General features: G+C 41.0%; 2 protein-coding genes across 3 annotated transcripts; both read left to right on the top strand.

Moving 5' to 3' along the window:
• Positions 1 to 7,902: 7,902 nt before the first annotated feature.
• On the top strand, positions 7,903 to 15,004 carry LOC112219800 (cytochrome c-like). Its single transcript, XM_024381311.1, has 2 exons — positions 7,903 to 8,071; positions 14,859 to 15,004. Exons 1-2 carry the CDS (start codon positions 7,903 to 7,905, stop codon positions 15,002 to 15,004), a joined length of 315 nt encoding a protein of 104 aa, XP_024237079.1.
• A 23,439-nt stretch (positions 15,005 to 38,443) lies between these two features.
• LOC112232506 (nuclear factor erythroid 2-related factor 2-like) lies at positions 38,444 to 65,869 on the top strand. Of its 2 annotated transcripts, none has more exons than XM_024399553.1 (5): positions 38,444 to 38,707; positions 59,619 to 59,876; positions 61,453 to 61,548; positions 61,658 to 61,879; positions 64,328 to 65,869. In XM_024399553.1, exons 1-5 carry the CDS (start codon positions 38,666 to 38,668, stop codon positions 65,522 to 65,524), a joined length of 1,815 nt encoding a protein of 604 aa, XP_024255321.1. In that variant the 5' UTR covers positions 38,444 to 38,665; the 3' UTR covers positions 65,525 to 65,869. The 2 variants fall into 2 exon arrangements, with proteins under 2 accessions (XP_024255321.1, XP_024255320.1); XM_024399552.2 differs by having other exon boundaries at positions 64,325 to 65,869.
• The last annotated feature ends 6,220 nt before the right edge of the window (positions 65,870 to 72,089 follow it).

The following is a 72,089-nucleotide window of genomic DNA, read 5'->3' as shown; positions in this document are numbered from 1 at the left end:
TGAATTTGCTGCATATTTCAGAGATAAAGCTGGGTATCAGTCAAGCAAGACCAGGATGAGAAGTTTGATATGTACTCAGGCCTACCACACAAAGTAACAATGCATTTATTTCCCCTGGTTGACACAGACATGCTCAGGAAAATGATATCACAACTTAAGCCTTCTACCTGCCTTCTCAATCCTACCCCCACCACCTTTTTCAAAACAGTTCTTAATTGCACTTCTTCAGATATTCAAACAAATCACTCCCTGTTCACAGCCACTTTCCCCACTGCACTAAAAACTGCTATGGTGAAACCCCTTCTGAAGAAAATGCATCTAGATTCTTCAGCTCTTAGCAATTTTCGGCCAATCTCCATCCTTCTATTCTTAAGCAAAATTCTGGAGAAATTGGTTTTCAAACAGCTAAATTATATTTTAATTGCCAATGTTATTTTCCAATCTGGTTTTCAGGCCCACTACAGCACAGAGACAGCCTGTCACGCCCTGACCTTAAAAAGCTCTCTGTCTCACTTTTTGGTTTGGTCAGGGAGTGATTTGGGTGGGCATTCTATGTTCTATTTTCTGTTTGTATTTCTTTGTTTTGACAGGGTATGGTTCTCAATCAGGGACAGCTGTCTATCGTTGTCTCTGATTGGGAACCATACTTAGGCAGCCCTTTTTCCCACCTGTGTTTGTGGGTAGTTAACTTTGTTTGTGGCACATAGCCCTCAAGCTTCACGGTTGAGTTTGTATTTTTGTTTGTTTGTTTATTGTTTTTGTCGGCGTCATCCTAATAAAAAGGAATATGTACGCTCACCATGCTGGGCTTTGGTCCTGTTCTTTCGACTGCCGTGACACAGCCTTAGTTAAAATTTTAAATGATCTTAGAGCCAACACAGATGCCAAATATCTCTCTGTTCCTGTACTTGTGGATTTAAGTGTTGCATTCGACACTGTTGACCATGATGTCTTCTGGACAGGCTGGAGAAGTCTCTCCTGTCCCGTTCTAAATTGGTTTAGGACATATTTAACCGGTCAAGAGTTTTTTTTTGTCACCCTTGGTGAACATAACTCAGAAAATACATAACAAGTGGCATTCCACAAGGATACATTTTGGGTCCGGTACTGTTCAGTTTATATATGTTACTCCTTGGCAGCGTTACCAGAAAGCACATCATTGATTTTCACTGCTACGCAGATGATGCACACCTTTACCTTTCTGTCACCAGAGGATTTTAGCTCAATGGATAAATTATTAGACTGTATATACTAGGATGGCTCACAACTTCCTTCAGCTAAATCAAGACAAGACTGAGGTACTTACTTTTGGATACAAAGCACAATGAGAGAATCTGGCAGCACATTTTAATTCATGGGCAATAAAGATAAAACACCAGTTAAAAAACCTAGTTGTTTTAGGCTCTCGAGTGGCGCAGTGGTGTAAGGCAATGCATCTCAGTGCTAGAGGCGTCACTACAGACCCTGGTTTGATTCCAGGCTGTATCACAACCGGCTGTCATTGGGAGTTCCATAGGGTGGCACACAATTGTCCCAGCGTCGTCCGGGTTTGGCCGGAGTGTGTATATATATGTATATATATATATATATATATGTGTGTGTGTTCTTAACTGACTTGCCTAGTTAAATAAAGGTTACATTTATATTCTGAACTCAATTTTGAATCACACATTAGGTTTGCGACCAAAATAGCTTTTTACCACCTGAGGAACATTGCCACGGTGCAGCCGTTTCTCTCTCAGGCTTATACAGAGAAACTCATCCATGCTTTTATTACAAGTAGGCTTGACCACTGTAATGCTCTCCTGTCTGGTCTACCCAAGAAAGCCATTGGTGAACTGCAAAATATACAGAATGCTGCAGGATGGGTACTGACTAATACAAGATGGAGAGCACACATTACACCGGTTTTAAGGTCTCTGCACTGTTTGCCTGTGAGTTTTAGAAATCATTTGAAGATTCTTCTATTGGTTTTTAAATCAATCCATGTATGTGCACCCCAATACATGTCAGGCATTCTTTTAAGTTATGAACCCAGTAGGTCCCTCCTGTCCTCTGGCATTGTTCTTTTAACTATCCCAAAGCCGAGGACCAAGAGGCATGGAGAAGCAACCTTTAGTTACCATGCCCCCAGCCTCTGGAATAGACTGTCAAAAAACCTAAGGGGGTCGAGACTGTTGACATTGTTAAGAGATTTTAAAACACCTTTTTAATCTTTGCTTTTCCTTAGGGTATTTTTAGTCATTCAGTTTTTGTTATTCTTTATTTTGTTATCCTCTTATGTTTGTGTAGTAAATATTTATTTTCATTTTTATTTTCCTGTGAATCACATTGTGTTGCATTCCATGTCTGAAAAGTGCTGTATACATAAAGCTTAATATGATCTGTATAAATAAAGCTTGATTTGATCCTAACTTTTACCACACATGGAGGCTCTATGACTATATCTTATTGTCGCTTTGCTGACTTATGACTGGCCAACAACAAGCTCCATGTGCCACATTCCACTCTTGTGAAAAGCAAGAGAAGCAGAATAAATTATAAAATATCTCTCTCTCTCTACTGCAGCAGTCGCATTTGGATCTGTGCGGGTCCTTCCGGACAAGTCAGTTAAAATTACACATACAGTGAGTGACCAGTGACAATCATATCAGATCCGACCCAGACCCATGATATTATTTAGAATTATGGATCCGGTCTCGGATATTTAGGAACAGGCGGATCCGTGAACAGCTCTAGCGCAGTGTTTCCCAAACTCTGTGCACGTTTTGGTTTTTGCCCTAACACTACACAACTAATTCAAATGATCAAAGCTTGATGATCAGTTGATTATTTTAAAACTTATGGCTGCAGGGGTAGTATTGAGTAGCTTGGATGAAAGGTGCCCATATCAAATGGCCTGCTCCTCAGTCATAGTTGCTAATATTTGCTTATTATTAGTATTGGATAGAAAACACACTGACATTTCTAAAACTGTTTGAATTATGTCTGAGTATAACAGAACTCGTATAGCAAGCAAAAACCTGAAATTCCACTTCCTGTTTTTTTTCTTCTGGAGGTGGCATATTTTCAACCAAGGTCTCATTGAAATTACAGCGAGCTATGGAAGAGTCTTCACTTCCTACGCCTTCCACTAGATGTCAGCAGTCAATATAACTTTTGTCTGATGGCTCTAATGTGAAGGGGGGTGGATTGACACAGGAAATAGTCACCACAGCCATGAGTAGACCATGCTTTCACCAGGCGCGTTCACAGGGGAAGGACTTGCATTCCACCGCTCATCTGAAGTAATTCTAATACTCCGGTTGGAACGTTATTCAAGATATATGTAAACAACATTCTAAAGATTGATTCAGTACATCATTTGACATGTTTCCACTGACTGTTACGGAACTTTTGGACATTTTGTCACGTTATAGTGGACGCGCTTTGACTTTGGAATTGTTTACCAAACGCGCTAACCAAAGTAGCTAATTGGACATAAATAACGGACATTTTCGAACAAATCAAGCATTTATTGTGTACCTGGGATTTCTAGGACTGCATTCTGATGAAGGTCATCAAAGGTAAGGAAACATTTATGTATTTTTTGGTTTCTGTTGACTCCAACATGGAGGCTAATTTGGCTATTGTTCTGAGCGCCGTCTCAGATTATTGCATGGGTTGCTTTTTCCGTAAATCTGACACAGCAGTTGCATTAAGGAGGTATAGCTATAATTCCATGTGTATTATCACCTACATTTATGATGAGTATTTCTGTTGAAACGATGTGGCTATGCAAAATCACTTGATGTTTTTGGAACTAGTGAATCTAACGCGCCAATGTAAACTCAGATTTTTTAAAATATAAATATGAACGTTATCAAATAAAACATGCATGTATTGTGTAACATGAAGTCCTGAGTGTCATCTGATGAAGATAATTCAAGGTTAGTGATTAATGTTATCTTTATTTATGCTTTTTGTGAATGCTATATTTTGCTGGAAAATGGCTGTGCTTATTGTGGTTTGGTGGAGACCTAACATAATCGTTTGTGCTTTCACTTAAAAGCCTATTTGAAATCGGACACTTTGGTGGGATTAACAACGAGAATAGCTTTAAAATGATATAAGACACATGTATGTTTTAGGAATGTAATTATGAGATTTCTGTGGTTTGAATTTGGCGCCCTCTATTTTCACTGGTAGTTGTCATATCGATCCCGGGTTGTGGGATTGCAGCCATAACAAGTTAATCAGTTGTGTAGTTCTAGGGCAAAAAAAACAGAACGTGCACCCATTGGGGTCCCGAGGAATGAGTTTGTGAAACCCTGCTCTAGTGTGAACCCTGGACCCTTGGTTCACACACACACACCTCCCCTCTCATTGGCTAGAATCGTCCCACCTGATCTTGCCTCCACCTGACTGCCTTCCATTTTCTAAGACATGTAGTTCCGTTGTTAGGGCAGCCACTATATAATCTGTGATACCACCACAGATAAACGATGTACCAGATATTTCACCAGATGTAGAAATGTGAAGCATCCGGTTGGCGTTTCCACTTACTACCAAGTATGGGGATGAGAGGAAGCCCAGTGGGAAAAAATCGAGTGAGGTGGATTTTGGCCGACATTCTGCTAATTTTCTCATAGATGAAACATTTGATCTACATACTGCGTTTTTGTGGACTTTTGCCAAAGTTGCACTCCTAAGCAACGCAATTATTTTGTAAGGGCAAATTGAGTTATTGCACAAGCGCACTTTAGATGAGGTGTTCCCTAATAGAAATATGCAAATAAATGCTAGAACACACAGAAAGGATCTCACTAGCTCTTGCTTGGCTTTGCCCACTTCCTTGCTTGGTTCTGGCCACTATGATAAGTTTGATCCATTGTACAACGACGGGCTCTAGTCAACGCGTGAGTGTTGCAAAATACATTAACACATACTGTACAGTGCATTCGTAGAGACCCCTTCCCTTTTTCCACATTTTGTTACGTTACAGCCTTATTCAAAAATGTATTAAATTAATTGTTTTCCTAAAAAACAGTGCCTTATTGACATAAGTATTCAAACCCGTTGCTATGAGACTTGAAATTGAGCTCAGGTGCATCCTGTTTTCATTGATCATCATTGAGATGTTTCTAAAACTTGATTAGAGTCCACCTGTGGTAAATTCTATTGATTGGACATGATTTGGAAAGGCACACACCTGTCCCAGTTGACAGTGTATGTCTGAGCAAAAACCCAGCTATGAGGTCGAAGGAATTGTCTGTAGAGCTCCGAGACAGGATTGTTTCAAAACACAGATCTGGGGAATGGTACCAAAAAATGTCTGCAGTATTGAAGGTTCTCAAGAACACAGTGGCCTCCATCATTTCTTAAATGGAATAAGTTTGGAACCACCAAGACTCTTCCTAGAGCTGGCCGCCTGGCCAAACTGAGCAATCGGGGGAGAAGGGCCTTGGTCAGGGGAGGTGACCAAGAACCTGATGGTCACTCTGACAGAGTTCCCCTGTGGAGATGGGAGAAACTTCCAGAAGGAGAACCATCTCGGCAGCACTCAGGCCTTTATGGTAGAGTGACCAGACGGAAGCCACTCCTCAGTAAAAAGCACATGGCAGCCCGCTTAGAGTTTGTCAAAAGGCACCTAAAGGACTCAGACCATGGGGAACAAGATTATCTGGTCTGATGAAACCAAGATTGAACACTTTGGCCTGAATGCCAAGCGTCACGTCTGGAGGAAACCAATACCATCCCTATGGTGAAGCATGGTGGTGGTAGCATCATGTTGTATGGATGTTTTTCAGCGGCAGGAACTGGAATCAAGGGAAAGATGGACGGCGCAAAGTACAGAGATCCTTGATGAAAACCTGATTCAGAACCCTCAGACTGGGGCGAAGGTTCACCTTCAACAGGACAACGACCCTAAGCACACAGCTAAGACAACGCCGGAGTGGCTTCTGGACAAGTCTCTGTTCTTGCTTTGTCATTATGGGATATTGTGTGTAGATTGAGGGGGGAACAATTTAGTCATAGTGGGCAGCACAAGCATGGAGGTGGGCAGAGCCAAGCATGAGCTAGCGAGATCCTATTGGCGCGTTCTAGCATGCCTGCGCATATTGCCGTTAGGGAACACCTACATTGTGAAGTGCGTATGTGCAATAACTCAATATGCCTTTGCACTCCTAAACAACTAAACCTTTTTTTACTTAATTAGTGAAGTCTGCAAAAGTCAACTGTTTGTAACATTCTAGTTTTGGGAACAGACAATTGTATGTAGATCAAATGTTTCATCGATGAGAAAATTAGCAGAATGTAGGCTAAAATCCATCTTGATCCATCTTCTCCCACTGCCGGCAACTGGGCTTCCTCTCACTACCATGCATTGTAGTGAGTGGAAACGCCAAGCGGACACTTCACATGTATACATCCAGTGAAATATATGTCTCATTCGTCTATCTGTAGCTGAACTGAGGTCCACACTCCAGTCCAGGTGGTGGTAATGCACCGTTAAGTTGGATTCCAACCAATAAAGACCATAGAGGAAGACTAAAATAGGCAAGATTACTAGAAACCAACTAGATTTTCCCTTTTATCTGTAGATTAATTGTCGGAGTAGAGAACACAGGATTTTGTGTGACTCAAAATGAATCATAATTCTACTAAGATCAAGGAAAAAAAGGACATTGTGCGTTTCCAATAAAACATCAACCTGATGTTTACACCCCAGGACAAATTGGCTAGCAACTGCAAACTAACTAGCTAAATGTCCATGAATGTATCGACCTGTCCCCAAATGAATATAGTTGGTTCAGAGTCCGTTTTGATATTTCAACCTTCTTATCCTGATCGCGTCGGGTGTGGCTGGACCAAAATCAACATGTGCGTGCCCTGTTACAGTACCACTACATATTCGTCGAAAGCTAGCACGTGACTGAAGTGCTGCCTGATTGTGATGTCAAATGCCGGTGCCTCTAAAATGATGTGACCTTCCATTACCCCCACACTAGGATTATTCCATAGGCAACCGATAGATGACAATTCCTTGGCAGGTTTAAAAATATATTATTCAAAAGGTAATAATCGTGACTCATTTTGTTTTACCTTGCGACCGTATCACTGCTGCTGGTAATCTGCTAAAATTATGATAGACCGGTAAATTTAATGTGAGTAGGACAGCGTGTCCTGGGCTTTGAAGAATAGGAATTGCGTAAACCTAACCTGCAATTCGGAAACAATTGACTAAGGCTGTGCCCCTCCATCCATGCCCTTTTAGATTGTCTTTCATTTATAATGGATTTGATGAAAGTGTATGATTTTTTAGATAGATATGTATTGCAGATCATTGACCTCTTCTTAGCTTGCTATAGCTAGCTCAGCATCACTGACCGCTCCTTGTCAATAATAGCGGCAAATTACTAACTTGAACAAACTAACAGCACTACCCATCTGACGAGCCAACTCACCTGTCAGCTTTCTTCTATAGAAAAATGTGTTGTCGCAGTAAGAAACCCAATTACAATTAGCTAACTCGTTTTTGTTTTAACTATAAATTACGTATTGGTTCGCTAAATCGACAGATTGTTAGTAGAATACCAGCAGCAGTGATACAAGCCCGCGATGTCGGCTACAATGCTCCGTTGATGGTTAGCTAACTTTAGCTGGCTGAGCTAGCTCAGGGCAGTGTGGCAAATTTGGCCCGTGAAGTTATATCTTTCTGAGCAAAAAGTTGTTGATTTGGTAGCTAGATCACGTCATCTAAAATGACCTTTCGATGGTAGAATCACCTTCATCGGGGAGGTGGCCCAGTTGCTTGCTGTTAGTCAACTGAATATTGCCCAGACCAAGTCCTGGATAACGTTAGGCGATAAACCAGAGTGTAGCTAACCTAACGTGTTCTGTATCTTCCACTAGGTTACTATGAGTGACATTGCAAAGGGAAAGAAGGCCTTCGTTCAGAAATGCGCCCAGTGCTACACTGTCGAAGATGGTGGGAAGCACAAAGTGGGTCCAAACCTTTGGGGTCTGTTCGGATGTAAGACTGGTCAGGCTGAGGGCTACTCCTACACAGACGCCAACAAGAGCAAAGGTAGGCCTTTTCACCTATCCTACTAGTTAGTGGGAAATGGCTGGAAGTGATCCAGATGGTCAAATTACCAACATTTTCCTAACCTGCTACGAAAGTCAAATCGTCCTGATTCGGAGTAGAGACTCGGGGCTAGAAAATAGTGTATCATACACTACAGTTGAGGAGCAATGGGGAAAGTAATTCGGCTTTGAAAGTTCATCCATTTGTAACCCCACTTTTGAGAAAATGGCCCTTTTGAATGTTTTGGGACACCTATTAGAGAGCTCTTCATTGTCTACACCCATTCAGCATTGTTTACACCCTTTTAAACCTTAGCCCCACCCATCTCTTTAAGGATTCAAATGTGAGGCCATGTGCTAAATGGAGTGAGTATGGTAATGTGCTAAACATCCAAAGATTCCAAGACTAAAGACTTGTTTATACTATGTCTATTGTCATGTCTGTAGACAGTTGTCGCAGTGACATCATGAACATTCATCTGACACCAAACTTGTCGTTATGAAAAAGTATAAACCGAAAAATGACAGGCAGCATGACATCAGCAGCCTGGTGGTCCAAAATAGCAGAACTGGTATATTTTAACACCAGTGAGTGAACCCATCTGTTTAAAAAATGAATTTAGTATATCTAAATCTTGCAAATGAGGCAACTAAAAGCAACTTTCTAAACAATGTTTTGGTTAATTTCCAGCTTGTTAGTTAGTTAGCTAGCTAGCTAACGTTAATTTAGCTGAGTAGTCAGTTCAATTAATGACCATATCATAGCTGACTGATTTAACTTTAGCACATTTAAAAAAAAATATTACAGGTAAATAAACTTACAACAAGATCATTATTTCCAAGTTAATGGCAAGCTAATTACAGAAAATTGCTTACGTTTGTGTGTGATGGAATAAAAGGGCATTCTACATGGTAAACACACACTATTTAAAAAATCTACGTTTATTTGTCACATGCACAGGATACAGAAGGTGTAAACGGTATAATGAAATGGTTACTTGCATAGCTGAGTCTTTGTTTAGACATGTACCTAGCTAAATAAACCATTCACCATAATACCAACTCATGTTACTACCATACATGACTCTGCAGATAGCCAAAGCTAACCAACTGGTTTCAGTGTTAGCTAGATAGCTAACATTAGGCTATAACTAGCGATGCAAATGGATTTCCGAGATACAAAAAATGTTACTGTACAGATCATACATGTAATGTTAGCTAGCTAACAGTATGCTTTAACTTGCAATTAAAGCAACTTTCGAACAATATTATGAATGTATAATACCTGAAAATGTAGCTAGCTAGACTCTTACGCATGCATGGATTAATGCTTCTCCCTCTGTCATGGGGGATGCCGTAATTGCCCTTAGTTTGAAGATGTATTCTGGAGGCAGGTGATTTCGTAAAACAGCCTTCTGTGTTCTCTTTTCTACTCCCTCTGCATATTTGCAATCAAACGGCAGAATTTTCTTAGGTATCATACTCTGCTTCCACCAGGCATTTCACTGATTTCAAAATTCTTGTAAACTTCTTCTGTGATAACAACACTGTTGATTGCCGTTTCAGAAGATTACAATGTCTGATTCAATTAAAATGTTACCTAAATCAGGGATTCCTCATAGTCTTATTCATTTTCAGAGTCAGCATGGCACAATCGTTTTCCAGAAAGTGGAGAGTATTAGCAACACTTTTGCAGTTCGTGATATCTTTCAAAAAAGCTGTGTTAGAACGGATTACCAGCACATACTGAGCAGCTCATGTTATAGACGGATGCATGCTACATGGCAGACTAAATCGAACTCCTCTCTCGGGATTTCCAGCCCATCCATTATTTCAGCAAATTATGCCTAGCAGGAAGGTTCATGGCTTTTTCCGTGGCTAAACCAACTAGGCCCGTAATTTAATTTGTATTTACAGATGGCATACAAGTTTGTTAAGGCAAATGAAAGTTCACATGTTCCAGAAGGAATAAATATTTAAGTTCAAATTAGTCTCCTGTGAAGTAGTGATGTGTGACATGCGCCTAGTTTGCTGAAAAAAGTCACAATTTGACAAGCTGAATCCCCTCTAGCCATTAGCTAGTTAGTGCTGTCTGAGTCAATTTACATTTCTTGTCAAGTGAGGAAATTTATAGCTGTCCCCAAACTTGCAGGTCATTAATAAAATGTCAGATAATTAACTGAATATTGTCTTGTCTAGAAACCGTGGATTGATGGCGCGAACCACTGCTTTTAATCAGGGCAAGGTGACCGGAAACATGACTGAATACAAACAGTGTAGCTATTCCCTTCGCAAGGCAATCAAACAAGCTAAGCGTCAGTATAGAGACAAAGTAGAAACTCAATTCAACGGCTCAGACACAAGAGGTATGTGGCAGGGTCTACAGTCAATCACGGATTACAAAAAGAAAACCAGCCCCGTCGTGGACCAGGATGTCTTGCTCCCAGACAGACTAAACAACTTCTTTGCCCGCTTTGAGGACAATACAGTGCCACTGACACGGCCCGCAACCAAAACATGCGGACTCCTTCACTGCAGCCGACGTAAGGAAAACATTTAAACGTGTTAACCCTCGCAAGGCTGCAGGCCCAGACGGCATCCCCAGCCGCGCCCTCAGAGCATGCGCAGACCAGCTGGCTGGTGTGTTTACGGACATATTCAATCAATCCCTATCCCAGTCTGTTGTTCCCACATGCTTCAAGAGGGCCACCATTGTTCCTGTTCCCAAGAAAGCTAAGGTAACTGAGCTATACGACTACCGCCCCGTAGCACTCACTTCCGTCATCATGAAGTGCTTTGAGAGACTAGTCAAGGACCATTTCACCTCCACCCTACCTGACACCCTAGACCCACTCCAATTTGCTTACCGCCCAAATAGGTCCACAGACGATGCAATCTCAACCACACTGCCCTAACCCATCTGGACAAGATGGGTCTCGACCCCGCCCTGTGCAACTGGGTACTGGATTTCCTGATGGGCCGCCCCCAGGTGGTGAGGGTAGGTAACATCTCCACCCCGCTGATCCTCAACACTGGGGCCCCACAAGGGTGCGTTCTGAGCCCTCTCCTGTACTCCCTGTTCACCCACGACTGTGTGGCCACGCACGCCTCCAACTCAATCATCAAGTTTGCGGACGACACAACAGTGGTAGGCTTGATTACCAACAACGACGAGACGGCCTACAGGGAGGAGGTGAGGGCCCTCGGAGTGTGGTGTCAGGAAAATAACCTCACACTCAACGTCAACAAAACTAAGGAGATGATTGTGGACTTCAGGAAACAGCAGAGGGAACACCCCCCTATCCACATCGATGGAACAGTAGTGGAGAGGGTAGTAAGTTTTAAGTGAAGGCGCAGCAGCGCCTCTTCAACCTCAGGAGGCTGAAGAAATTCGGCTTGTCACCAAAAGCACTCAAACTTCTACAGATGCACAATCGAGAGCATCCTGTCGGGCTGTATCACCGCCTGGTACGGCAACTGCTCCGCCCACAAACCGTAAGGCTCTCCAGAGGGTAGAGAAGTCTGCACAACGCATCACCGGGGGCAAACTACCTGCCCTCCAGGACACCTACACCACCCGATGTCCCAGGAAGGCCATAAAGATCATCAAGGACAACAACCAACCGAGCCACTGCCTGTTCACCCCGCTATCATCCAGAAGGCGAGGTCAGTACAGATGCATCAAAGCTGGGACCGAGAAGCTGTTTTTCAGTCTCTATCTCAAGGCCATCAGACTGTTAAACAGCCACCACTAACATTGAGTGGCTGCTGCCAACACACTGACTCAACTCCAGCCACTTTAATAATGGGAATGGATGGGAAATGTAAAATATATCCCTAGCCACTTTAAACAATGCTACCTAATATGTTTACATACCCTACATTATTCATCTCATATGTATACGTATATACTGCACTCCATATCTACTGCATCTTTATGTAATACATGTATCACTAGCCACTTTAACATCTGCTAACCATGTGTATGTGACAAGTAAAATTGGATTTCAAATCAAATCAAATCAAATCAAATTTTATTTGTCACATACACATGGTTAGCAGATGTTAATGCGAGTGTAGCGAAATGCTTGTGCTTCTAGTTCCGACAATGCAGTAATAACGAGCAAGTAATCTAACTAACAATTCCAAAAAAAACTACTGTCATACACAGTGTAAGGGGATAAAGAATATGTACATAAGGATATATGAATGAGTGATGGTACAGAGCAGCATAGGCAAGATACAGTAGATGATATCGAGTACAGTATATACATATGAGATAAGTATGTAAACCAAGTGGCATAGTTAAAGTGGCTAGTGATACATGTATTACATAAGGATGCAGTCGATGATATAGAGTACAGTATCAACGTATGCATATGAGATGAACAATGTAGGGTAAGTAACATTATATAAGGTAGCATTGTTTAAAGTGGCTAGTGATATATTTACATCATTTCCCATCGATTCCCATGATTAAAGTGGCTGGAGTAGAGTCAGTGTCATTGACAGTGTGTTGGCAGTAGCCACTCAATGTTAGTGGTGGCTGTTTAACAGTCTGATGGCCTTGAGATAGAAGCTGTTTTTCAGTCTCTCGGTCCCAGCTTTGATGCACCTGTACTGACCTCGCCTTCTGGATGGCAGCGGGGTGAACAGGCAGTGGCTCGGGTGGTTGATGTCCTTGATGATCTTTATGGCCTTCCTGTAGCATCGGGTGGAGTAGGTGTCCTGGAGGGCAGGTAGTTTGCCCCCGGTGATGCGTTGTGCAGACCTCACTACCCTCTGGAGAGCCTTACGGTTGAGGGCGGTGCAGTTGCCATACCAGGCGGTGATACAGCCCGCCAGGATGCTCTCGATTGTGCATCTGTAGAAGTTTGTGAGTGCTTTTGGTGACAAGCCGAATTTCTTCAGCCTCCTGAGGTTGAAGAGGCGCTGCTGCGCCTTCCTCACGATGCTGTCTGTGTGAGTGGACCAATTCAGTTTGTCTGTGATGTGTATGCCGAGGAACATAAAACTTGCTACCCTCTCCACTACTGTTCCATCGATGTGGATGGGGGTGTTCCCTCTGCTGTTTCCTGAAGTCCACAATCATCTCCTTAGTTTTGTTGACGTTGAGTGTGAGGTTATTTTCCTGACACCACACTCCGAGGGCCCTCACCTCCTCCCTGTAGGCCGTCTCGTCGTTGTTGGTAATCAAGCCTACCACTGTTGTGTCGTCCGCAAACTTGATGATTGAGTTGGAGGCGTGCATGGCCACGCAGTCGTGGGTGAACAGGGAGTACAGGAGAGGGCTCAGAACGCACCCTTGTGGGGCCCCAGTGTTGAGGATCAGCGGGGAGGAGATGTTGTTGCCTACCCTCACCACCTGGGGGCGGCCCGTCAGGAAGTCCAGTACCCAGTTGCACAGGGCGGGGTCGAGACCCAGGGTCTCGAGCTTGATGACGAGCTTGGAGGGTACTATGGTGTTGAATGCCGAGCTGTAGTCGATGAACAGCATTCTCACATAGGTATTCCTCTTGTCCAGATGGGTTAGGGCAGTGTGCAGTGTGGTTGAGATTGCATCGTCTGTGGACCTATTTGGGCGGTAAGCAAATTGGAGTGGGTCAAGGGTGTCAGGTAGGGTGGAGGTGATATGGTCCTTGACTAGTCTCTCAAAGCACTTCATGATGACGGATGTGAGTGCTACGGGGCGGTAGTCGTTTAGCTCAGTTACCTTAGCTTTCTTGGGAACAGGAACAATGGTGGCCTTCTTGAAGCATGTGGGAACAGCAGACTGGTATAGGGATTGATTGAATATGTCCGTAAACACACCGGCCAGCTGGTCTGCGCATGCTCTGAGGGCGCGGCTGGGGATGCCGTCTGGGCCTGCAGCCTTGCGAGGGTTAACACGTTTAAATGTCTTACTCACTTCGGCTGCAGTGAAGGAGAGGCCGCATGTTTCCGTTGCAGGCCGTGTCAGTGGCACTGTATTGTCCTCAAAGCGGGCAAAAAAGTTATTTAGTCTGCCTGGGAGCAAGACATCCTGGTCCGTGACTGGGCTGGGTTTCTTCCTGTAGTCCGTGATTGGGCTGGGTTTCTTCCTGTAGTCCGTGATTGACTGTAGACCCTGCCACATACCTCTTGTGTCTGAGCCGTTGAATTGAGATTCTACTTTGTCTCTGTACTGGCGCTTAGCTTGTTTGATAGCCTTGCGGAGGGAATAGCTGCACTGTTTGTATTCAGCCATGTTACCAGACACCTTGCCCTGATTAAAAGCAGTGGTTCGTGCCTTCAGTTTCACACGAATGCTGCCATCAATCCACGGTTTCTGGTTAGGGAATGTTTTAATCGTTGCTATGGGAACGACATCTTCAACGCACGTTCTAATGAACTCGCACACTGTATCAGCGTATTCGTCAATGTTGTTGTCTGACGCAATACGAAACATCTCCCAGTCCACGTGATGGAAGCAGTCTTGGAGTGTGGAGTCAGCTTGGTCGGACCAGCGTTGGACAGACCTCAGCGTGGGAGCTTCTTGTTTTAGTTTCTGTCTGTAGGCAGGGATCAACAAAATGGAGTCGTGGTCAGCTTTTCCGAAAGGGGGGCGGGGCAGGGCCTTATATGCGTCGCGGAAGTTAGAGTAACAATGATCCAGGGTCTTTCCACCCCTGGTTGCGCAATCGATATGCTGATAAAATTTAGGGAGTCTTGTTTTCAGATTAGCCTTGTTAAAATCCCCAGCATTTGATTTTGATTTAATGTACAGAGTTCCTTGCCATTAGCTAAGGGATTGTATCATTCTCTTGTAGGCATTACTTGGGGTGAAGCCACCCTGATGGAGTACTTGGAAAACCCTAAGAAATACATTCCAGGAACAAAGATGATCTTTGCTGGCATCAAGAAGAATGGCGAGCGCCAAGATCTTGTTGCATATTTGAAGTCTGCGACATCATAAAACATTGTATTTGAAGATAAATATTTAAGTTAAATCTGTTTTTAGTTTGAGTTTGCTGTCCCTTTTTGATCTGTACTTCAATGACAAATCACTATTTAATGGCCAGGACTCATCAATCTTTGTGTTGTCATGGAATTTGTCCTATGCCAGACCCATCTTACTTGTGAACCGAATGCCTTTTTTGTGGATTTGTCTTTAGATAAATAACATAGGATTGATATTCAACAAGGAAATAGGTTTAGGTACATTGAGAGGTCCTTTAATTTTAATAGGATATGTCATTAAACCTCAAAGTTCCAGAATGGTTTGGAAATGGCAGCCATACTGGTCGGGGAGAAATCCAAACAAGTCTAATTGGAATGAATGGCAGAGGTATAATCCTGATTATACTTTCAGCAGGAATATAAGACATATCAGCAATTGTGTAATATAATTATTATCATATAAATAGTTTATATTGATTTTTATACCAATGTTCTGAGTAAATAGCCTCAACTGTATGCAAACAGACAAATGTTTTTTCTTTTTTGCAGCTTGTCTAAGTCCTATCAACTGATTTCAGCCAGTGTATGGCTGCATTGTTTAAATGTAATGTTGGCATATAGACAGAAAATTGTGTTCAAATTCAGTGGCATATTTAAGTGCTAGCCCTGAGTTTTCATGGAGCAACCAATTGCTTAGGATTAAAGACACTGAACAAAAATATGAATGCAAAAATGTCAAAGATTTTACTGTTACAGTTCATATAAGGAAATCAGTGAATTTAAATGCATTCATTAGGACTGAATCTATTGATTTCACATGACTGGGCAGGGGTGCAGCCATAGGTGGTCCTGGGAGGGCATAGGCCCACCCAATTGACAGCCAGCCAATCAGAATTAGCTTTTCTCCACAAAAGAGCTTTATTAGACACAGACAGAAATACTCATGGTCTGCGGTTGTGAGGCAGGTTGGACGTATTGCCAAATTCTCTAAAACGACGTTGGAGACAGCTTATGGTAGAGAAATGAACATTACAGTTTCTGTCAACTGCTCTGGTGGACATTCCTGCAGTCAGCATGGCAATTGCGCACTCCCTCAATTTGAAACATCTGTGGCGTTGTGTGACAAACCTGCACATCTTAAAATGGCCTTTTATTGTCCCCAGCACAAGGTGTAATGATCATGCTGTTTAATCAGTTTCTTGATATGACACACCTGTCAGGTGGATGGATTATCTTGACCAAGGAGAAATGCTCACTAACAGGGATGCAAACAAATTTGTGCACACAATTTGAGAGAAATAAGCTTTTTGTGCGTCTGGAACGTTTCAGGGATTCTTTTATTTTTGCTCATGAAACATTTGCGTTTATATTTTTGTTCAGTGTATTATATCTATCTATATATTATACTTCTAGTATCTGAGGTCTGTACCTGGAAATACAATATATACATGGCTAAGCAAGATCGTCCTTAATCAAAGGTACTCTATATCAGTGTTTCCCAACCCTGGTACTCGAGAACCCCCAAAAGTATACATTTTCGTTGTAGCCCTGGACAATCACACCTCACTTAACTAATTGAGCAATGAAAAATGTGTACTGTTGGGGGTACTCCAGGACCAGGTTTGGGAAACACTGCTCAATATAATGATGAGATGGTGTCTCTGTCCTAACAATGGGAATTATTGGAGTTCTCATTTGGTCAAAAGTTTGTCCTCTCCTCCGTGACCTCAGAAACCAATGAGTGTGTCAGTTCGTTAGTAGGCAAGCAGGAGACTGTACTTCCCTCTCCAATAGCATCCTTTTGGCAAGGAAACACAAGTGCATCCTACTGCAGAAGAGTTTTTTGATTTCTGCCTACCACACCCCCTTTGAATCTGCTGTTGTATTGTTGGAGGAGAAAAGCATGCACACTTAAAAATGATATGCTACTTATCTTTTTATCTCAAAATGTCTTGCACAACTACCTGCATTTGTTCTATCACTATATACATTCAATTTTGGATTCCACCCTGTAAACATAATTTGCCTGATGTTGCGCGATTGGAGAATTCATTTCAAATTTCATACAAGACCATTTTTGTCCACGCTGCCTCTCTTCGATTACCTTTGACCTGTTTCAAAAGGAGGCCGGAGAGGATGGAGGAGAGAGGATGCAGAAGTTGAGCAAATCTTATTGAGAAAAGGCCGTAGTCGCAAAGGCAGAAAGGCAGGCAGGAGGAGGCGAGGTCAGATGGGAACATTCTAGCCGATGAGCGCGCAGATACGAGTGTGAACAACAGACAACTCCAATTATAAAATCTATTTGATCAAGTAAGACTTGCTTAGCAAATTAGCAATGACATTTTTTATACAAAATCCCTCACACTCTCACAGACCCCAATACAAAAAAAATCCACACTTGGTGCTCTATTCAGTCTGTATCACTAAAGCTTTGCGAGAGAGAAATGTAAAGGTAATTTCTGTTTGAGCCCACATATGCAGCATCTATCGTGAATGCAGCCTTAATTTCAATCATGCTCTACTTTGGATTTAAGCGATAGGGATTGAATAGAGCCTTTGGCCTGCTTTTCGCTGTATTCTTGAGTGGATAGTTTTGACGGGAGTGGAGCCTCGCTTCGCTACTTCTTCGCTGCCTTAATTTATGTATTATGGTCTTTTGCCACAAATGCATTTCTTACAAGGGGTCGGCAATGATTAACAACCAATCTGGAAGTAAAAGTTTAGAGTCTCTAAATTACCACTGTTAAATTAGCCTGATTGTCAGTCTTAATGTAATTGTCAAAGATCGGATCCGGTTTGGTCCTCATATGACCTCAGCAAAAAGTCTTCAGTTCAGAATGGTGCACTGGACTGCAGCTTGATTTCACACAATCGTCATGAACTCAATGTAGATTATCGATAGACTAGCTTCATATTTAATTATATAAACTAATGTCAAAGTAAGGCAAACTAGCGACAATGCTTACAATACTTATAAAAATAAACTGGGTGAATAATAATAGTATAACGACCCTGGTTCAACAGTAATAATATGTGAAAAAATGTGCACGCTCATGGACAAATATGGTTCTTGTGCATCTCCGAGTGGGGAAAAAAAGTGGGTTTTCTAATTAGACGGTGCGTGCTCATATGCATAAACTAAGAAAAAATTCTTAAATTCAAATATAAGCTATATTTTTTGCATGAAAGATACTATACAGAGCTCTCTTACTGTCAATCAATAGTTGTATTTATTATGGATCCCCGTTTATTTATTTATGGATCCACGAAGCTACTCTTCTTGGGGTCCGGCAAAATTAAGGCAGTTATACAATTTTAAAAAATTACAATACATTCATTACTGATTTCACAACACACTGTGTGCCCTCAGTGTGTGCCCTCAGGCCCCTACTCCACTACCACCAGCTGTACACAGCCCATCTGTAAATAGCCCATCCAAACAACTACCTACCTCATCCTCATATTTGTTTTTGTTTTTCTGCTCTTTTGCACACCAGTATATTTACTTGTGCAGATGAGGATGTGCATATCACTCCATTGTAAATTGCTAAATTGTAATTACTTCGCCACTATTGGCCTATTTATTTATTATTTTTCTATTGTGTTATTGACTGTATGTTTGTTTATCCCATGTGCAACTCTGTTGTTTTTGTCGCACTGCTTTGCTTTATATTGGCCAGGTCGCAGTTGTAAATAAGAACTTGTTCTCAACTGGCCTACCTGGTAAAATAAAATAAAATATCTACGACCTCATGTTAATGTGGAGCTATACGGGAGCCCTCCGCATTGTTACAAAATGTAGGAGGCACACGGCATCACCGTACAGTGCTCGATTTGGCCTCCGCAAGTCTCCAGAGGCTTTGCAATTGCGTTACACCCTCCGTACTGCGCCTCTGGACGCACTTTCGGATCAAGCATAAAATCGGTTTTAAATCGGCTATTAGGTGGCAGAGGTTGAGACGAGGGCAGCATTTTCCGAGCTATACTGACCAAGATGCACCTCCAAAAACACAAATAATTCTGCCCCAAAACAATGAAAACATATCTCACCTAGTGGAATAAGGGCCATTAAGGTGAGGCCTAACAAAGTTGATTTACTGTTAGAAGGATGCCCTGCTTCCAGTGGCGACCTGTCATTCAGGGCAGGTGGGGCAGAGCCCCATATTTTTTACATTAATATATTTTCTTGGGGCTTGCCTGTCTTGCTTGTTATTTTGGCATTAGTACGTGTCACATATCAGTTTGCAAACAATGTAAAAATATATATATCATTGAGTTAGTGAAGCCACATACAAACATGGTCTCGTTTTTGTTTTATTGAGTAAGGCAGCTCCAAAATGCAGGTATTTCAGCCTAGCTCAGTGCTTTCTGTGGTGGTGGGGCAAGCCAGCAGAAAATACGGGAGAGTTGTGCCATTATTGGCTCAGTGTTCTGTCACTTATGGTGACAATCTACTGGCAAATCCTTTTTGATCCTTGTCATATGAAGAGAAATTATAGATAAAATGTATCGGTACTCATCGTCCATTGGACATAAACATTACACAAGTTGGAAATCGCAAATTCAACAAGTGGTTTGAAAGGAATCAGTGACATTGAGTGTGGTCCCAAATCTGGGGCTCTTTTCCAAGTTTAAAATGATAAACATGCAACATTGGCCATGCTGTCAATGAAGCATGATTTGTGCCGCAAACTGTAACTCGGAACTTTGAAAACTGGGAAATTGGAAATAAACGAGCTCCGACTGGGAAAGTACATTTTGAACGGTCATCGAACTTGGAATTGTAAATCCAAATTGTAAAGCACCATAAATCCAGAGAATGCAGACTTTGAGGACAAAATTTGCCCATGAAGGACCGCCGCAACAAGGATTCCAAAAATGTATTGTATGCTGCTGCATAAATTATGTAAATGCCAGGGTGATCTGTATACTGTAGGTAAGAAAGTAATACTAAGTGTATGTTGTGTGCCTCACCCTAATCATTTGGTCTATTTACCCCTCTTAATTTTGCCTACTGTTCTGACTGCTCTACTGTAGCCTATAACCTGTTTTAGAGAAATTTAATAATTGAATATTGTAAGAGCTTTCATTTTCTGCTTATATGCCCCCTGTATTTATCCTACAGTTCTGACTTGGTGTACAGTCGTGGCAAAACGTTTTGAGAATGACACAAATATTAACAAAGTCTGCTGCCTCAGTTTGTATGATAACAGTCTGTAGTATATGCAAATTGCTATGAAGAGTGATCAGATGAATTGCAATTAATCGCAAAGTCCCTCTTTGCCATGCAAATTAACTGAATCCCCAAAAAACATCTCCACTGCATTTCAGCCCTGCCACAAAAGGACCAGCTGACATCATGTCAGGGATTCTCTTGTTAACACAGGTGTGAGTTGATGAGGACAAGGTTGGAGATCACTCTGTCATGCTGATTGAGTTTGAATAACAGACTGGAAGCTTCAAAAAGAGGGTGGTGCTTGGAATCATTGTTCTTCCTCTGTCAACAATGGTTACCTGCAAGGAAACATGTGCCCTCATCATTGCTTTGTACAAAAAGGGCTTCACAGGCAAGGATATTGCTACCAGTAAGATTACACCTAAATCAACCAAGAAAGTCCAGCAAGCCCCAGGACCGTCTCCTAAAGTTGATTCAGCTGCGGGATCGGGGCACCACCACTACAGAGCTTGCTCAGGAGTGGCAGCAGGCAGGTGTGAGTGCATTTGCACGCACAGTTAGGAGAAGACTTTTGGAGGATGGCCTGGTGTCAAGAAGGTTATTAAAGAAGCCACTTCTCTCCAGGAAAAACATCAGGGACAGACTGATATTCTGCAAAAGGTACAGGGATTGGACTGCTGAGGACTGGGTTAAAGTCATTTTCTCTGATAAATCCCCTTTCCGATTGTTTGGGGCATCTGGAAAAAAGCTTGTCAGGAGAAGACAAGTTGAGCGCTACCATCAGTCCTGTGTCATGCCAACAGTAAAGCATCCCGAGACCATGCATGTGTGGGGTTGCTTCTCAGCCAAGGGAGTGGGCTCACTCACAATTTTGCCTAAGAACACAGTCATGAATAAAGCATGGTACCAACACATCCTCCGAGAGCAACTTCTCCCAACCATCCAGGAACAGGTTGGTGACGAACAAAGCCTTTTCCAGCATGATGGCACACCTTGCCATAAGGCAAACGTGATAACTAAGTGGCTCGGGGAACAAAACATCGATATTTTGGGTCCATGGCCAGGAATTTCCCCAGACCTTAATCCCATTGAGAACTTGTGGTCAATCCTCAAGAGGCGGGTGGATAAACAAAAATCCACAAATTCAGACAATCTCCAAGCATTGATTAGGCAAGAATGGGCTCCCATCAGTCAGGCTGTGGCCCAGAAGTTAATTGACAGCATGCCAGGGCAGATTGCAGAGGTCTTGAAAAAGAAGGGTCAACACTGCAAATATTGACTCTTTGCATCAACTTCATGTAATTGTCAATAAAAGCCTTTGACACTGTCATGTCTTTCAAATCAAATCAAATGTATTTATAAAGGCCTTCGTACATCAGCTAATATCTCAAAGTGCTGCACAGAACCCCAGCCTAAAACCCCAAACAGCAAGCAATGCAGGTGTAGAAGCACGGTGGCTAGGAAAAACTCCCTAGAAAGGCCAAAACCTAGGAAGAAACCTAGAGAGGAACCAGGCTATGTGGGGTGTCCAGTCCTCTTCTGGCTGTGCCGGGTGGAGATTATAACAGAACATGGCCAAGATGTTCAAATGTTCATAAATGACCAGCATGGTCGAATAATAAGGCAGAACAGTTGAAACTGGAGCAGCAGCACGGTCAGGTGGGCTGGGGACAGCAAGGAGTCATCATGTCAGGTAGTCCTGGGGCATGGTCCTAGGGCTCAGGTCCTCCGAGAGAGAGAAAGAGAGAGCTATGCCGGATTAAGTGCTATGACATGCTATTCTATAAAATAATTTCTCCGTAATTAATTTTACCTGATTGAGCTAATCATGTAAATGTAATTAACTAGAGAGTCGGGCACCACAAAATAATATTTATAGAGCTGTTATCTTCCGAATAAAAACTCTTAAAGACCTAGTAATATTTTACATCAATAGCAGTCAATATTAATCGTTATCTTAATTCAGTCTCATCTGAAAGTTGTAAAATCTTAGTTATCTGCACGAACCCTGGCTAACAAGTTGAATCAGCAATACAAAATTGGGTTTAATTATTTATTTACTAAATACCTACCTAATCACACAGAATTACACATACACATATTTAAATCATAACTTGTTTACAAATTACGTCATAAAGGAAAACGTCCCTAGTGGGCGGAACAGATTTGACATCTTGTTACACAAAAGAAAAGGGTCTGGGTTTGAGTGAAAGAGCGGGAAGACAGAGGAACAAAGGGCGAAGCTGTGCTATCGTAAATACAGTATCTTATGCATTCTAAATTACCGCCCATTTGGAAAAGGAAAATGCAATAAATATTTACTCTGAGCTGCGCTTCGGTAGGTTGGTGGTAGATGGAAGGCCGTGTTGCCCAACCGAGTCCTTTGTTCTTTTGAAGAAAGTCGCTGTTCGTAAATTTAATATGTTGCAGTAATGTCGTTGTGTGGTAGACAGGATACTCTGTCTGTTCCTTCCTAACCCTCGTTTGCAGCGTCTGTTGCTAACTCAACGGCTAGGATGTATCACTTCTGTAGTGAAGAGTTCAAAGTTCATACCATTCGCAACCAAAGCTCACGCTGATGTTGGCTTCGTTCTGTAGTTATTATCTGAACCATTCTGACATTGGACCGCTGTCCTCACGTCCTCGGAACAAAAGGTTACATTGTCAAGGCTTTATATAGGAAGGGAGAGGAGGGCGTGTTTGAAAAGTTTTATAGCCCATGTCCCTTTACAGGGGCGGGCCACTGATTGAGCAGAGCCCTATCTTATGAAAACCCATATCTCACATTTTAGAAGCTAAAATCACATTTCATCCCATCACAAATAATTTAATATTCAAACATTTAAATTAAACAACAATTCCATGTGAATCCGATAACTCTGATGTGTAGACTTTCCACTGTAGAGTGTATGTCGGCAGGGTAGCCTAGTGGTTAGAGCGTTGGTCTAGTAACCAAAAGGTTGCAAGTTCAAATCCTCGAACTGACAAGGGACAAATCTGTCGTTCTGCCCCTGAACAGGCAGTAAACCCACTGTAGATACTTCAAGTTGATTTGGGCATTGAAAATAAGTATTTGTTCTTAACTGACTTACCTAGTTAAATAAAGGTAAAATAAATTTAAAAAAAATGTCATATCATTGATGAGAACCGAACTGACATCATATTCATTAAGTACCACCGCATATGTTCAGTTGGTCAGATTACCAGAATATAGTTTATTTCCCCCCCACCTTCTGATGTTCCCAGAATCTCTATGTTAACCAAGGGTTTTGCAAATGCAACATCAGTAGGGTAGAGAGAGGAAAAAGCGGGGAAGAGGTATTTATGACTGTCATAAACCTACCCCCAGGCCAACGACATGACAACACTTATGAAATGCTTGTAATTATACTTCAGCATTCCATAGTAACATCTGACAAAAATGTCTAAAGACACTGACGCAGCAAACTGTGGAAATTAATATTTGTCATTCTCAAAACTTTTGGCCATGACTGTACAGGGAGAACACTATAAGAATGGCCCATGTTCTGAATTCTGTTGCTGTACATTTCACAAGTGCACAACAAATAGTTATATGGACTAACATTTCGTCCGTCCTAGCTCGCTCATTAATGTCTTAATCGAAATTACAGATTGTCTCTTATCCGTTTGTCGTCCCCTTATACCATAGTTTGTACATCTCAATTGTCATTAGAAACCACATTTGTTTAAGCAAGTCAGCCATATCAGCAACAAATAAAATTAAGGCAGTAATTGAGGCTGAACAAACTGTTTCGCAGCCTGACAAGGCTCCGCTGATAGCCAGGTGTAGCAGCGGTAAGATGTTGGGACTGCTGTTGGGACAGCTTTATGTAGGCCCTAACAGTTTGTGGGCACCGTTTGTCACCGTTATAGTGCAATTCATGTAATTGTGTTGTGTAGTGTCTTTGCTTGGCATGCATCCCACTTATTTATTTTTTGTTGCCCCACCAAGATTTACATGCTAAAATCGCCACTGCCAGCTTCACATTTTAAAAACAAAATTATTTTTGATGAAACAAATGATACACTTCGCCATTGTAGTATTTGGGATTCTGTTCAGTCGCGATGAATCGAATAATGTGAATCATTTGTTAATCATGAACAGTAAATTTTATGAAAAAAGATTCGCTGTAGCCTTCTTTTTGGGTTATGTGACTGCAAAACTTGTTTTGTAGATACTTCAAGTTGATTTGGGCATTCAATTGATGGGACATTGCATCTCAATATATGCTAGTTAGCCTGCAAACTAGATAAATATGACTAAACTAGAAAAGGTACATTTCCTGAAGAAAATGTTGCTTCAGCTGTCAAACATTTTTATGGTAGAATTCAAGATGAATAGAAGCTGAAGCAGTTCGTCATAGTAAGAATAGGTCTGATTACTTCAGTAGAATGCTATATATTTCAGCTAACACATCAATTATTAGAAATAGCAGAACTATAACTCTGAAAAATGAACTGTGCCTAAAGCTCAGCTGGAACCAGCTTTTAATGGCATTATCCTACTCAATTGAGTTAATTAGGGGGGGTACCCTGACCAGGACTGAAACTGTGGTGTCGTGTCTGTGACTCATTAAATGTGAAGACTTATGTCGTGGAAGATTCAGAATTTGTTGGTAACATATGTAAGATGTTTTATATTCATCAAATGTGTGTAAGTTAATTCTCATCAGAATGGTATTTTTGTATAATACTGTGGCGAGGTTGCAGTTATCTGTTCTATGTCAAGACTAAGTTGCATGGGCCGCTGAGAGGGGAGATGTCAAAGTGTCATCATGTGTAAACATATCTTTTACTCCCTACCTTTCCCAGTGGGGAAAGGAGGGTGGCAGTGTCTGGAATCATTCTATGCTCCCTCTAATGTTGTTTCTATCTTAACCTATAGCCTCATTCTCCTCTCCGTGAGTTTGTCCAGGAGTTTGTGTTTAGAGTGGGTTGTATCTAAATGACAATTTGATATATGCCTGTTGATATGGAGGATTGGTTTATGGCTCTGGGGTTTGGGAAAGGAGACACAGCTGAACGATGAATTATGTCAATGCTGTCTGACTATGTGTGATCTTTGCTATAAAGGATCCCATTTTGCCATTGTGTGGGGACTCTCAACTTTTCATTAGAGATACTGAACTGTTGAAAGTCAAAATGCTATAGAGCTTATATAATTAAAGATGGACTTTTATAACTAACTCTGACGTGTGTGTGTGGTTTGCTCCCATGATTTGGTAAATAGAGGACATTTCCACGACACTTGATTTGATAAAATAATATTCTCTGTGTAATTATAATTACGTGACTAAATTATTCATGTATATTTTAACTAGGAAGTTGGGGCACAACGGGAAAATGTTTATAGCATAGATGATTCTCTTCAGATATTTTCATATCTTATCAAAACAGTTGCTTATTAATGAATTATTGTTACCTCATTAGTCTCATTCCAAACATCGTACAATTCTGGGTTATCTGCACAAACCCTAGTTTCCATAATGAATCAGCAACATACAAATTGATTTAATAATTTATCTACTAACTAACTAAATAATCACAGAAATACATCAAACAAACAGTAGATATTGGTTACTAACAATGATAGAAAAGTTCCTAGTGGGCTAAGCCGATATGACGGCTTGGTAGACAAAGATAAAGAGTGGGAAAGACAATGAATTCACTAAACACAGTCTATAATTATAGTAATTGAAATGCTAATCCTTTTGCACATGAATGGCCGCTCATTCGGGAATGTTTGCAATTTATATATTTACGCCCGTATGTTGTGGTCTTCTGTTGGAATCCTTGATCGTCCTGTAGAGTTCAGAGTCTCTGGTTAACTTTCCCAGAAGTCCCAATGTCTTTCGTGGTTGTAGGTGGTTAGAATGGATACTTCAAAGTACCACAACGACGTCCCGGCGCTCTCTGACTCCTTAACCATTCGAGACGTCCGGCTTACCGTGGGTCTCTCTGGTATAGTTGTAGTTTAAACCACTTCACACACCAGCCTCACCTGGCATGTTTTGGTCTAATGTGAATTTCTTGAGGAGTGCGCTATGATCCTCCCCCCAGAGCACTTCATGACAGTGGTCCTTGTGACTCTCATTCCAAAACCATTATACCAAGAGGCAAAAATGTCTTCGTAAAGTGTCGTACTGAGGTTGTTTATTATTTTTTATAAGAGGTTCAAATGTAACATTTATTTCATATTACATTTTTATTTGCACGCCTCACTTTTCAAAAAATGTAATCCATTAAACAGCAAATTAACCTTCTTTGGCCTTTTCCTGAATGAAATGTCTGAGTTGATGACCAATTAAATAAGCACGGCTGATAAAAAATAAAGAAAAACCCTGGAATGAGTAGGTCTGTTCAGACTTTTGACTGGTACTGTATATATTTGGTAGTAGAGTAGTGGATTGAGGGCACACACTTAATGTGTTGTGAAAAGTGTTACGAGTGTAATATATTTAATTGTATATAACGGCCTTAATGTTGCTGGACCCCAGGAGGAGTAGCTGCTGCCTTGGCAGCAACGAATGGGGTTCCTTAATAAATACACTGCTCAAAAAAATTAAGGGAACACTAAAATAACACATCCTAGATCTGAATGAATGAAATATTCTCATTAAATACTTGTTTCTTTACACAGTTGAATGTGCTGACAACAAAATCACACAAAAATTATCAATGGAAATCAAATTGATCAACCCATGGAGGTCTGGATTTGGAGTCACACTCAAAATTAAAGTGGAAAACCAAACTACAGGCTGATCCAACTTTGATGTAATGTCCTTAAAACAAGTCAAAATGAGGTTCAGTAGTGTGTGTGGCCTCCACGTGCCTGTATGACCTCCCTACAATGCCTGGGCATGCTCCTGATGAGGTGGCGGATGAGGTGGCGGATGGTCTACTGTCCAACTCCTGGACAGTCTGTGGTGCAACAGACTGGATGGAGCGAGACATGATGTCCCAGATGTGCTCAATTGGATTCAGGTCTGGGGAACGGGTGGGCCAGTCCATAGCATCAATGCCTTCCTCTTGCAGGAGATGCTGACACACTCCAGCCACGAGGTCTAGCATTGTCTTGCATTAGGAGGAACCCAGGGCCAACCGCACCAGCATATGGTCTCACAAGGGGTCTGAGGATCTCATCTCAGTACCTAATGGCAGTCAGGCTACCTCTGGCGAGCACATGGAGGGCTGTGCGGCCCCCCAAAGAAATGCCACCCCACACCATGACTGACCCACCGCCAAACTGGTCATGCTGGAGGATGTTGCAGGCAGCAGAACGTTCTCCACGGCGTCTCCAGACTCTGTCACGTCTGTCACATGTGCTCAGTGTGAACCTGCTTTCATCTGTGAAGAGCACAGGGCGCCAGTGGCAAATTTGCCAATCTTGGTGTTCTCTGGCAAATGCCAAATGTCCTGCACGGTGTTGGGCTGTAAGCACAACCCCCACCTGTGGACGTCGGGCCCTCATGGAGTCTGTTTCTGACCGTTTGAGCAGACACATGCACATTTGTGGCCTGCTGGAGGTCATTTTGCAGGGCTCTGGCAGTGCTCCTCCTGCTCCTCCTTGCACAAAGGCGGAGGTAGCGGTCCTGCTGCTGGGTTGTTGGCCTCCTACGGCCTCCTCCACGTCTCCTGATGTACTGGCCTGTCTCCTGGTAGCGCCTCCATGCTCTGGACACTGCGCTGACAGACACAACAAACCTTCTTGCCACAGCTAGCATTGATGTGCCATCCTGGATGAGCTGCACTACCGGAGCCACTTGTGTGGGTTGTAGACCCCGTCTCATGCTACCACTAGAGTGAAAGCACCGCACGCATTAAAATCTGACCAAAACATCAGCCAGGAAGCATAGGAACTGAGAAGTGGTCTGTTGTCACCATCTGCAGAACCACTCCTTTATTGGGAGTGTCTTGCTAATTGCCTATAATTTCCACCTGTTGTCTATTCCATTTGCACAACAGCATGTGAAATTTATTGTCAATCAGTGTGGACAGTTTGATTTCACAGAAGTGTGATTGACTTGGAGTTACATTGTGTTGTTTAAGTGTTCCCTTTATTTTTTTGAGCAGTGTATTAAACAATACTCCCTCCCACCCCCCCACCCCCCCCAAAAAAAGAAAGATAAAGAAAAATTAGAATGACCAATGTCAGAGTCCGGAATATATATACAGTATATACAGTACCAGTCAAAAGTTTGGATACACCTAGTCATTCAAGGGTTTTGCTTTATTTAGACTATTTTCTACATTGTACCATCATGCGCTATGATGAAACTGCCTATCATGAGGACTGCCACAGGAAAGGAAGCCCCAGAGTTACTTCAGCTGCAGAGGATAAGTTCATTAGAGTTACCAGGCTAAAAACATTCAGCCCCAAAAAAATGCTTCACACAGTTCAAGTAACAGACACGTCTCAACATCAACTGTTCAGAGGAGACTGCGTGAATCAGGCCTTCTTGGTCGAATTGCTGCAAAGAAACCACTACTACCGGTACCAATAAGGAAGAGAGACTTGCTTGGGCCAAGAAACACGAGAAATTGACATTAGACCGGTGCAAATCTGTCCTTTGGTCTGATGAGATTTTGTCTTTTTGAGATGCAGAGTAGGTGAACAGATAATCTCCACATGTGTGGTTACCACAGTGAAGCATGGAGGAGGCGGTGTGATGGTGCTTGCTGGTGACACTGTCTGTGATTTATTTAGAATTCAAAGAACACTTAACCAGCATGGCTACAACAGCATTCTGCAGCGATACACCATCCCATCTGGTTTGCACTTATTTGACGAAAAAGGTGAGTGATGGAAGGCTTTATCAGATGACCTGGTCACCACAATCATTCAACATCAACCCAATTGAGATGGTTTGGGATGATTTGGACCGAGGAGTGAAGGAAAAGCAGCCAACAATTGCTCAGCATATGTGGGAACTCCTTCAAGACTGTTGGAAAAGCATTCTAGGTGAAGCTGGTTGAGAGAATTCCAAGATTGTGTAAAACTGTCATCAAGGCAAAGGGTGGCTACTTGAAGAATCTCAAATATATTTGGATTTGTTTAACACTTTTTTGGTTACTACATGATTCCATGTGTTAGTTCATAGTTTTGATGTCTTCACTATTATTCTAAAATGTAGAAAATAGTAAAAATAAAGCAAAACCCTTGAATGATTAGGCATGTCCAAACTTTGACTGGAACTGTATACAGTTGAAGTCGGAAGTTTACATACACATAGGATGGAGTCATTAAAACTCATTTTTAAACCGCTCCACAAATTTCTTGTTAACAAACTATTGTTTTGGCCAGTCGGTTAGGACATCTACTTTGTGCATGACACAAGTCATTTTTCCAACAAATGTTTACAGACAGATTACTTCACTTAAAATCCACTGTATCACAATTCCAGTGGGTCAGAAGTTTACATACACTAAATTGAATGTGCCTTTAATTTTTAATCTTTAAACAGCTTGGAAAATGATGTCATGGCTTTAGAAGCTTCTGATGGACTAATTCACATCATATGAGTGAATTGGAGGAGTACCAGTAGATGTATTTCAAGGCCTACCTTCAAACTCAGTGCCTCTTTGCTCAACATCTGTCAGCATCGTGTGTGGCACGGAAGTCAGGCGCACTAGAGTCAAAATGGAGTGTAAATGGAGTCTTTTAATAAATGTCCACGGAACATGCTCCAAAACACTAAAAGTGTTTAACAATAAACAACACTGACAATAAAACAATCTCTGACAAAGACATGAGAGGAAACAGAGGGTTAAATACACAACAGGTAATGAATGGGATTGAAAACAGGTGTGTGGGAAGACAAGACAAAACCAATGGAAAATGAAAAATGGATCAATGATGGCTAGAAGACCGGTGACGTCGAACGCCGAGCACTGCCCGAACAAGGAGAGGCAACGACTTCGGCAGAAGTCGTGACAACATCATGGGAAAATCAAAAGAAATCAGCCAAGTCTTCAGAAAAAAATTATAGACCTCCACAAGTCTGGTTCATCCTTGGGAGCAATTTTCAAATGCCTGAAGGTACCACGTTCATCCGTACAAACAATAGTACGCAAGTATAAACACCATGGGACCACGCAGCAGTCATACCGCTCAGGAAGGAGACGCATTCTGTCTCCTAGAGATGAGAGTACTTTGGTGCGAAACTTGCAAATCAATCTCAGAACAACATCAAAGGACCTTGTGAAGATGTTGGAGGAAACAGGTACAAAAGTATCTATATGCACAGTAAAAGGAGTCCTATATCGGCATATCCTGAAAGGCCACTCAGCAAGGAAGAAGCCACTGCTCCAAAACCGCTATGAAAAAGCGAGACTAAAGTTGGCAAATGCACAGGGGGACAAAGATCGTACTTTTTGGAGAAATGTCCTCTGGTCTGATGAAACAAAAATAGAACTGTTTGGCCATAATGACAATCGCTGTGTTTGAAGGAAAAACGGGGAGGCTTGCAAGCTGAAGAATACCATCCCAACTGTGAAGCACCGGGGTGGCAGCATCATGCTGTGGGGGTGCATTGCTACATGAGGGACTGGTACACTTCACAAAATAGATGGCATCATGAGGGTGGAAAATGATGTGGATATATTGAAGCAACATCTCAAGACATCAGTCAGAAAGTTAAAGCTTGGTTGCAAATGGGTCTTCCAAATAGACAATGACTCCAAGCATACTTCCAAAGTTGTGGCAAAATGGCTTACAAGGAGGCCTATAAACCTGACTCAGTTACACCAGCTCTGTCAGGAGGAATGGGCCAAAATTCACCCAACTTATTGTGGGAAGCTTGTGGAAAGCTTCCCGAAACGTTTGACCCAAGTTAAACAATTTAAAGGCAATGCTACCAAATATTAATTGAGTGTATGTACATTTCTGACCCACTGGGAATGTGATGAAAGCAATAAAAGCTGAAATAAATAATTCTCTCTACTATTATTCTGACATTTCACATTATTAAAATTTAGTGGTCCTAACATACCTAAAACAGGGATTTTTGACTAGGATTAAATGTTAGGAATTATGAAAAACTGAGTTTAAATGTATTTGGCTAAAGTGTATGTAAACTTATGACTTCAACTGACTTCGGTCTATAAGAAAGCGATACTCTGCCTTCTTAACAACACTATCAACAAGGCAGGTCCTACAGGCCCTAGTTTTGTTGCACCTTGACTACTGTTCAGTCGTGTGGTCAGGTGCCAGCACGGCTGGCCCTTGGATGTATACAGAAAGCTAATATTAATAATATGCATGTCAATCTCTCCTGGCTGAAATGCTCGGACACCCATGCATACCCCACAAGACATGCCACAAGAACAGACTATGGGAGTCACACAGTACTACATAGAGCCATGACTTCATGGAACTCTATTCCACATCAAGTAACTGACGCAAGCAGTAAAATTAGATTTAAAAAACAGATACATAAACACCTTATGGAACAGCGGGGACTGTGAAGCAACATGAACATTGACACACACGAGCACGCACGCACACGCACGCACGCACACACACACACACACACGATAACATACATACATACACATGGATTCAGTACTGTAGGTATGTGGTAGAGGTGGAGTAGGGGCTTGGTACATCCGAACATCACACCTGTGGGACAGGTACAGGATGGCAACAACAACTGCCCGAGTTACACCAGGAACGTACAATACCTCCATCAGTGCTCAGACTGTCTTCAATAGGCTGAGAGAGGCTGGACTGAAGGCTTGTAGGCCTGTTGTAGGCAGGTCCTCACCAGACATCACCGGCAACAACGTTGCCTATGGGCACACACCCACCGTCGCTGGACCAGACAGGACTGGCAAAAAGTGCTCTTCACTGACGAGTCGCGGTTTTGTCTCACCAGGGGTGATGGTCAGATTCGCGTTTATTGTTACACCGAGGCCTGTACTCTGATTGATTTGGAGGTGGAGGGTCTGTCATGGTCTGGGGTGGAGTGTCACAACATCATCAGACTGAGCTTGTTGTCATTGCAGGCAATCTCAATGCTGTGCGTTACAGGGAAGACATCCTCCTCCCTCAGGCTCATCCTGACATGACCCTCCATCATGATTATGCCACCAGCCATTCTGCTAGTTCTGTGCGTGATTTCCTGCAAGAAAGTGTTTTGCCATGGCCAGCGAAGAGCCCGGATCTAAATCTGGTGCAGTCCATGAGGAGGAGATGCACTGCAGTACTTAATGCAGCTGGTGGCCACACCAGGTACTGACTGTTACTTTTGATTTCGATCTCCCCTTTGTTCAGGGATGGATTATTCCATTTCTATTAGTCACATGTTTGTGGAACTTGTTCAGTTTATGTCTCAGTTGTTGAATCTTGTTATGTTCATAAAAATATTTACACATGTTAAGTTTGCTGAAAATAAAAGCAGTTGACAGTGAGAGGACGTTTCTTTTTTTGATGAGTTTTTAATGATTTGTATAGTTAACTCAAGCCAGGCTTGTTACTAACAGCAGGTGGAGGATCGATCCACCTTCTTAACATGGATAAAGCCTGAGCTGCAATGTAAAGCTAACTGAATCTGGCTAGCTTCATAAAACCCTAAGTAGATCTGGCTAATGTCGTAGCACACACTCCTTCAGAAAGTATTCACATTTTCCACATGTTGTTGTGTTACAGCCTGAATTTAAAATTGATTAAATTAAGATTTTCTGTGTCACAATACCCCATAATGTCAAAGTGGAATTATTTTTTAAGACGTGTCTATAAATTAATAAAAAATAAAAAATCTGACATGTCTTGGGTCAATAAGATTTCAACCCCTTTCTGATGACAAGTCTAAATAAGTTTAGGAGTAAAAATGTGCTTAACAAGTCACATAATAATTTGCATAGACTCACTCTGTGTGCAATAATAGTGTTTAACATGATTTTTGAATGAGTACCTCATCTCTTTACCCCACACAGACAATTACCTGTTCCTCTGGTCAAGCAGTGAATTTCAAACACAGAATAAACTACAAAGAACCAGGGAGGTTGTCCAATGCCTAGAAAAAAAGGGCACCTATTGGGCAAAAAAAGCAGACATTTAATATCCCTTCGGTGCAGTTATTAATTACACTTTGGATGGTGTATAGTCCCAGTTGGTATTAGAACGCCGCAGCCCGCGGCTGTGGGGAAAACAACCAATAGTCAATTCCGTAGCCACTGACCGAAACATTAAGCTAACCAAGCCCAACACCACAAACAAATGGAATATACAGATATAGGTGAGTGGAGTTACAAATGGACTATACTAAAGGAGTTAAACGTTTTACCTATGATGAAATGTTTTTCACACACACAGCTACATGTAGCCTACTTGGACACCGGTTCCCCACAATTTCCCACTCTCCCACACCGGGTAGCCTGAAGCCACAGGGCTGTTTCACGCAGGCTCCATTGTCCTATGTGGGAGCATGGCAAACTGTAGTTTGGGATATTTGACCTGGTTACATTTACTTTGAACACAGCAGCTTTTCGGGATGTTTTGTTATTTCTGTATACCAAAAATTGACAATGAAGTTGGCACTTTTACACTGGAGGTCAATGTGAAAGAATGTTGGTTTTCCACAATTTGTAAAGATAGACATCCTTCCTAACTCAGTTGCCGGAGAGGAAGGAAACCGCTCAGGGATATCACCATGAGGCTAATGGTGACTTTAAAATAGTTACAGAGTTGAATGGCTGTGATAGAAGAAAACTGAGGATGGATCAACAACCTTGTAGTTACTCCACAATCCCTAACCTAAATGACAGAGTGAAAAGAAGGAAGCCTGTACAGAATAAAGCAATTCCAAACATGCATCCTGTTTGCAATAAGGCACTAAAGTAAAACTGCAAAAAGTGTCAAATAATGGACTTTCTGTCCTGAATACATAGCGTTATGTTTGGGGCAAATCCAACACTTCACTGAGTACCACTCTTCACATTTTCAAGCATGGTGGTGGCTGCATCATGTTATGGGTATGTGTGACACATGTAGCTAAGCACAGGAAAAAATCCTAGAGGAAAACCTGGTTCAAATTCAAACTCATCTTTCAGCAGCACAATAACCTAAAATACAAGGTCAAATATACATTGAATGTCAAATACGACATTGAATGTTCCTGAGTGGCATAGTTACAGTTTTGACTTAACCCGGCTTGAAAATCAATGGCAATACTTGAAAATGGCTGTCTAGCAATGACCAACAACCAACTTGACAGAGCTTGAAGAATTTAAAAAGAATAATGTGCAAATAATGTACAATCCAGATGTGCAAAGCTCTTAGATACTTACTCAGAAAGAGTCACAGCTGTAATTGATGCCAAAAGGTTTGACACAGGGGTTTAAATACTTATGTAAATTCATTTTTCTGTATTTCATTTTCCATAAGTTTCTAAAAAATATGTTTTCACTTTATCAATATGGGGTATTGTGTGTAGATGGGTGAGAAATATTTAATCAATATTGAATTCAGGCTGTAACGAGATCAACACAAGCTTTTGATACAGTTAATCATCTTATTGAGTAAATTGTCTGTGTTAGGCCTTGGCCTGTTTGTAGTTTCAGATTTATCTTAGTGACAGAACCCAAGCTATTATGATAGAAGGGGTTAAATCCAAATCTATTCAAGTACAGTGGCTTGCAAAAGTATTCTCCTCCCTTGGAATTTTTCCTCTTTTGTTGTCTTACAACCTGGAATTAAAATATATTTTTTGGGGGGGGTTGTATCATTTGATTTACACAACATGCCTACCACTTTGAAGATGCTAAAAAAAATTTGGGGTGAAACACCAAAGAAATAAGACAAAAAAACAGAAGTTCAGCATGCATAACTATTCAACCCCCAAAGTCAATACATTGTCGAGCCAACTTTTGCAGCAATTACAGCTGCAGGTCTCTTGGAGTATGTCTCTATAAGCTTGGTACATCTAACCACTGGGATTTTTGAACATCAAGGCAAACCTGGAAGTTGGTGGATTCTCCTGGTGTACAGCAATCTTTAAATCATACCACAGATTCTCAATTGGATTGAGGTCTGGGCTTTGACTAGGCCATTCCAAGACATTTAAATGTTTCTCCTTAAACCACTCAAGTGTTGCTTTAGCAGTATGCTTGGGGTCATTGTCCTGCTGGAAGGTGAACCTCCGTCCCAGTTTCAAATCTCTGGAAGACTGAAACAGGTTGCCCTCAAGAATTTCCCTGTATTTAGCACCATCCATCATTCCTTCAATTCTGACCAGATTCCCAGTCCCTGCCGATGGAAAAACATCCCCGCAGGATGATGCTGACACCACCATGCTTCACTGTGGGGATGTTGTTCTTGGGGTGATAAGAGGTGTTGGGGTTTGCACCAGACACAGTGTTTTCCTTAATGGCCAAAAAGCTCAATTTTAGTCTCATCTGACCAGAGTACTTTCTTCCATATGTTTGATAAGTCTCCCACATGCCTTTTGGCGAACACCAAACGTGTTTGCTTATTTATTTATTTTTTCCCCAGCTCCAATACTTCAATCTCCTCTGTGGAGCTTTGCAGCTCCTTCAGGGTTATCTATGGTCTCTTTGATATAATGCCCTCCTTGCCTGGTCTGTGAGTTTTGGTGGGCGGCCCTCTCGTTGCAGGTTTGTTGTGGTGCCATATTCTTTCTATTTTTTAATAATGATTTAATGGTGCTCTGTGGGATGTTCAAAGTTTAGGATATTTTTGTATAACCCAACCCTTATCTGTACATCCTCCACAACTTTGTCCCTGACTTGTTTGGAGAGCTCCTTGTTCTTCATGGTGCCACTTGCTTGATGGTGCCCCTTGCTTAGTGGTGTTGAAGACTCTGGGGCCTTTTAGAACAGGTGTATATTTACTGAGATCAGGTGACAGATCACGTGACACTTAGATTTCACACAGGTGGACTTTATTTAACTAATTATGTGACTTCTGAAGGTAATTGGTTGCACCACATCTTATAAACGGGGTGAATACATATGCACGTACCACTTTACCGTTTTTTTGGTTGATTTTTTTAAAACAAGTTATTTTTTTCATTTCACTTCACAAAGTTGGACTATTTTGTATATGTCCATTACATGAAATCCAAATAAAAATCCATTTAAATTACAGGTTGTAATTGAACAAAATAGGAAAAACACCAAGGGGGATGAATACTTTTGCCAGGCATTGTACTTAAAAGGGTACCCCAGGGTTCGATTTTGAGGTCATTGTTGTTCACGTTGTATTTAAATGACATTACAAATACTGTTAACATCTGTAACAATTATATAATACCCCACAATCAAATGCAGACTGTAATATCTCCAAAGAGAATTATCTTCGGTTATTGTCACAGCCATGTATATCTCCCCTCAAACCGATACCAAGACGGCCCTCAACGAACTTCACTGGGCTTTATGCAAACTGGAAACCATATATTCACACTGCTATGCTTTATCTTGGCCAGGTCGCAGTTGTAAATGAGAACTTGTTCTCAACTAGCCTACCTGGTTAAATAAAGGTGAAATAAAAAATAAAATAAAAAAATATTATAGTATTCAACTTATATGACTTGTTAAGCACATTTTTTACTCCTGAACTTATGTAGGTGTGCCATACAAAGGTGCTGAATACTTACTGACTCAAGACATTTCAGCTTTTCATTTTAAATTAATTTGTAAAAATGTCCAAAAACATAATTCCACATTGACATTATGGGTTATTGTAGGCCAGTGACCAAGAATCTCAGTCTGTAACACAAAATATGGAAAAAGTCAAGAGGTGTAAATACTTTCTGGAAGATATTTACTAAATTAAAATGACTTGGAACTGAATTGCAGGTGTTTTAACGGTCCAACAATTACAAAACATATAAATAATATTAGTTTTTTTTGCTCAGCACTTGGAGAACCAAATAAAATAGGCCTGCAGGCCACCAGTTGGCCCTCTATTTATTTTTCACGGCCCGTCCTTGGACACTGTGCTATCTAACCTCCAAACGAGCTTCAATGCCATACAACACTCCTTCCGTGGCCTCCAACTGCTCTTAAATGCTAGTAAAACCAAATGCATGCTTTTCAACCGTTCGCTGCCTGCACCCGCACGCCTGACCAGCATCACCACCCTGGATGGTTCCGACCTTGAATATGTGGACATCTATAAGTACCTAGGTGTCTGGCTAGACTGTAAACTCTCCTTCCAGACTCATATCAAACATCTCCAATCGAAAATCAAATCAAGAATCGGCTTTCTATTCCCCAACAAAGCCTCCTTCACTCACGCCGCCAAACTTACCCTAGTAAAACTGACTATCCTACCGATCCTCGACTTCGGCGATGTCATCTATAAAATTGCTTCCAACACTCTACTCAGCAAACTGGATGCAGTTTATCACAGTGCCATCCGTTTTGTCACTAAAGCACCTTATACCACCCACCACTGCGACTTGTATGCTCTAGTCGGCTGGCCCTCGCTACATATTCGTCGCCAGACCCACTGGCTCCAAGTCATCTACAAGTCCATGCTAGGTAAAGCTCCGCCTTATCTCAGTTCACTGGTCACGATGGCAACACCCATCCGTAGCACGCGCTCCAGCAGGTGTATCTCACTGATCATCCCTAAAGCCAACACCTCATTTGGCCGCCTTTCGTTCCAGTTCTCTGCTGCCTGTGACTGGAACGAATTGCAAAAATTGCTGAAGTTGGAGACTTTTATCTCCCTCACCAACTTCAAACATCTGCTGTCTGAGCAGTTAACCGATCGCTGCAGCTGTACATAGTCTATCGGTAAATAGCCCACCCATTTTTACCTACCTCATCCCCATACTGTTTTTATTTATTTACTTTCTGCTCTTTCGCACACCAATATCTCTACCTGTACATGACCATCTGATCATTTATCACTCCAGTGTTATTAATCAGCAAAATTGTAATTATTCGCCTACCTCCTCATGCCTTTTGCACACAATGTATATAGACTCCCCTTTTTTTCTACTGTGTTATTGACTTGTTAATTGTTTACTCCATGTGTAACTCTGTGTTGTCTGTTCACACTGCTATGCTTTATCTTGGCCAGGTCACAGTTGCAAATGAGAACTTGTTCTCAACTAGCCTACCTGGTTAAATAAAGGTGAAATAAAAAAATAAAATAACAAATATGGGATACAACTAATAGACTATACCCACTAGATGTCACTGAATGAAAAGGAAACATTCTAGGTGTATTTTTATGGCGAGCTCTCAGTGTCCAGACAGCGCCAGGGGCCGTTCCCACCTTGTCAGTCAGGCTGCCGCTGCTAGTGGGCAGGGCCGTTCAGCGGCTGGGGTTTCTTTACGCTTTCATTATTTCTAGACCTCATTTTTTATTTCTATACAAGTGAACTATGTTCATATTCCGGACGCTGTTCGGTAAGATTTAATTTGATTTGTGTTAGTGTAAGGGACTTTAAAGATAATTGCGGCTCTGGGTGTTTAAGAGCAAATTCACAAGGGAATATCAGCGCAATGATGGAGGTAGAATTGTCAAGTGCACATCGAAGTCAACAGGTAAGAGAAGGGGCTGAATAACACGCTTCATAGGCGGCCTAACAAATGTGTTTCTGACTCAAGAGAAACGCTTAGACTATAGAAATTGTGTCATAAGCCATTGTTGTTATCCTGTGGTAGGCTGCTTAAAATGTTGCAGTATAGGCAACAGTATAGTAGACAGAAGGGGAGGCTAAGAAACTGCATCATAAAGTTGACTAGGCAACCTGGATTAGGCTATTTTGTGTTATATGGAACAAATTAAATGTAGCATAAATAAAGCCTATAAAATAAATGTGGATTGAAATGATTTTAAAAGGCATAGAATCTCACTTTTTCCAACATTTGCTTGTTGTGAACCGTTTCTCATAAATCTGTAGAAAAATCTGCAAAGTCATTGGACAGCCTCATACTTAAGTTCTTTACCACAGCTGTAGCCTATAACACAGTTTCAACCTGTTTCATAAAGATTCAAATCCACGTTTAAGGTTGAATTTCGAAAGCAGGACGTCTTTGAATTGGTCAGAAAAAAAACATTTTATACATCTGATTCTACCCCAAAAATGCCATCCAGTTTATTGTTTGTCGAGAGCCCCCTCCGGGACTGTGGTGGTACCCTGTAGCGTGTGATCTCTGTATCGATGGCATATCATCATCAGTGGCCACCTTCGCTCAGTCCACTAGGTCCACAATTGTAGGCAGTCTCATAGAGGAATGTTTGTTTATAAAAGCTTATGTTTTGAAGTTCTTTGAATGAAATATATTAAAGGAAAAGATTGGCAAAGATAAATGTATCTTGATACAACTACAATATACTCCAAAGATGTATCAAGCAAAAATATTTTTGCAAAGCATTGTATTCAGATAAACATTCTCAGTAAATGTAACAGCCATTTTACTTGCTATAACTGTGATATATGGTTGAATGCACTGACTTTAAGTTGCTGCTAAAATGGCCAAAATGAAATGTGCTAAAGAACCTGCAAAGCACAGTGGGTATTGTTATAATAAGGGGTGGAGCTCATAAGACTAGTGGCCAGTTTGCTTTGCATGTGTTCATTTTAACGTTTACATGTTGGTAATTTAGCAGACAATCTTAATACAACATAGTGCTATTAGATTTCCTATACCAAAGCAGCAAATTTGGGGTGATAGAGGGCCACAAAATTGTGAACTGCTATAAAAAATACAATTTACAGCTCTTGAATGTATCTTGTTACAAAATACATTGGTTTGTAGTTCAGGCCAGCGAAATACAAATGACAAAATACTCAAAGTAATTGAAATACATGCAACAGCAATACTGCCAATCTCTGATTATAGGCCTACTGCACTTTATCAAGCTGAGTTGTATGATATAGTTGGACCTTGTAGGTGGATGAACAGCTCTCTTGTTATGATGGAATTGGTTGTTGTAAACACATCAATGAAGAGCCACAGTAGTAAATATTACCCTCTTCATTTAAAGGGTGATATAACCTAGGATACTGATGGTGTGAATACAAAGCATATTGTATTATTTTCTATTCTACTTTATTATATTCTACCAAAGTCTTTGATGACTGCTCATGCCATGGGGTGGGGGTTATTAAAGGGGTATCTGCAGCATTCTCCCAACCACTGTTTAGGTAAAAAGGTTAAGGATGGAGCTGGAGACATCTAACCAGTCTCAAATGTATAGACAGAGCTATAGTTGCAAGGAATGACCATCCATTATAATTTTAACCATGTTGTGAGGCTATATGGTGTTTGTTTACATTTACTTTATTTACAAACATTGTAGTAAAATAAGCTTATATTTTGGATTCTAATTGGGTACGACAGTTGAACTAAGCTCATGTCATGAGGCATTTCTAAGTTATATTATAACCTTTTTAATGTCCTGAGTGTATAGATGGTTTGGGCAATAAGGTCAACCGGTCAACACCATTCTGTTTTTTCAAAGTAAGCCTACTAGTAGACCAGCCAACCTATAAAAAGTGCTTGAAAAAGAAGCTTAAAGGTTGTCATTCATGCTAGATCAAACAATAATGCATGGGGTTACTATACACATCTGGCGTTACTATACACAAAGTAAGACCAGATGTCACTTTACATTTAGATTAAGGCCATCTTCAAGATATTCAAGTTAAAATTAGGTGAAAATTGTAATACACTGAGCAAAAATATAAACGCAACATGCAACAACTTCAAAGATGTTACTGAATTACAGCTCATTTAAGGGAATCAGTCAATTGGAATGAATGAATTAGGCCCTAATCTATGGATTTCACATGACTGGGAATACATACACTAATGTTTGGACTCACTTAGAAATGTCCTTGTTTTGAAATAGAAATGCACATTTTTTGTCTATTAAAATAACATCAAATTGATCAGAAATACAGTGTAGACATTGTTAATGTTGTGAATGGCTAGAAAGAGAAAGAGGAGTGGGAGGCCCCAGTGCACAACAGAGCAAGAGTACAAGTACATTAGAGTGTCTACAGTCATGGCCAAAAGTTTTGAGAATGACACAAATATTAATTTTCACAGTCTGCTGCCTCAGTTTGTATAATGGCAATTTGCATATACTCCAGAATGTTATGAAGGGTGATCAGATGAATTGCAATTAATTGCAAAGTCCCTCTTTGCCATGCAAATTAACTGAATCCCCAAAAAACATCTCCACTGCATTTCAGCCCTGCCACAAAAGGACCAGCTGACATCATGTCAGGGATTCTCTCATTAACACAGGTGTGAGTGTTGATGAGGACAAGGCTGGAGATCACTCTGTCATGCTGATTGAGGTCGAATAACAGACTGGAAGCTTCAAAAGGAGGGTGGTGCTTGGAAACATTGTTCTTCCTCTGTCAACCATGCTTACCTGCAAGGAAACACGTTCCTTCATCATTGCTATGCACAAAAAGGGCTTCACAGGCAAGGATACTGCTACCATTAAGATTGCACCTAAATCAACCATTTATCAGATCATCAAAAACTTCAAGGAGAGCGGTTCAGGTCGCACAGTACTACATAGAGCAATGCCTAAATGGAACTCTATTCCACATCAAGTAACTGACTCAAGCAGCAAAATTGGATTTTAACAACACAAATATTGGCACAGACACATGCATACACATACACACACATGATAACATACACGCTATACATACACATGGAATAAGTCATGTAGATACAATGCCTTGCAAAAGTATGAATCCCCCTTGGCGTTTTTCCTATTTTGCTGCATTTTATTTGGATTTCATGTAATGGACATACACAACAGAGTCCAAATTGGTGAAGTATGCTTAGGATCATTGTCCTGCTGGAAGGTAAACCTCTGTCCCAGTCTCAAATCTCTGGAAGACTAAAACAGGTTGCCCTCAAGAATTTCCCTGTATTTAGCGCCATCCATCATTCCTTCAATTCTGACCAGTTTCCCAGTCCCTGCCGATGAAAAACATTGGTGTTCTCGGTGTGATGGTGTTCTCGTGTGATGAGAGGTGTTGGGTTTAAGCCAGATATAGCATTTTCCTTGATGGCCAAAAAGCTCAATTTTAGTCTCATCTGACCAGAGTACCTTCTTCCATATGTTTGAAAAGTCTCCCACATGCCTTTTGGAGAACACCTACCGTGTTTGCTTATTTTTTCCTTTAAGCAATGGCTTTTTTTCTGGCAACTTTTCCGTAAAGCCAAGCTCAAATCCAAATCAAATCAAATTTTATTTGTCACATACACATGGTTAGCAGATGTTAATGCGAGTGTAGCGAAATGCTTGTGCTTCAAGTTCCGACAATGCAGTAATAACCAACAACTAACAATTCCAAAACTACTGTTTTATACACACAAGTGTAAGGGGAAAAGAATATGTACATAAAGATATATGAATGAGTGATGGTACAGAGCGGCATAGGCAAGATGCAGTAGATTGTATCGAGTACAGTATATACATATGAGATGAGTATGTAAACAAAGTGGCATAGTTAAAGTGGCTAGTGATACATGTATTACATAAAGATGCAGTAGATGATATAGAGTACAGTATATACGTATACATATGAGATTAATAATGTAGGGTATGTAAACATTATATTAGGTAGCATTGTTTAAAGTGGCTAGTGATATATTTTACATCATTTCCCATCCATTCCCAATTCCCAAGCTCTTTGGAGTGTATGGCGTAAAGTGGTCCTATGAACAGACACTCCAATCTTCACTGTGGAGCTTTGCAGCTCCTTCACGGTTATCTTTGGTATTTTTGTTGCCTCTCTGATTAATGCCCTCCTTGCCTGGTCTGTGAGTTTTGGTAGGCGGCCCTCTCTTGGCAGGTTTGTTGTGGTGCCATATTCTTAAATTTGTTTATTAATGGATTTAATGGTGCACCGTGGGATGGTCAAAGTTTCTGATATTTTTTAAACCCAACATTGATCTGTACTTCTCCACAACTTTCTCCCTGAACAGTTTGGAGAGCTCCTTGGTCTTCACGGTGCAGCTTGCTTGATGGTGCCCCTTGCAGACTGTCACGTAGAGTAGGCCAGATGGCTAAACTGGATAACCTAACCTCTATAAAAATAAAAAGATGGCGGAACCGCAAAAGTTCTTCTGTGCAAAGGTGTTTATTTACAAGTGATTCCGGAACAGAAAATAACAGTACTGCCATCAACGTCTACCTTATGGGACAGCTTAACAACAATGCTGCCCCATCCACAGCTCAATCCAAAAAAAATCCCCCTTAGAGACTGGAGAGAGGCTCCTTTTGTAGGGCTAGCCCCTCCCCTCAGAACAATTAACCCTAATTAATTAATCAATTAACAATACAAACCTACATTTTCCATGAACTAAACATACTAAAGGATATACATTGCAACACGGTTTTAAACAATATCACAACATAACATTTACAACATTACATCATTACTGACAATATCTTTCAATATGCCCATATGCATTAATGAGCCATTTGGGACAGGCACTATAAAGCCAACCCAATTCCCTTAGCTCTGGTCCTTTTCCAGCATACCCAAAAGCTACAGAGATGGAGAGAGAGGAACAGAACAAACAAACAAACAATGCGCTCATCCACAACATTGATAAGTATAATAATTATTGTATCTCTCAAATATGAACATTGACAAGTGTGAAATGCATGCACCAAGACAGAAGTTAAATTGTGTGTCGACCCACATTGTTAACTTATGGTATAATGGCGCAGGGAGGAGTGATGAATATGTGTGTGCGTTAAAGAACCAAATGCTGCCCGCGGCCAGTGACGGACTTCTACGTCACACAGACTCTGGGGCCTTTCAGAACAGGTGTATATTTACTGAGATCATGTGACAGATCATGTGACACTTTGATTTCACACAGGTGGACTTTATTTAACGAATTATGTGACTTCTGAAGGTAATTGGTTGCACCATATCTTATTTTGGGGCTTCATAGCAAAGGGGGTGAATACATACAGTGGGGATTCGGTGGGATTCGAGATGGTCAGTGACCTGTTTGTTGACTTGGCTTTCGAAGACCTTAGATAGGCAGGGCAGGATATATATATAGGTCTGTAATAGTTTGGGTCCAGGGTGTCTCCCCCTTTGAAGAGGGGGATGACTGCGGCAGCTTTCCAATCCTTGGGGATCTCAGACGATATGAAAGAGAGGTTGAACAGGCTGGTAATAGGGGTTGCGACAATGGCGGCGGATAGTTTCAGAAATAGAGGGTCCAGATTGTCAAGCCCAGCTGATTTGTACGGGTCCAGGTTTTGCAGCTCTTTCAGAACATCTGCTATCTGGATTTGGGTAAAGGAGAACCTGGAGAGGCTTGGGCGAGTACCTGCGGGGGGGGGGGGGTGGAGCTGTTGACCGAGGTTGGAGTAGCCAGGCGGAAGGCATGGCCAGCCGTTGAGAAATGCTTGTTGAAGTTTTCGATAATCATGGATTTATCGGTGGTGACCGTGTTACCTAGCCTCAGTGCAGTGGGCAGCTGGGAGAAGGTGCTCTTGTTCTCCATGGACTTCACAGTGTCCCAGAACTTTTTGGAGTTGGAGCTACAGGTTGCAAATTTCTGCCTGAAGAAGCTGGCCTTAGCTTTCCTGACTGACTGCGTGTATTGGTTCCTGACTTCCCTGAACAGTTGCATATCGCGGGGACTATTCGAAAGCTATTGCAGTCCGCCACAGGATGTTTTTGTGCTGGTCGAGGTCAGTCAGGTCTGGAGTGAACCAAGGGCTATATCTGTTCTTAGTTCTGCATTTTTTGAACGGAGCATGCTTATCTAAAATGGTGAGGAAGTTACTTTTAAAGAATGACCAGGCATCCTCAACTGACGGGATGAGGTCAATGTCCTTCCAGGATACCCGGGCCAGGTCGATTAGAAAGGCTTGCTCACAGAAGTGTTTTAGGGAGCGTTTGACAGTGATGAGGGGTGGTCGTTTGACTGCGGCTCCGTAGGGGATACAGGCAATGAGGCAGTGATCCCTGAGATCCTGGTTGAAGACAGCGGAGATGTATTTGGAGGGCCAGTTGGTCAGGATGACTTCTATGAGGGCAAGGACATCAGGGTTAGCAGAGTGTGCTAAAGCAGTGAGTAAAACAAACTTAGGGAGGAGGCTTCTGATGTTGACATGCATGAAACCAAGGCTTTTTCGATCACAGAAGTCAACAAATGAGGGTGCCTGGGGACATGCAGGGCCTGGGTTTACCTCCATATCACCCGCAGAACAGAGGAGGAGTAGTATGAGGGTGCAGCTAAAAGCTATCAAAACTGGTCGCCTAGAGCATTGGGGACAGAGAATAAAAGGAGCAGATTTCTGGGCATGGTAGAATATATTCAGGGCATAATGCGCAGACAGGTATGGTGAGGTGCGGGTACAGCGGAGGTAGGCCCAGGCACTGGGTGATAAGAGAGGTTGTATCTCTGGACATGCTGGTTGTAATGGGTGAGGTCACCGCATGTGTGGGAGGGGGTATGAAGAGTGGAACTAGGGGCTCCGTTGTAAACTAAAACAATGATAACTAACCTGAACAACAGTATACAAGGCATATTGACATTTGAGAGAGACATACAGCGAGGCATAGAGTAATCACAGGTGTTGAATTGGGAGAGCTAGCTAAAACAGTAGGTGAGACAACAACAGCTAATCAGCTAGCACAACAACAGCAGGTAAAATGGCGTTGACTAGGCAGGGAGGGTCGGATTAACTACACACAGAGCCTGAGTGCAGCTGGGGCCGACAGATAAAACATAAACAAGCAGAATGGAGTACCGTGATTAATGGACAGTCCAGCATGCATCAGCTATGTAGCCAAGTGATCAGTGTCCAGGGGGCAGCGGTGGATGGGCAGGGAAGCTAGACTGGCGAGTATTATCCAGGTTAAAAAAACTGGCTGGCTGTGCAGAAGGTAAAAGCCTCTAGCAGTGGCTAACAATGACTAAATAGCTTGTAGCTAGTTAGCTGGTTAGCTCCTGGAGGTTCTTGAATGTGTTCTGAAAATTAAAAATAATAGCGATTCCGTATCACATTGGGTGAGGCAGGTTACCGGAAGGTATAATCGAATTAAAAATCGAAAAGAGATTGAAAATAAATATGGGTCCAGTGAGTGGTTGGGACGCGGCGATTCAGACAGTTAGCAGGCCTGTGCTAACAAGCTAACAGTTAGTAGGCCGGGGCTAAACAAGGTAGCAGTTAGCGGACCGGGGCTAAACAAGCTAGCAGTTAGCAGGCCGAATTAGCAAGCAAGGAGATAGCAAGGAGATAGCAAGGGCTAGAAAGTTAGCCTTTGGGGGACATCGCGATGGGGTGAGTCTGTTTATGCCTCTTCATGCAGTGACATCGATAGACCGGTCGTGGGTCCGGATATTGTAGCCCAGGAGTATGCTTCGGTGGTAGCACAGGAGCTCTGGCCGGGCTAGCTTCAAGCTAAGTGGATGGAAACGCTAGCCATGAGTAATCATCCGGGGTTGCGGTTAGCTAGTTGTGAAGATCCAGCTGAAAATGTTCCGTTTGCGGTGGGAATCCAGTGGGAATCCGGGGATAAAAAATAATAGGTCCGTTATGCTCTGGTTAGAGTCGCGTTGTTCGAACTGGCGAGAGCTTTCCGAGCTAGAGGTTAGCTGATGACCGGTCAGCTGATGACCGGTTAGCTGATGACCGCTAGCAATGGTTTGCTGACTGATAGCTGGTAGTTAGCTGGCTAGCTTCAGTTGAGGGGTTCCGGATCCGAAGTAAATATAAATACTTTAGAAAAAAAGCAGATACGCGCTACATTGGGTGAGGCGGGTTGCAGGAGAGTATTTAGAAGTTGATGTTTAGCAAAATGTTTTAAAAGATATGCGGAGAAAAATATGTTTAAAAAACGATATATACAAGGGACACGACACAACAAGACGTCTGACTACTACGCCATCTTGGATGCAAGAGGGTGCTTTTGAAAAAGAAACCTAGGTCTCTGTGTTCTCTGTTAAAATACAATTCTAACCATCTACACGCAGCCTGGTCCAGGCCAATTGACGAAAGCCTCTGAATAAGTAATGAGTGAGCTACAGTATTGAAGGCTTTAGACAAGTCAATGTTTGCAAAGGTTCATACTGTATCTAGCTACTTCTGCTCACAGAATGAATAGCAGGAATTGGTTCTGGGTTCCGAAATTAGTTGAAACTAAGCCTGAAACTAGACTGCACGTGCCATGTCTGTTTTTCTCATTTATATTATCTGCTGCTGAAATGAACCCATAGTAATCAATGAGACTTGCTACACTGGCCACAGAAATCAACACATCAGTGAATTTTTGTTTGTATTATTATTTTTTAACTCTCTGGGATATGTGGGATGGTAGTGTCCCACCTCGCCAACAGCCAGTTTAAGTGGATGGCGCCAAATTCAAAACAAAAAAAATCTCATAATTAAAATTCCTCATGCATACAAGTATTTTACACCATTTTAAAGATAACATTCTCGTTAATCCAGCCACAGTGTCTGATTTCAGAAATGCTTTACAGCGAAAGCACCACAAACGATTATGTTAGGTCACCACCAACTCACAGAAAAACACAGCCATTTTTCCAGCCAGAGAGGAGTCACAAAAAGCACAGATAGAGATCAAATTAATCACTAACCTTTGATGATCTTCATCAGATGACACTCACAGGACTTCATGTTACACAATACATATATGTTTTGTTCGATAAAGTGCCTATCTATATTAAAAAAATCTAATTTTATATTGGCACATTACATTCAGTAGTTCTAAAACATGCGGTGATTGTGCAGAGAGCCACATCAATTCACAGAAATACTCATCATAAAGGTTGATGAAAATACAAGTGTTATACATGGAATTCGAGATATACTTCTTCTTAATGCAACCGATGTGTCAGATTTCAAAATACCTTCACGGAAAAAGCAAACCATGCAATAATCTGAGTATAGTGTTCAGACAACAAAGCAGCCAAAAAGATATCTGCCATATTGTTATAAATATTCACTTACCTTTGATGATCGTCATCAGAATGCACTCCCAGGAATCCCAGTTCCACGATAAATGTTTGATTTGTTCGATAATGTCCATCATTTATGTCAAAATAGCTTCTTTTGTTCGCGCGTTTGTTAAACAAATCCAACGCGCATTCAGGTCCAGCAGAACTTTGGACGGAAAGTTCAAAAAGTTATATTACAGCCCGTAAAAACTTGTCAAACTAAGTATATAATCAATCTTTAGGATGTTTTTATCATAAATGTTCAATAATCTTGGAGAATTCCTGTCTGTAGAAAAGCAATGGAACGAGAGCTAACTCTCTCGTGACTACGCCTCAGAGCCTGTGGCACTCTGCCAGACACCTGGCTCAATTAGTTCTCATTCACCCCCACTTCACAGTAGAAGCGTCAAACAAAGTTCTAAAGACTGTTGACATCTAGTGGATGCCATAGGAAGTGCAATATGACCCCATTTACACTGTATATTGGAATGGCAAAGAGTTGAAATCGACCAACCTCAGATTTCCCACTTCCTGTTTGAATTTCTTCTCAGGTTTTCACCTGCCATATGAGTTCTGATATACTCACAGGCATTATTCAAACCGTTTTAGAAACTTCAGAGTGTTTTCTATCCAATACTAATAATGATATGCATATATTAGCAACTTGGACTGAGGAGCAGGCAGTTTACTCTGGGCACCTTTCATCCAAGCAACTCAATACTGCCCCTGCAGTTGATTGCAAAGTCAACTTAGTGTATGTCAACTTCTGACCCACTGGAATTGTGATACAGTGAATTATAAGTGAAGTAATCTGTCTGTAAACAATTGTTGGGAAAATTACTTGTGTCATGCACAAAGTAGATGTCCTAACCGACTTGCCAAAACGTTAACAAGAAATTTTTAACAAGACATTTGTTGTTGAAAACAAGTTTTAATGACTCCAACATATGTGCATTTAAACTTTCGACTTCAGCTGTATCTACCTAAATTACCCCATTCCCTTGCACAATGACTCGGTACCTGTACTAATTTTAATATAGCCAAGTCATTGTTACTCATTCTGCATCTATTATTACATGTTTTACTTTTCCATTTTTTCTAAAAAAAATGTTTCTCTGCATTGGTGGGAAAGACCCATAAGTAAGCGTTTCACTGTTAGTCCACACTTGTTGTTTACGAAGCATGTGACAAATACAAATTGATTTTACAAGAGCATCTGCCAACTGACTAAAATGTGAAATGAATGGCCTCTAGTATAGAAAGAGATGTGGATCTGAGTGTCTGCAATTAACTTGCAAGATCTTGCATGCTCAATGTGTAAATTTATGTTTTTAAACGGTAGTACTTTGTGTTTTATGTTGTAAATGTGTTTTTGCATGACATTTTGTGCTGCTATTTTGGACAGGTCAGAGATTTTTAATCTCAATGAGACTAACCTGGTAAAATCAAGTTAACATTTTAAACATTAAAATAAAGATCAGCCTGAGATTGGCCTCTAATCAGGCTGCTTTATCAGGTTCCAATGCTGGCTGATTGATAGGCCTGCTAATATAACCATGCATGTAGCTGTGTTCACCTCTCACTTTCTTTTGTTAGTTGATAAACAGGTTTGCGTGGGCCTAAAGTGAAAGCTATATTGTGTAGTAATTTGAGATAAGATTGACAAATGAGCCTTTACCTTACTTTTGTCATGCTCACAGGGCCAGGTGAGTCTCACCCAACTCTCACATTAGTTTTCCCTTCATACTGTTGACCTAGTCAACTGACACCACAAGACATTGTATTTCAAGGTGTTTAGACACATGAAAATGCATTCCATTGTGTTGTGGGATGGTCATGCTGCCATGTTATCTGCACAATCCATACGCTATTCCACACACACACAATACTCTAATGTCAAAGTGGGAAAAAAATTATATGATATCCTTTTAATTAATGAAAAATAAAACACAATTATATATTGATTAGATAAGTATTCACCCCCCTAAGTCAAAGCTCTGTCAATAGCTTGCTAGACAGATTTTTACAAGTCTTGCCATAGATCTTCAAACCGATTTAGGTCAAAACTGTAACTGCCACTCAGGAACATTCAATGTCGTCTTGGTAAGCAACTCCAGTGTATATTTGGCCTTGTGTTTTGGGTTATTTTGCTGCAAAAAATGTGAATTTGTCTCCCAGTTGAAAGCAGACTGAACCAGATTTACCTCTAGGATTTTGCCTGTACTTAGCTCTATTGAGTTTATATTCATCTTAAATATCTCCCATGTCCTTGCCGATGACAAGCATACCCATAACATGATGGAGCCAACACCATGCTTGAAAATATGGAGAGTGGTACTCAGTGATGTGTTGTGTTAGATTTGCCCCAAACATAAGGCTTTGTATTCCGGACAAAAAGTTAATTTCTTTGCCACAGTATTTACCGTATTACTTTAGTGCCTTATTGCAAACAGGTTGCAAGTTTTGGAATATTTTCTATTCTGGACAAGCTTCCTTCTTTGTAATCAATTTGGGTTATAATTGTGGAGGAACTACAATGTTGATTCATCCTCAGTTTTCTCCTATCACAGCCATTAAACTTGAACTGTTTTAAAATCGCCATTGGCCTCATGGTAAAATCCCTGAGCAAAGACCAGGGAGGTTTTCCCATGCCTTGCAAAGGAGGGAACCATTTGGTAGATGGGTAAAAATTTAAGAAAGTGTTTCCCTTTGAGCATGCTGAAGTTATCAATTACGCTTTGGATGGTGTATCAATACACTCAGTCACTACAAAGATTCAAGCGTCCTTCCTAACTCGTTTGCCGGAGAGGAAGGAAACCGCTCAGGGATTTTACCATGAGGCCAATGGTGATTTTAAAACAGTTCGAGTTTAATGACTGACAGGAGAAAACTGAGGATGAATCAACAACATTGTAGTTACTCCACAATACTAACATAAATAGATTACAAAGAAGGAAGCTTGTCCAGAATAAAAAGTATTCCAAAACGTGCAACCTGTTTGCAATAAGGCACTAAAGTAATACAGAAAATAATGTGGCCAAGAAATGAACTTTTTGTCCGGAATACAAAGCCTTATGTTTGGGGCAAATCTAACACAACACGTCACTGAGTACCACTCTCCATATTTTCAAGCATGTTGTTGGCTCCATCATGTTATGGGTATGCTTGTCATTGTCAAGGACGTGGGAGTTTAGGATAAATATCAATTTAATAGAGCTAAGCGCAGGCAAAGTCCTAGAGGTAAGTCTGGTTCAGTCATCTTTCAAACAGTCACTGGGAGACAAATTCACATTTTTTTTGCAGCAAAATAACCCTAAACACAAGGCCAAATATACACTGGAGATGCTTACCAAGACAACATTGAATGTTCCTGAGTGGCAGAGTTACAGTTTTGACCTAAATCGGCTTGAAGATCTATGGCAAGACTTGTAAAAATCTGTCTAGCAAGCTATTGACAGAGCTTTGACTTAGGGGGGTGAATACTTATCTAATCAAGATATAATGGTGTTTTATTTGTCATTAATTAAAAGGGAATCAAAAAGAAATCCCACTTTGACATTAGAGTATTGTGTGTGTGTGTGGATCATTTACAAATCATGACCAATTAAATTAATTTGAATCCAACTTTGTAACATAACAAAATGTGTTAAAAGTAAGGAGCTGTGAATACTTTCTGAAGGCACTGTGTATTTCAAGCAATGTGACAGGTTTACACACTCATTGTTATTCTCTCAAACAGCTTCATGAGGAATGCCTTTCCAACAGTCTTGAAGGAGTTCCCACATATGCCGAACACTTGGCTACTTTTCCTTCACTCTGCGGTCCAACTCATCCTAAACCATCACACTTGGGTTGAGGTTGGGTGGTTGTGCAGGCCAGGTCATCTGATACAGCACTCCATCACTTTCCTTCTTGGTCAAATAGCCCTTACACAGCCTTGAGGTGTGTTGGGTCATTGTCCTGTGGAAAAACAAATGATAGTCCCACTAAGCGCAAACCAGATTGAATGGCGTATTGCTGCAGAATGCTGTGGTAGCCATGCTGGTTAAGTATGTTTTGAATTCCAAATGAAACCCTGATTTACCAGCATTAAAATCCTCTAGATTAACTGAAGTTCTACATGGTTTGCTCGGAATTTGTTTAGAGTACCGTATACTGCCATCCACTTGGTATAAATCCATAGTAAATCCCATTACCAAATCATAAAAAAATTACCAGAGAGTGCCACTGAACTGGGGAGGCATAAGTTTACTAGGTACAGTCGATAAATTATAGTCATCCATCCTCAACAGTAGGTTAATGCATCTATCATTACGTGTTTTACTTTTCCATTTTTTTCTATAAAAAAAATTCTCTGCATTCTTGGGAAGGACCCATAAGTAAGCTTTTCACTGTTAGTTCACACCTGTTGTTTACGAAGCATGTGACAAATGCAAATTGATGTGATAAGAGCATCTGCCAACTGACTAAAACGTGAAATGAATGGCCTTTGGTTTAGAGAGAAAAGTGGATCTGAGTGTCTGCAATGAATTTTGCCTGCTCAATGTGTAAATGTATGTTTTTAATCATTAGTACTTTATGTTTTATGTTGTAAATGTGTTTTTGCATGACATTTTGTGTGTTGCTATTTTGGCCAGGTCAGAGATTTTTAATCTCCATGAGACTAACCTGGTAAAATAAGTATAACATTTTAAACATTAAAATAAAGATCAGCCTAAGATTGACCTCTAATCAGGCTGCTTTATCAGGTTCCAATGCTGGCTGATTGATAGGCCTGCTAATATAACTCTACCTGTAGCTGTGTTCACCTCTCCCTTTCTTTTGTTAGTTGATAAACGGGTGTGCGTGGGCCTGAAATGAAAGCTGTATTGTGTAGTCGACTGAGATAAGATTGACAAATGAGCCTTTACCTTACTTTTGTCATGCTCACAGGGCCAGGTGAGTCTCACCCAACTGTCACATTAGTTTTCCTTTCATACCGTTGACCGTGTCAACTGACACCACAAGACATTGTATTTCAAGGCGTTTAGACACATGAAAATGCATTCCATTGTGTTGTGGGATGGTCATGCTGCCATGTTATCTGCACAATCCACACGCTAAACAGGAAAGTGCACATGCAGTTACATCACCCTCTCTGCTGTAATCTTTTCCCAGGTGGTGAAAGGTGGTGTGGTTCTAAGTAGTTTTCAGAGGGCCAGACCGTCACTGCAACAGAGTACATATTAAACTGGAGACAGAGTTTCAATTACATTTTGGCACAATACTTTTTATTTATTTTTATTTCACCTTTATTTAACCAGGTAGGCTAGTTGAGAACAAGTTCTCATTTGCAACTGCGACCTGGCCAAGATAAAGCGTAGCAATTCGACACATACAACACAGAGTTACACATGGAATAAACAAAACATACAGTCAATAAAACAGTAGAACAAAATAAAACAAAAAGTCTATATACAGTGAGTGCATCATACTACAGTGCCTTCAGAAGGTATTCACACCAATTTACTTTTTCCACATTTTGTTGTGTTACACCCTGAATTTAAAATAGATTACATTCAGATTTTGTGTCACTGATCTCCACACAATACCCCATAATGTCAAAGTGGAATTTTTGTGTTTTGATTATTTTTACAAATTAATAAAAATCTGAAAAGATGTAATGTCTTGAGTCAAGTATTTAAACCCTTTTGTTATGGCAAACCTAAATACATTCAGGGGTAGAAAAAGGTGCTTGATAAGTGTCATAATAAGTTGCATGGACTCAGTCTGTGTGCAATAATAGGGGTTAACATGCTTTTTGAATGACTACCCGATCTCTGCACCACACACACACACAATTATGTTATGTCCCTCAGTCTAGTATTGAATTTCAAGCAGAGATTTAACCACAAAGACCGGGGAGGTTTTCCCATGCCTTGCAAAGAAGGGAACCATTTGGTAGATGGGTAAAAATTTAAGAAAGCGTTTCCCTTTGAGCATGCTGAAGTTATCAATTACGCTTTGGATGGTGTATCAATACACTCAGTCGCTACAAAGATGCAGGCGTCCTTCCTAACTCGTTTGCCAGAGAGGAAGGAAACGGCTCAGGGATTTTACCATGAGGCCAATGGTGATTTTAAAACAGTTTGAGTTTAATGACTGATAGGAGAAAACTGAGGATGAATCAACAACATTGTAGTTACTCCACAATACTAACATAAATAGATTACAAAGAAGGAAGCTTGTCGAGAATAAGAAGATTCCAAAACTTGCAACCTGTTTGCAATAAGGCACTAAAGTAATACAGAAAATAATGTGGCCAAGAAATTAACTTTTTGTCCGGGATACAAAGCCTTATGTTTGGGGCAAATCTAACACAACACATCACTGAGTACCACTCTCCATATTTTCAAGCATGTTGTTGGCTCCATCATGTTATGGGTATGCTTGTCATTGGCAAGGACGTGGGAGTTTAGGATAAATATCAATTTAATAGAGCTAAGCGCAGGCAAAATCCTAGAGGTCAATCTGGTTCAGTCTGCTTTCAAACAGTCACTGGGAGACAAATTCACCTTTTTTTGCAGCAAAATAACCCAAAACACAAGGCCAAATATACACTGGAGTTGCTTACCAAGACGACATTGAATGTTCCTGAGTGGCAGAGTTACAGTTTTGACCTAAATCGGCTTGAAGATCTATGGCAAGACTTGTAAAAATCTGTCTAGCAAGCTATTGACAGAGCTTTGACTCAGGGGGTTGAATACTTATATAATCAAGATATAATTGTGTTTTATTTTTCATTAATTAAAAGGAAATCAAAAGGAAATTTGACATTACAGAGCATTGTGTGTGTAACGATTTTTGTCGGTGGAAGGAGAGGAGGACCAAAGTGCAGCGTGGTACATATCCATAATACTTTTAATTAAGAATGAATACACGAACAAAAACAACAAAATGATAAACAAAAGTTTTGACAGGTGCCACAAACACTAACCAGAAAATAATCACCCACAACTCAAAATGGGAAAACATGCTACCTAAATATGGCTCTCAATCAGAGACAACGATAGACAGCTGCCTCTGTTTGAGAACAATACCAGGCCAAACACATAGAAAAAGAAAACCTAGACCTACAACAGAATGCCCACCCACATCACACTTTGACCAAACTAAAAATAGAAACCTACACAGCAATCTACGGTCAGGGCGTGACATTTACAAAAAATGACCAATTCAATTAATTTTTATCCAACTATGTAACATAACAAATTGTGTAAAATGTAACAGCTGTGAATACTTTCTGAAGGTACTGTGTATTTCAAGCAATGTGACAGCTTTACACAATCATTGGCATTCTCTCAAACAGCTTCATGAGGAATGCTTTTCCAACAGTCTTGAAGGAGTTCCCACATATGCCAAGCACTTGTTGGCTACTTTTTCTTCACTCTGCGGTCCAACTCATCTCAAACCATCACTTGGGTTGAGGTCGGGTGGTTGTGCAGGCTAGGTCATCTGATGCAGCACTCCATCACTCTCCTTCTTTGTCAAATAGCCCTTACACAGCCTTGAGGTGTGTTGGGTCATTGTCCTGTTGAAAACGAATTATAGTCCCACTAAGCTCAAACCAGATGGGATGGCGTATCACAGCAGAATGCTGTGGTAGCCATGCTGGTTAAGTGTGCCTTGAATTCCAAATAAATCACTGATTTACCAGCAAAATCACCCCCAAACTATCACACCTTCTCCTCAATGCTTCATGGTGGGAACCACACAACAGTTCACCTACTCTGCATCTCACAAAGACACAGTGATTGGAACCAAAAATCTCAAATTTGGCCTCATCAGACCACAGGACAGATTTCTACCAGTATAATGTCCATTGCTAGTGTTTCTTGGCCCAAGAAAGTCTCTTATTATTATTGGTGTCCTTTAGAAGTGGTTTCTTTGTAGCAATTTGACCATTAAGGTCTGATTCACACAGTCTCTGAACTGTCAATGTTCAGATGTGTCTGTTACTTGAACTTTGTGAAGTGTTTATGTGGGCTGCAATCTGAGGTGCAGCCCACATGAACATATCCTCTGCAACAGATGTAACTCTGGGTCTTCCTTTCCTGAGAGACAGTTTCATCATAACACTTGATGGTTTTTGAAACTACACTTTAAGAAACTTTCAAAGTTCTTGAAATTTTCCACATTGACTGACCTTCATGTCTTAAAGTAATGATTTACTGTCATTGCTCTTTGCATATTTGAGCTGTTCTTGCCATAGTATGGACTTTTCTGTATACCACTCCTACCTTGTCACAACACAACTGATTGGCTCAAACACATTAGGAAGGAAAGAATATTCCACAAATTAACTTTTAACAAGGCACACCTGTTAATTGAAATGCATTCCAGGTGACTACCTCATGGAGCTTATTGAGAGAATGCCGACAGTGTGCAAAGCTGTCATCAAGGCAAAGGGTGACTACTTTGAAGAATCTCAAATATAAAATATATTTTGATTTGTTTAATACATTTTTGGTTACTACATGAATATTTCATAGTTTTGATGTTTTCACTATTAATCAACAATGTAGAAAATAGTACAAATACAGAAAAACCCTGGAATGAGTAGGTGTGTCCAAAGTTTTGACTGGTACTCTATATATATTTTAAATACAGCGTTGATGTTTTCTGGTTATTTTTGTCAAATAGCTATAATAAAATGTATTTTAACTCCCAGTGTCAGTTATTGCTAATGTCTTCCTTCACATTGTCATACACATGTAGTTTAATTATGCATGTATGGATATTGAAAAATAGTGAGGAATCAAAATGTGACACCTGAAAGATGTGTATTTGTATTTGTATTTGTATTTATAGTGGATCCCCATTAGCTGCTGCCAAAGCAGCAGCTACTCTTCCTGGGGTCCAGCAAATTAAGGCAGTTTATACAATTTTAAAACATTGCAATACATTCACAGATTTCACAACACACTGTGTGCCCTCAGGCCCCTACTCCACCACTACCACATATCTACAGTACTAAATCCATGTGTTGCAATGCCTGATAGTGTCTGATATTCCATTTATGTCTGTAACCCATTCACTCATGTAACTTTAAAGGGGAAAACAGAAGTTGCTACATCCATTTTAGGTCTTAAAAATTAATAATATGTACCCATAGATTTTTGAAGAATATAACTTTTTTATAAATGCCTCGAGCTTAGTTTAACTATCATACCCCACCAGAACCCAAAATATAAGCTTGTTTTACGCCAATGATTTTAAACAAACACTGTTTTGCCTCAAAACATAGTTACAACTATAATGATTATATCATATATAGATGGTAAGTCCTTGCATCCAAAGCTCTGTCTGAATTTGAGAGTGATTACATTTCTCCAGCCCCATCCATCAGCTTTTTACCCAAACAGTGGCATGGAGAACGCTTTGTTATTGTTTCAACTGCTGATTGGTCCATTAAAGGAGGCGTGACTCCTGAGAATGGACAGACACATACTCAGTCATTTACTCATGGCCAATTCAAGTTATTACATGCATTTTATTCGGAAATGTCGGTTATTTTATTTAGAAGAGTAGTCCCTGTGACACTGTATGGGGAAAAACCTCTAAAGCTGCCCTGATTTTACACATTAGTAGAAAGACTATAGTGTGACCGCCTAGTCATAAAGCAGGGAATAATCATTCAAAACCTGCCCCAATACAGTGGCAATAACGCTATCACAACAGCCGTCCAGCCATAAATATGAAGTTAATGTCCGATTTTATTGTTTAATGGGGGGTAAAACAACTGATACGGGAGGAAAATGTGTACTTTACCAGAATAGTTTTCTTGTTAAATTATCTACTGAGCCAAAGGGTTGATGTTGGTTGAGTCAAGGTCACTGTCTGTCCTTTTGATCCTCGCCTTGCGTTCCTTTGAAACTCTTTTGTAATGGATGTTTAGCTTGTTACTGAGTCAACACCACACACTCTTGAAGCTTCATGGCCACATAATGAGCTGAATGTGTTTGTGAAAAGAACCATTGATACCCAGAGATAGTTTTGCCGCTTGGACCCAGAACCGAGATGAAGCTTTTTAAGCCAGACATAATTGTCAATGGAAAAATTCATATTTTAGTCCTATGCTTAATCTGGGTCCAGGAAACAGCCCCACAATGTCTGTGGCTCCTACTGTCATCTTGAAAATAATTTAGTTGGGACAAATCTTCAAAAATGTGTGCCTTGCTAGCAGGTGTATTCATCAAATGCATTTTGCATGATGATTGTAGAGGTAAACAGCCTAGAGAGGTTACTGCAACATTCCAGTGGCAGTCCTATGAATGAAACTGCCTCACAGTCCAAACACATGTTTGGCAGTCTACCAGCCAAATATTAGGTGTTATGTTCTTTGTCATAATCATCAAAGTTTAATATTCAGTGTAAAAATTGTAGACAATATAATATAATAGAAATCTTATGAAACAACCAATGATATAATAACTGTGAGAGATTCTTATATGGGTTCAGGTTTATCAAACAGAACGAATTTGTCTTGTTTCCTATTGGTCAGATTATATTTGGTCCAGTGGCAGCATTTTTCAGGAATAGAAGTCACCCGATTGGACTGAAATTCAAGCCTGCTGAATAATAATTATCAATCATAGAGTATCTCGGCCAATGGCTTATTATTGAGTTGAGCAGCGTCTTTCAGCCACACTGTGTGCTGCTCTCGCATATAGAAACAAAGGCTGATCAAGGACATAAAAAAATGCTGGCTTTGTAAACTGTGCAATATGTATCTATAACTTACTTCATGCATGTAATACTCGTATTTTACTCTGCTCTCTTTAGTGGATCTTGATGGTATTTGGTGGTTTAGCTAGATGCTGGTGTTGAAGGTTGTTGAAATGTACACGTGGGTGTGGAGCCATCCTGCTTTAAGAATGAGGAGAACAGCATGTATTATTCATACATCCTCGTCACACATCTCATCTGATTGAGTTGTGTTATGGCTAAAGGTGGGGGTAAGGGACAGCTGTCCACAGGGGAGGGGAACAGGGGATACAATACGTGGCACAGAGAAGCTTTCTGGGTATTGTTGACACACCTTTTTTGATCCCACTTGTCTGCCTTCTGTTTGTTCGTGATGGGTGAGCATACAACATCCATCTTACGCTTTGTCAAATACGATTACGCTTTGTCAAATACTTCAGGATCCCTGCATTAAAAGTGGTTCTTTAAAGAACCCTGCCTTCAAATCAAATCGCATTTGTCACATGCGCCGAATTCAACAGGTGTAGACGTTACAGTGAAATGCTTACTTACAAGCCCTTAACCAACAATGCAGTTTTAAGAAAATACCAACAACAAAAAAGTAAGAAAGTAGAAGAAAGTAACAAATCATTAAAGAGCAGATAAGAATAGTTGGAGTAGCAGTGGTGTTGGCTGTAGTGTTGTCCTGCTATCCTCCTATCTTAACTCACTATGGTCGTTGTTCTCCTGCCAGGATATGAACTTGATTGACATCCTTTGGAGGCAGGACATTGACCTGGGTGCCGAGCGGGAGGTGTTTGACCTGAGCCTGCGGCAGAAGGAGGATGAGCTGCGCAGGCAGAGGGAACTGGAGGAGGAGAATAGGCTGCACCTGCTGAGGGAGCAGGATAAGGCCTTGCTCGAACAGCTGGAGCTGGACGAGGAGACTGGAGAGTTCATGCCCTGCCTGCTACCCAGTGAACCAGAGCTGCCCAACACAGAGGGAAACCAGGTATCTATCTATCTATCTATCTATCTATCTATCTATCTATCTATCTATCTATCTATCTATCTATCTATCTATCTGTCTGTCTGTCTGTCTGTCTGTCTGTCTGTCTGTCTGTCTGTCTGTCTGTCCGTCCGTCCGTCCGTCCGTCCGTCCGTCCGTCCGTCCGTCCGTCCGTCCGTCCGTCCGTCCGTCCGTCCGTCCGTCCGTCCTTCCTTCCTTCCTTCCTTCCTTCCTTCCTTCCTTCCTTCCTTCCTTCCTTCCTTCCTTCCTTCCTTCCTTCCTTCCTTCCTGCCGGTGCATCGTATAACCAGCCACGCCTCTGTTCTATCCTGCCGGTGCAACGTATAACCAGCCTCTGTTCTGTCCTGCCGGGGATCGTATAACCAGCCTCTGTTCTATCCTGCCGGTGCATCGTATAACCAGCCACGCCTCCGTCCGTCCTTCCTTCCTTCCTTCCTGCCGGTGCATCGTATAACCAGCCACGCCTCTGTTCTATCCTGCCGGTGCAACGTATAACCAGCCTCTGTTCTGTCCTGCCGGGGATCGTATAACCAGCCTCTGTTCTATCCTGCCGGTGCATCGTATAACCAGCCACGCCTCCGTCCGCCCGCCCGTCCGTCCGCCCGTCCGTCCAGAGAGTGGTTCCCCTCTGGAATAGAAAAGAGTAACGAGATTAGAATTTATGCTAGGGAAATGTATGTGTTCTGTGTCTTGTTTTTTTTATATTCATTTTGAGGCTGGTATACAAAAGTATCTATATCCACAGTAAAACGAGTCCTATATCAACAAAACCTGAAAGGCCGCTCAGCAAGGAAGAAGCCACTGCTCCAAAACCACCAAAAAAAGCAAGACTACGGTTTGCAACTGCACATGGGGACAAAGATCGTACTTTTTGGAGAAATATCTTCTGATCTGATGAAACAAAAATAAAACTGTTTGGCCGTAATACCATCGTTATGTTTGGAGGAAAAAGGGGAGGCTTGCAAGCCGAAGAACATCATCTCAACAGTGAAGCACGGGGGTGGAAGCATCATGTTGTGGGGTTGCTTTGCTGCAGGAGGCTTTTGCTCAATCCTATAGAACATTTGTGGGCAGAAGTGAAAAAGCGTGTGCGAGCAAGCAGACCTACAAATCTGACTCAGTTTCACCAGTTCTGTCAGGAGGAATAGGCAGAAATTCACCCAACTTATTGTGGGAAGCTTGTGGAAGGCTACCCAAAATGTTTGACCCAAGTTAAACAATTTAAAGGCAATTCTACCAAATACTAATGGAGTGTATGTAAACTTCTGACCCACTGTGAATGTGATGAAAGAAATAAAAGCTGAAATAAATCATTCTCTCTACTATTACGTATTTTGACATTTCACATTCTTAAAATAAAGTGGTGATCCTAACTGACCTAAGACAGGGAATGTTAAAGGGATTAAATGTCAGGAATTGTGAAAAACCGAGTTTAAATATATTTGGCTAAGGTGTATGCAAACTTCCGATTTCAACGGTTAATTATGTTCAAAAATAATTCAAATAACTTTATCGCTCATACAGCCAGTAATATATATCTGTGTGTCTGTTTTTGTAGAACACCATTTTTTCCAGAGTGGATGGGGATGCACTTTCATTTGATGAGTGCATGCAGCTTCTCGCAGAGACATTCCCTTTCGTAGAAACCATTGAGGTAAGAGAATACACTACCAATACCTACAAACCAGTAACATAATTCCAATCTGTTTCTCCTCTTATCAATGCATCCCCTCTCATTTCCAGTATATGTCTGTGTATTCTAGCTCCCCCATCCTCCTCCTGCACATATCATGCCCTCCCCTTCCATTGGCAACAGTAGGCCAGATATGCTGACCTCCCAGCAGTCACCTGTGGCCCAGAACCCCATGATCTCTGCTCTGCTGGCCCCCCACAAGGCTCCCATTGCTGTGCCTGCGTCTCTGGAACCAGCCCCTGTGGATGTGGAGCGTGCCTGGATGGAGCTGCTCTCCCTGCCTGAGCTCCAGGTAGGTATGGCACAACGGAACAATTCATAAGGCCACAACAAGCCCTGTTCAGCAAGGTAATGGACACCTAACAACGAGTGGCTGCTGCAGTAGGGTGTGCGAGGACACAGCACAAGCACGCCTTTGTTAGAACAAATTTGAAAAGTAGACTTCCTGATAATTCTCTTTTATTTATGTCCTTTTCTGTTGGCATGATCTTTCTCAAACAGGTATTATTGTGCATCACACTAAATCTACGTACCCCGCATAGGCCTAAATGCAAGAAAATACATTTGCCAACTGAGTTTCTATGTTCTGAAATAGCACGCACATTAGAACTCATTGAACTCAAGTCCAGGAACGTTTACAAGCCGAACAAGCCTTATTGGAATGATGAGTTAAGGGACCTATGATCTGTACACCGCAAGGCTGAGCACTTATTTCTACAGTGTAAAGATAGGAATACAAGATAACATTTTAGAAAGGATTTTAAGAAAAAACAGCATGTGTTTGATTAAAAACTGAGCCTATTCAAACAGAGATATCAGAGGGGGCAGGTATTACACCTTGAGGAGATACAGACAATAAATTCTCAACAGTTCTGGAACCAAATAAGTTAGGACCAAAACGACATAAGAAAATTCCAATGGAAATCAGTGAAGAGCAGGGGGGCTGAAGTTCAATATTACACAGGTACTTAATGAGTGGGAGAAGGGGTTTGCAAGTTTGTTCTCAGGTAATGAAAATGTGGCATATTTTGCGGAAGAATTTTATAAAGACACATGTTCCCTGAAAACTAAACTGGGAAATGGCAGGTAGCGGCAGCAGGTAGCCTAGTGGTTAGAGCATTGGACTAGTAACCCGAAAGGTTTTAATATCGAATCCCCGAGCTGACAAGGTAAAAATCTGTCGTTCTGCCCCTGAACAAGGCAGCTAACCCACTGTTCCTAGGCCGTAATTGAAAATAGGAATTTGTTCTTAACTGACATGCCTAGTTAAATAAAGGAAGAAAATCACAACAACAAAAAAAACACAACGTCAAAGTCAGAACCCTCTTATATACTGTATTGAAATGTCAGAATGATAGTAGAGAGAATAATTTACTTCAGCTTTCATTTCTTTCATCACATTCCCAGTGGGTCAGAAGTTTACAAACACTATATTAGTATTTGGTAGCATTGCCTTTGAATTGTTTAACTTGGGCCAAATGTTCCAGGTAGCCTTCCAGAAGCTTCCCACAATTAGTTGGGTGTAACTGGTGTAACTGAGTCAGGTTTCTAGGCCTCCTTGCTCGCACATGCTTTTTCAGTTCTGCCCACACATTTTCTATAGAATTGAGGTCAGGGCTTTGTGATGGCCACTCCAATACCTTGACTTTGTTGTCCTTAAGCCATTTTGCCACAACTTTGGAAGTATGCTTGAGGTCATTGTTCATTTGGAAGACCCATTTGCAACCAAGCTTTAACTTCCTGACTGATGTCTTGAGATGTTGTTCAATATATCCACATAATTTTCCGTCCTCTTGATGCCATCTATTTTGTGAAGTGCACCAGTCCCTCCTGCAGCAAAGCACCCCCAGAACATGATGCTGCCACCCCCGTGCTTCACGGTTGGGATGGTGTTCCTCAGCTTGCAAGCCTCACTCTTTTTCCTCCAAACATGACGATGGTCATTATGGCCAAACATTTCTATTTTTGTTTCATCAGACCAGATGACATTTCTCCAAAAAGTACAATCTTTGTCCCCATGTGCAGTTGCAAACTGTAATCTGGCTTTTTTATGGCGGTTTTGGAGCAGTGGCTTCATTGAGTGACCTTTCAGGTTATGTCGATATAGGACTCGTTTTACTGTGGATATAGATACTTTTGTACCTGCTTCCTCAAGCATCTTCACAGGGTCCTTTGCTGTTGTTCTGGGATTGATTTACTCGGTGTGTACAATAGCCAGTATACAAACATGAAGAACACCTTCCTAATTGTGAGTTGCACCCGCCCTTTTGCCCTCAGAACAACCTCAATGCATCGGGGCATGGACTCTACAAGATGTTGAAAGCGTTCCACAGGGATGCTGGCCCATGTTGTGTCAAGTTGGCTGAATGTCAACTGGCGATTTGACACATAGAAAATGTCATTCATTCATTAATTGTATTAATTCACTCTGTGATCAAGTTTCACTGAATAGGGTTTTCATACTTGCTATGGAGCTGTATATAGTTCCACCACGGGATAGCACGTATCTAAATATAAAGCTATTTCAGCCATGACTGTACATAGTCTTGAACTACAATGGCAATGCTATCCAATTTTAGATAGTCATTTTACCCATTGTTTATAAGGGTTGCCCACTAGAGATGACAAGTCTTTTGTTTTTCACTATGATAATGAAGACATGAAATAAAATATTTTACACAGTATATTTAGGTCACTGACTGTTTTCTAATTCTTTGATTTCCTCTATTTTCAACAGCAGAACTTAAAAATGCAAGTGTCAGATATCCTGGATCAGAATGGCTATACCAGCACAAGCATGCCCCTAGAGGTGCAGGACCCTAACTACAGCTTCTACTTGCCTGAGCTCCCAGGCTTGGTCACAAACATTGATACTACACCACCTGTCCTACTCATCAACAACTTCAAAGGGATGGTTCCCCCTGACAACCTCAACCAAATGACTCTGAAACCCCCAGAGCTCAACACAACCTACACCACAGACAGCCTCTGTAAGCTGTTCTACACTGACCACTCAAACACAAAACCAAGCTCCCCCATGTTATCCTATACTTCCAATGAGGCGGAGAAGGAGGTGAGACACAAACCACTGGAACCGTCAGAAATACATGTCCCCCAATTTTCCCTGACAGATGGACACAGGACTGCTACAGAGTTCCCCGACTCTGACTCCGGTCTGTCAATGGACAATGTCAGCTCGCCTATGAAATCCCATCAGGACGATAGTTCTATGGGATACAGCGACTCAGACCTGGAGGAGATGGACAGCAACCGGTCCGAGTACAGAGAGATGTTCTCACTGTCTCTCCATGGAGAGGAACAACAGTCCTCCCCTTACAACACTGGTCCAGTATCCCATTTTCCGGCAGACAGCCTACCCTACCCAAAGAGTGAGCTCATAGAGGGCAACGGCCATAACCAGCGCCCATTCACCAAAGACAAGTCGAGAAGACGCTCTGCGGGCTACCAGTCCCGTCTGTCCAGAGACGAACAGCGGGCCAAGGCCCTGGGGATCCCCTTTGCTGTGGAGCTCATTATCAACCTGCCCGTGGACGACTTCAATGAGCTCATGTCCAAGCACCAGCTTAACGAGGTCCAGCTGGTCCTGATCCGAGACATCCGCCGACGGGGAAAGAACAAGGTGGCAGCCCAGAACTGCCGCAAGCGCAAGATGGAGAGCATCTCAGGCCTGGAGGGGGAGCTTGAAGCACTGTGCGAGAAGAAGGCACACTTACTCAGGGAGAGTGCCCAGAGGAACGGCAGTCTGAGGGAGCTAAAGGAGCAGCTGGGGAGTCTGTACCTGGAGGTGTTCAGTCGGCTGAGAGATGAGGAGGGGAAGCCCTACTCTCCCAGTGACTACTCTCTCCAGCAGACCTCCGATGGCAGCATGTTCCTTGTGCCTCGTGTTAAAAAGACACTCAAGGGTGAAGACAAATAGTCTCTTCCATTGAACTGTTTTCATTACTTTTGTTCATACCTACTCTACAAGACTACCATGCTCAAAGTTATATGCTAGACTATCAAAATTATATATGTTGCTTAAGGAGTAGTGAAACAGGAGTGTTATTTTACTTAATTCTACTTGGTTAATGCAATAATATTGTCAATGTTGAAATCTCTCCTTATTTTGTACAGCAATACTTTTTTTTCCTGTAATCATAGCTATGCAAATAGATTTCTACCCTATTTGTAATTGAGACATGATGACATGTGTGTCTGTACAGTTGAAGTCGGAAGTTTACATACACTTAGGTTGGAGTCATTAAAACTTGTTTTTCAACCACTCCACAAATTTCTTGTTAACAAACTATCGTTTTGGGAAGTCAGTTAGGACATCTACTTTGTGAATGACGCAGGTAATTTTTCCTAAAATTGTTTACAGACAGATTATTTCAATTATAATTCACTGTATCACTATTCCAGTGGGTCAGAAGTTTACATACTCTAAGTTGACTGTGCCTTTAAACAGCTTGGAAAATTCCAGAAAATTATGTCATGGCTTTAGAAGCTTCTGATAGGATAATTGACATCATTTGAATCAATTTGAGGTGTACATGTGGATGTATTTCAAGGCCTACCTTCAAACTCTGTGCCTCTTTCCTTGACATCAGGGGAAAATCAAAAGAAATCAGCCAAGACCTCAGAAAAAAAATGGTAGACCTCCACAAGTCTGGTTCATCCTTGGGAGCAATTTCCAAACACCTAAAGGTACCACGTTCATCTGCACAAACAATAGTATGCAAGTATAAACACCATGGGACCACGCAGCCGTCATACTGCTCAGGAAGGAGACGCATATTGTCTCCTAGAGATGAACGTATTTTGGTGTGAAAAGTACAAATCAATCCCAGGACAACAGCAAAGGACCTTTTGAAGATGCTTGAGGAAACAGGTGCTAAAGTATCTATATCCACAGTAAAACGAGTCCTATATCAACATAACCTGAAAGGCCACTCAGCAAGGAAGAAGCCACTGTTGTGGGGGTACTTTGCTGCAGGAGGGACTGGTGCACTTCACAAAATAGATGGCACCGTGAGGATGGAAAATTAGGTGGATATATTGAAGCTACATCTCAAGACATCAATCAGGAAGTTAAAGCTTTGTAGCAAATGCGTCTTTCAAATGAACAATGACCCTAAGCATACTTCCAAAGTTGTGGCAAAATGGCTTAAGGACAACAAAGTCAAGGTATTGGAGTGGCCATCACAAAGCCCTGACTACAATCCCATGGAAAATATGTGGACAGAACTGAAAAAGCATGTGCGAGCAAGGAGGCCTACAAAACCTGACTACACCAGCTACTATCTAATGATTCTGCCAGTTGAGGACTTGTGAGGCATCTGTTTCTCAAACTAGAGACTCTAATGTACTTGTCCTCTTGCTCAGTTGTGCACCGGGGCCTCTCACTACTCTTTCTATTCTGGTTAGAGTCAGTTTGCGCTGTTCTGTGAAGGGGAGTAGTACACCGCTTTGTACGAGATCTTCAGTTTCTTGGCAATTTCTCGCATGGAATAGCCTTCATTTCTTAGAACAAGAATAGACTGACGAGTTTCAGAAGAAAGTCTTTGTTTCTGGCCAATTTTGAGCCTGTAATCAAACCCACAAATGCTGATGCCCCAGATACTCAACTAGTCTAAAGAAGGCCAGTTATATTGCTTCTTTAATCAGGACAACAGTTTTCATAATTGCAAAAGGGTTTTCTAATGATCAGTTAGCCTTTTAAAATTATAAACTTGGATTAGCTAACACAACGTGCATAGGAGTGATGGTTGCTGATAATGGGCCTCTGTACGCCTTTGTAGATATTCCATTAAAAAATCAGCCGTATCCAGCTACAATAGTCATTTACAACATTAACAATGTCTACACTGTATTTCTGATCAATTTTATGTTATTTTAATAGATGAAAAAATAGCTTTTCTTTCAAAAACAAGGACATTTCTAAGTGACCCCAAAATGTTGAATGGTAGTGTACATAGTATTGGTAACCATCTATACGCAATATAAAAATACAGTGCCTTGCGAAAGTATTTGGCCCCCTTGAACTTTGCGACCTTTTGCCACATTTCACAATAATTTTGCACACCCAATTTTTCAGTTTTTGATTTGTTAAAAATGTTTGAAATATCCAATAAATGTCGTTCCACTTCATGATTGTGTCCCACTTGTTGTTGATTCTTCACAAAAAAATACAGTTTTATATCTTTATGTTTGAAGCCTGAAATGTGGCAAAAGGTCGCAAAGTTCAAGGGGGCCGAATACTTTCGCAAGGCACTGTAAACATTTGAAGTGTAGACTAAATTGCACATTTTAATTAAATCCAAATTCTGCTTCCTGTAATGCATGTCCAATTCAAATTCGATTCAAATTCAAGAGTTTAATTGAAATTCAAGAGCAATTCGTAACTAAATTCTGAATCGACCCCAACCTTGCTAACCAGGTAACTACCCCATGTTCTTGAAGCATACAACAGATAAAAATGACAGGGGTGTTTTCATGTAAGGCTTTGTTGACATTTGTGCAAATAAAGGTTGAAAGATCATCTCCACCCCATTTCTATTGTTCTCCTCCTTTCATGTCTAAGTGGAGGTTCATTACCCTTACAGAAAAACAGGTTCTGGCAAACAGTTGTGGCAAACCTTTGGCCAATTCACCATAAATGTGTGACAAGCTCATATTTTCACATGCAAATTCGTTTTGTTGCAAACTGTTGTGGTGAATTTGCAGAACTTTCTGTTTGCTGCAAAGTATGAATATGCACATTTAGACCAGGTTTTTGGTTACTGTGTTTTAAACATTGAAATGTTTGTACATAAACCAAATCACACAACTTTAAATGAACTTACTACACAGAGAAATAAATGAAACATCTAAATATAGTAAATATACTAAACAACATGTATTCAATGTCTTTAACAGATAACAAATGTATCCAATACAACTTGAAATCATCAGCATGGTAATGAAGAAAAGAGCAAAGACTGGATATTTCATAAATAAATTGTTTAATCTTTTTATCTAGCTACAACATTTACATGAGAAAAATTGGAACACTGAGGATGTTGACCTTAGGATATTTAAAGGATCAACTACATAATTATTTACATGAGCCAAATGATAACTGAGCAATAGATTAACCAATGGAAGTTTAAATATATTAACAAACATTTCATAATTAAATCAACAAAAATTAAATCAAACCCAGTTCTGAAATATTGCCTTTTTGAGTGAACTTTTGTAGATGGTGGCCCGGATCTGGGAGAATTGTCATCAACTACACTGATTAGCATAGCGCAACGGTCCAAAAATATTACTAGAAAATATTCATATTCATGAAATCACAGGTGAAATATAGTGAAACACAGCTTAGCCTTATGTTAATCACCCTGTCATCTCAGATTTTGAAATTATGCTTTACAGCCAAAGCAAGACAAGCGTTTGTGTAAGTTTATCGATAGCTTAGCATAGCATTTTGTCCAGCTAGCAGCAGGAAGCTTAGTCACGAAAATCAGAAAAGCAATCAAATTATTAGTTTACCTTTGATGAGCTTTGGATGTTTTCACTCACGAGAATCCCAGCTAGACAGCAAATGTTCCTTTTGTTCCATAAAGCTTATTTTTATAACCAAAATACCTCAGTTTGTTGGTCACGTTATGTTGAGAAATCCACCGGAAATAGTGGTCAAATTAGCGACAAAACGCCGTGAATCAACGCAAGAATCACTCTGAGAGCCATCAGGTGACCACTTACACAATGTAGCCGCTTACGGGTATTCTTCAACATAAAGGCGTAAAACTACGTCACAATGCTGTAGACACCTTGGGGAATACGTAGAAAAAGTAATCTGATTGATATCCCATTCACTGCTCAATAGGGACGCATTGGAACGCAGAGCTTTCAAAACATGAGTCACTTCCGGATTGGATTTTTCTCAGGCTTTCGCCTGCAATATCAGTTCTGTTATACTCACAGACAATATTTTGACAGTTTTGGAAACTTTAGAGTGTTTTCTATCCCAAGCTGTCAATTATATACATATTCTAGCATCTTGTCCTGACAAAATATCCCGTTTACTTTGGGAACGTTATTTTTCCAAAAATGAAAATACTGCCCCCTTGTCACAAGAGGTTAATAGAAAATGACTGAAGTAAAAGTCATCAAGTAAAATACTACTTGAGTAAAAGTTTTAAAGTATTTGGTGAGAACAATACTTAAGTATCAAAGGTAAATGGAATTGCTAAAATGTACTTAAGTATCAAAAGTAAAAGTATAAATAGTTTCAAATTCCTTAAACCATTAGGCCCATTTATTTTATTTTTATAAATGTATTGACAGATAAGCAGGCGCACACTCCAACACTCAGACATAATTTACAAACAAAGTGTTTGTGTTTAGTGAGTCTGTGTGGTATGTCACAAAATCATGTTACGGCTACACATATGGTTAGGCTCTCGAGCGTCGCAGTGGTTTAAGACACTGTATCTCAGTGCAAGACGCGTCACTGGAGTACCTGGTTCAAATCCAGACTGCATCACTCTGTGATTAGGAGTCCCATATGGCAGCACAAAATTAGCCCAGTGTCGTCCGGGGTAGGCCGTCATTGTAAATAAGAATTTATTCTTAACTGACTTGCCTAGCTAAATAAAGGTTACATCAAATATATATATATATACTTTAAAACATATCAATATTCATTTTATATGTCAATATTCTGCTAAGTCTTGCTAAGTGGATTGAAGGTTTAAATGGTACAGCCAAATGGCTATTTGCATAGTAGCAATATCAGAAATAGATAGTGTCAATATACACTACCGGTCCAACGTTATAGAACACCTATTCATTCAAGGGTTTTTCTTTATTTTTACTATTTTCTTATTGTAGAATAATAGTGAAGACATCAAAACTAAGAAATAACACATATGGAATCATGTAGTAACCAGAAAAGTGTTCACTTCTTACGGATCATTGGGACACTAGCATCCCACCTCAACAACACCCGGTGAAATTGCAGAGCGCCAAATTCAAATTACAGAAATCGTAATATTAAACATTCATGAAAATACAAGTGTCATACATCATTTAAAAGCTTAACTTCTTGTAATCCAGCCGCTTTGTCAGATTTCAAAAAGGCTTTACAGTGAGAGCACACCATGTGAATATCTGAGGACAGCGTCCCACACACAAAAGCATTGCATACATTTTCCAACCAAGCAGAGGCGTCACAAAAGTCAGAAACAGCGATAAAATAAATCACTTTCCTTTGAATCCAGATCTTCATCTGGTTGCAATCACAAGGGTCCCAGCTACATATTCGATAAAGTCATTCTTTATATCCCAAAAATGTATGTTTCATTGGAGCACTTGACTCAGTAAACCACCGGTTTCTCTCGTTAAAAATGCATACAAATGAATCCCGTAAGTTACCAATAAACTTCTTCCAAACATATCAAATCAATCATTCCTAATCAATCCACAGGTACCCTAATATGTAAATAAACAATACAATTTAAGATGGAGAATACCAGAGACCATTACTGGAGATAAATAACGAAGTGCACACCTTCATCGGAACTTAGAAAAATCACATTCTAGCTCATTTTTCAAAAAACAAGCCCGAAACTCGTTCTAAAGACTGTTGACATCTAGTGGAAACCATAGGAACTGCAATCTGGGAGGACTTCCTTTTAGATTCCCATTCCCAGCCATTGTAATCATTGGTGAGCTGAAGAAAAAAAATCTGGATGGATTGTCCTCGGATTTTAGCCTGCGAAACTTTAGTGTTTTCTATTCAATACTACCAATTATATGCATATCCTAGTATCTGTGCCTGAGTAACAAGCAGTTTACTTTGGGCCTCATTCATCCAAACTTCCGAATACGGCCCCCTAGCCCGAAGAAGTTAAACAAATCAAAATATATTTTATATTTGAGATTCTTCAAATAGCCTGCCTTGATGACAGCTTTGCACACTCTTGGCATTGTCTCGGCATTCTCTCACCCAGCTTTATGAGGTAGTCACCTTCCTAAAAGTTAATGTGCGGAATTTCTTTCCTTCTTAATACCTTTGAGCCAATCAGTTGTGTTCTAACAAAGTAGGGGGATATACAGAAGATAGCCCTATTTGGTTAAATACCAAGTCAATATTAGGGCAAGAACAGCTCAAATAAGCAAAGAGAAACGACAGTCCATCATTACTTTAAGATATGATAGTCAGTCAATACAGAACATTTCAAGAACTTCGAAAGTTTCTTCAAGTGCAGTCCCAAAAACCATCAAGCGCAATGATGAAACTGGCTCTCATGAGGACCGCCACAGGAAAGGAAGACCCAGAGTTACCTCTGCTGCAGAGAATAAGTTCATTAGAATTACCAGCCTCAGAAATTGCAACCCAAATAAATGCCTCCCAGAGTTCAAGTAACAGATACATCTCAACATCAACTGTTCAGAGGAGACTGTGTGTCAGGCTATCATGGTCGAATTGCTGCAAAGAAACAACTACTAAA

The sequence above is a fragment of the Oncorhynchus tshawytscha genome, linkage group LG07 (assembly GCF_018296145.1).
Source record: "Oncorhynchus tshawytscha isolate Ot180627B linkage group LG07, Otsh_v2.0, whole genome shotgun sequence".
NCBI lineage: Eukaryota > Metazoa > Chordata > Actinopteri > Salmoniformes > Salmonidae > Oncorhynchus > Oncorhynchus tshawytscha.
This window is presented reverse-complemented; position numbering and strand designations above follow the sequence as displayed.

What these genes read in the sequence shown, in the direction of transcription:
- LOC112219800 (XM_024381311.1), top strand. Translation starts at nt 7,903, where the DNA reads ATGAGTGACATTGCAAAGGGAAAGAAGGCCTTCGTTCAGAAATGCGCC. An exon ending in AGACGCCAACAAGAGCAAAG is followed by an intron (nt 8,072 to 14,858) that starts GTAGGCCTTTTC and finishes ATTCTCTTGTAG; the next exon opens with GCATTACTTGGGGTGAAGCC.
- LOC112232506 (XM_024399552.2), top strand. Translation starts at nt 38,666, where the DNA reads ATGATGGAGGTAGAATTGTCAAGTGCACATCGAAGTCAACAG. An exon ending in GTGCACATCGAAGTCAACAG is followed by an intron (nt 38,708 to 59,618) that starts GTAAGAGAAGGG and finishes TTCTCCTGCCAG; the next exon opens with GATATGAACTTGATTGACAT. An exon ending in CCAACACAGAGGGAAACCAG is followed by an intron (nt 59,877 to 61,452) that starts GTATCTATCTAT and finishes CTGTTTTTGTAG; the next exon opens with AACACCATTTTTTCCAGAGT.